The sequence below is a fragment of the Peromyscus eremicus genome, chromosome 2 (assembly GCF_949786415.1).
Source record: "Peromyscus eremicus chromosome 2, PerEre_H2_v1, whole genome shotgun sequence".
Lineage (NCBI taxonomy): Eukaryota > Metazoa > Chordata > Mammalia > Rodentia > Cricetidae > Peromyscus > Peromyscus eremicus.
Window position 1 is genome coordinate 126,671,186 of NC_081417.1, and position 70,424 is coordinate 126,741,609.

At 37.2% G+C, this 70,424-nt stretch overlaps 1 protein-coding gene across 1 annotated transcript; it reads left to right on the forward strand.

Annotated features, from left to right (window-relative positions):
* The first annotated feature begins 14,597 nt into the window (after positions 1–14,597).
* On the forward strand, positions 14,598–45,418 carry LOC131904858 (selection and upkeep of intraepithelial T-cells protein 2-like). Its single transcript, XM_059255857.1, has 7 exons — positions 14,598–14,665; positions 15,307–15,344; positions 16,944–17,300; positions 33,157–33,438; positions 36,016–36,123; positions 40,009–40,119; positions 45,222–45,418. Exons 1-7 carry the CDS (start codon positions 14,598–14,600, stop codon positions 45,416–45,418), a joined length of 1,161 nt encoding a protein of 386 aa, XP_059111840.1.
* The last annotated feature ends 25,006 nt before the right edge of the window (positions 45,419–70,424 follow it).

The window sequence follows — 70,424 nt, forward strand, 5'->3', positions numbered from 1 at the left end:
GTTCTTTTATTATTCAAGAGTGTTTTAGCTATCCTGGAATTTTGTATTTCCATATATAGCTGAAAACTGTCCTTTTAAGACCTGTGCAGAAGTATTTTGGAATTTTCTTAGGTATTTCATTGAATAGGTTGCTTTTGTTAGGATGGCCATTTTTACTATATACATCCTATCAATCCATGATCATGGGAGATCTTTTCTTCTTATATCTTCTTCAATGTCTTTCTTCAATGTATTAATGTTTTATCATACTTTCACTTGCTTAGCTAGAGTTACTATAAGATACTTTATATTATTTTTGGCTACCATGAGATATGTTGTTTCCCTGATTTCTTTCTCAGTCCATTTGTTATTTATATATAGGAAGGCTGCTAATTTTTGTGAGTTTAATTTTATAACTGGCAACTTTACTGAACATGTTTATCAGCTTTAGAAGTTTCTTGGTTGTGTATTCAGGGTCACTTATGTAAACCATTATAATATCAGCAAAAAGTACTTTAACTTCTTTTCTTCCTATTTGTATCTTTGCTATGTATATTATGTTCTTTGAGTATAATGTGTGATGGGGAATTTCTTCTCTGGTCTGGTCTATTTGGTATTCTGTAAGCTTCTTGTACTTTGATAGACATCTCTTTTTTTTTAAGTTAAGGAAATTTCTTCTAAGATTTTGTTGAAAATATTTTCCGTGCCTTTGATCTGTGTTTATTCTCCTTCTTCTATTGCTCTTATTCACAGATCTAAGTTTTTATCACAATGCCCCAAATTTCTTGAATCTTTTATGCCTGAATTTTATTAGATTCAGCATTTTCTTTGACCAAAGTATCTATTTCTTCTGTCTTGTCTTAAATGCCTGAGATTATCTCTTCTATCTCTTTCTTGTATTCTGTTGGTGAGTTTTACCTCTGAGATTCATGTTTGAGTTCCTCAATTTTTCACTTTCACTTTTTCCTCAGTTTAGGTTTTTATTGATTCTATTTCCACTTTCATGTCTTGAAATTGTTTTCTTCATTTCACTCCACTGTTTGTGTTCTTATAGATTTCATTAATCAGTTTCTTCATTTCCCCTTTGAAGAGCTTGAATATATTCATATTAGCTTTTTGAAGTCATTGTCTTATGCTTCAGCTACCTTTCATTCTTCATGGCCTGTATAGTAGGATCACTGGTCTCTATTGGACACATGTGGTCTTGGCTGTTATTGTGCTTTTATGATGGTTTCTAGTCATCTGGGTTTAGTATAATTTTAATTTCTATATGCTGATATCTGTTTTTTTTTTGTTTTTATTTTTGTTTTTTTTCTTTATTGAGTGGATGTTCCATTCCATGGCTTCTGTTCTTTGGAGAGTATGGTGGCTATGAGTTTGGTGCTTGGCATGCTTCTAAAATCCCTCCAGGTGTCGTAAATAGGGGTCCTTGTAGATGTAATTCTAAATCGTCTTATTAAATAAGAAACACAAAGCCAAATGCAGAGTTAAAAGCTCAAAGATCAGAGAGCAGTAGCCAAAAGCCCAGACCACCTTCTTACCACTCACTGCCACTGCCATCCTTCCCCTGAGAAAGTGACCTACTTCCTGTGTGTCTGTATTTTTATTGACTTTCTGTTCTGCCTTCTCATTGGTTCCAAACCCAACCACATGACCTCCTTGTCACTGCCTGTCTATACAGACCTCCAGGTCTCTATGGTTGGTATTGAGTTTAAATGTGTGTGTCTTCAAGCTGACTATGTCCTTGAACACACAGACTCTGCCTGCCATGTGATCAGATTAAGGGCATGTGCTACCACTGCCAGACTTCTGCTAAATGGCTTGCTAATAGCTCTGACCCCCAGGCAACTTTATTTATTAACATACAAATAAAATCACATTTCAGCACAAATAAAATATCACCATAGGTCCTAGGTAGAAGGTAGTTCTAGGTACTGGGAGCTGACACTAAGGAAGGGAATAGACTAGAAGGGGAGGTTGAAAGGGTCCAGTGGAGGGAGGAAACTTGGATCTGTTACCAGGATCTGCATAGACACACACACACACACACACACACACACACACACACACACACACACACACTTTCTGTAACAGGTGCCCTGCTACAGAGCTGAAGATAAGACTGAGAGATTGAAACTGGAAGAGGTTGGAGAGTGAATAATGACTACATTATTTCCTTGTCATCATCCCCAGTATGTTTCCAGGGAGTGTCCATGGGAGTTGGCAGCTGAGACAAAAGGATTAGGTATGGTGGAGGTAGGCTATAGGAGAAGATTGCATCATCCACTGGGGATGAGAACAGGAGGCCACAGCAGGTGGTCTGCTTCAGAGTTGAGGGTAAACCTGGGAGATTAGAATTGGAAGAAAGACTGGAAAGTGAAGATCTCCTATCTGATTCTCTTGCAAGTGGGTTTCCAGGGAATTCCTTATGCACTTGTTGGCTGAGACAAAAGGATTTTTATTTATTCTTAAGCTTTCAGGTGAAAAACAAAATCTAATATTTATCACATTATAACTTTATATTGTTAGGTAAGATTTAATATCTTTCAAAAAAGTTTCTTTTTCTCTGAAGTTTTGATTTTGTCCTAAATTTTTATTTTCTTTTCATTGGTAGACATTTCTTCTTTGCTTTTTTATTCATTAAATTAGTTCTTTGACAATTTTATACATATCTATAGTGCATTCTGGTTACCTAATCCTTCCTTTCTTTTCTCCCTCCTACCCTGGTCAGTTCCCCCTCTTTCCTCCAGATTCCTTTCCTATGTTGATGTCTTTCTTGTTTTGTGATCTACTGAGTTTTATCAGAGCCACCTTTGTAGCCATGAGTATGGAAGTATCCACAGGAGCTTGGTGAGCTCATCAATGGATACACATCTGAAGATAATAACCTTTCTTCTCCAAGAATATTTCAATAGCCAACAGATCAGCAGGTGGTGGGGCAAAGGGCAAAGGTCTACATGAGTCCCTCCTAACCTAGACTAGCAATTGACATGTCTAGTCTTGTATAGGCCCAGAGCAGGCAAACTCAGTTACTGTGTATCTATGATCACAATGACCAGGTTGAACATAGGAAATAACATTTTACCACTCATCTCTTTGTCTTCGAGTTCTTACATTATTTTTATCTCTTCTCCTCCACATTCTGTGAACTTAGAGAGGAAGTTTAGATACACTGATTAATGCATTTCTTTAAGGTATAAAAAGGGATGTTTAAGAATCAGTTTGATACCACATCATTAATTTAGCTAAACAACAATAGTAAATTACCACTTAGGACATCTGACTTCCCCAACCATTACTATTTGTCAAGATTTACAATAACATGTTTGAAATTCCTTCTGCAGAGCAGGCCTTGAATCTTGGAGATTAGTCCATTGCCCCTTAATGGTCATGCCACTATTACAGCAGTGGGGACATCTTGCCTGGTGTGTTGGTATTATAATTCATACCTGGGTTAGGCCTGTCATGCCTTTTCTCCCCAGGCAGCCTGAACAGAATCTTCTGGCATTATAAAAGCTAGATAACATGAAAGAAGCTTCCATCTCAGTTCTATTTTTGATTCTTTATATCTTGCAACCAATGTTTGAGGTGTCTTTAGCGATAGGATCTTATAATTATGCCTGATGGGGAACCAATGGGACTTTTAGAGAACTCCAATTTTCTTACAAGGTAGTAATTTAAAATATTAAGTATATTTTGAAGGTGAAAAATTTTTGCATTTATTTTCATTTTATTTTGTGAATTACAAATCCATTTCACATATATAATATGCCCTTCATTTTTTCTTGATTGACTTTTTGATATTTTAGAATTTTATAACTTATTCCTTGAAATTTTCATATAGGCATACAACTTATCTTAATCATATCCAACCCTAATCCCCAGTTTCACTCTCTTCAGACCACTCCAATGCTTTCCCATTCATCAATTTATCTCATTCTTTTTTTTTAAGTACAATTAGTACCATATGTATGCACATGGGTGTGAGGTCATCCATCCAATATAACATGGGCAACCTGCTGGCAGTCAAGCCTCAAGAAAAATAACTATTCCTCCTCCAAGAGCCATCACTTGCTAATAAGTTTCCTAGCTAATGGTGGGATCTCAGGAGTTGGAATATTGACTGGCTTAATCCTGTCCAGTTCTTCTGCTAGTGATAATAGCTGTTGTTCATGAGTCTAACAGCCATGTTGCATCCAGAATATAGCATTAAACAGCACTCCTCTCCATCCTTCAGCTTTTACACCCATTCTTTCTGCTTCTACCATTCCACTATGTTCCCTAACCCTCAAGAACATTGACATAAATGCTTTATTTGGAGTTGATCACTAAACAGTCACTTATTTGCAGCACTCTTGCCAGTTATAAACCTCTTAATTACTGCTGCCCACTGCAAAATGATGCTTCTCCATCCAAGACTGGTAGCAGCACTAACATGTGGTTATAAATGTAAAAGTAGTTAGAAAGCAGTTTACATAATTCCACTTAAGAAAACAATGGTAATTATTTGCCTATTTTCTATGACCTCCCCAGCCGTGGCCTTTGACCAGGTTTACAGTACCACACATTGTATTCTTTCCTGTAGTATAGTCTTTAAATCCAAAAAGGAAATGATGGTTATCCCCATAAACAGTCCTGTCACTATTGCACAGGTAGGTACATCTTGCTTGACTTAGTATTGAGACATGCAGAGTCCACTGTTGAGTAAGTCCATTGATGACTTTTTTTGCTAGTGGCTTTCACAGAAATTACATCACTGTGAAAAGCTGGGAGAAAGCTTTCAGGTCAGTTCCAGTTTGATTTCTCTTTCCTCTTCAATCAAAATGTTTTATGTATATAACCACAGGTACTTGCCATCTGGCTATTTTAGAGGATGATGACTATCAAATTTTAATAATAGAGCACTTGCTATTCTTTCAGAGGATCTGTTTCAATTCCTAGCACTCACATGATAGTCATCTGTGTATCAACTTCCAGAAGATCTGAGGTCTTCATCTGGTCCTACAGGCACTAGGCATACACACGGTATACATACATACATGCAAGCAAAACACCCATGCACATAAGACAAAAAATAAATTTTTTAATTTTAATAAGCTTTATGCTCTTGAGCACTTTCTAGTTATTGAAAATCTATGTACTAAATTAATAGAATAAACAAGTAACCATACTTTTCTTTTCTCTAATGTAGATTTTCCCCTAATATTTAACATCATGACTTAGTATGGTACATTAATTAGACCAGAAAACTATTATTTTACTATTAAATTATTACTAATTAAAATTCAAATTTATATTTGTGTTCACTCATGTTGTACTACTGAGTCTTAATACCTCGTTGTATTGATGAAATAATGATAACTTTTGCTTATTGACCTTATTTTGCTTGCCTTAAAACTGAGACCCGCTAATGCAAAAGCCCATTAGTGTCAAATTCATACTTTTACATAGCTGATGGTTTTCATATGTTTTAAATAAGTTGGTTTTTAGTCATTCAGTGCCACTCTGCTTTGGATGCTGTGTAGGTTGCTTCTAATACAGGCTAGACAAAACCAAGATGAACTTTGTCATTGTGAAATGAACAAATCAAAAACACTGAAACTACTGACACTCTTCATAGTTCTCTGACCAGGAACCCCCTTCTATGCTGTAGAGAAGTGTCACACACACACAAAAAAGAAAAACCACAAACACACACACACACACACACACACACACACACACACACACACACACACACACAAACGCCTCCTCTCCAATTATAGGGTTTCCTTGACCCTTCTGTCCTTCTGGATAGTAGTCCTGGGTGTTTCAGATTTGAGAGCTGTCTCCTGTGAAACTGCTAATGTGCTTCCCAGGCAGAAGAGTTTTGTGTGCTACTTTTGCCTTATGATTTTACCCTTTTCCATGATCAGACCCCAAAATCCTGATATTTATTGTGTAGATTCATAATGTCAAATATCTACCATTACAGTATTAGGCAGAAAAAAAAATCATCATAACACTTCCATAAACTATAAGCATTCATCCCCCTTTCCCTCCCACAAGAAAGGTTACAGCTCTTTGTGCTACATCTGTGCTTCTGCTTTCTAAAATATAATGTAGTTAGTATCATATAAGATATGTCCATTTTAAACTGATTTTTTCACTTATAAAGATTACTTTAATCTTCATCCATCTTACTCACTTCTGTTTAGAAGTAATTCTTTGAATATCTGTGTGTGTGTCTTTCTCACCCTCTTTTTCTTGCTCTCACTTTCTCTCTCTCTCATTCTCTCTTTTACAAGAACCAAAATAGAAAAAAAAAGAAACAAAAGCAAAGAAGAAAAGAAACACAAAAACAAAAATCAAAACAAAGAAGCAAAAGACAACTAAAGCAAAAATAACAAATGCAATCACAAAGAAAATAAAAGACAAAGTCTTCCAAAATACCATTGAGTTAGTTTTTGGTTGGTCAACTACTCCTGGGCTTGGAACCTGCCCTAGAGTGTGGTTAATATACCAGTGAGATTCCACTGGAGAAAACTGAGTTTTACCTTTCCCAGTGAGTATCAAATGCAGATAGCTTTTGTTAGTGGTGGGACCTCATTTCCACTTCCCCCCTTCTCTGTGCTGAGACTCTTGTCTGCCTTAAACCTGTGCAGGTTTTGTGTGTTCTGCCCTTGTCTCTGAGAGATCATATGTGAATCAGTCCTGCTGTCTCAGAAAGACATTGTTTCCTTGCAGTCATCCATCACTTCTTGCTTTTGCACTCTTTCTGACTCCTCTTCTGCTTAGATCCCTGAACTTTAAGGGACAGAGGTCTGATGAAAACATCTCAATTAGCATTGAGTGTTACAAAGTCTCTCACTATCTGCGTATTGTTCAAGTGTGGGTCTATTGGTGAAATTATTAAGGCCACTCCACATAGTTAAAAGGAGATTTATTTAATGGTGTAACTTACAAATTAAGGGATAGGTAGGTCGCAGGGTCTGGGGAAGGTGTATCACAGTCCAGCAGTGTTCTCTGGAGCTCTGCTTGGCCCACCTCCACCGTCCAGGGTTCCGGAACCGAGAGAGTGCTGGCCAATCCAGATCTCGGGTCTCCAGGCGCCTCCCTTGGCCCTGCCTTGTAGGCGTGACAGTTGCCGAAGTCTCAATGGGGGTTGGAACTTCCAGATCAAAGCTGGAATGGCTACCCACTACATCTCCCCTTTTTGTCTAAATAAGAAAGTTCTAACCTAATACAAGACTATATACAAAGGAATGGTTATCAAATATTGTCCAAGAATAATGAGGGATAATCACCTGGATAAGATGCAACTACAACCAATGCAAACAATATCAAGCAAGATAGGTAAATGGCATGTTACAAAGATCATTCCAAAAGGTGTCCTGTCCTAAAGAACCTGAATCTAATACTTAATATGTTCTATCTACTAAGTTGTAACTATAACTGCTCATCTTCAATCCCATCAAAGACCTGAGAAGGAATACAATGGTACTTGAGAAATGGTAGATGGATGCAAGCAACTTTCGGGAATCTTGCAAGAGTAGACCGAGACAGCTGGCAGCCTGGACAGTCACCTAATGTTTCTCAGCATTGTTGGTGCATTCAAATTGGCTACAGGCCTAAAGTATCTGACAGACCATTTTCAGAAGCAGGAATTCTGGAAGACCATCTTACCCTGTCTTGGCAGAGTACAGTGGTCGCTTTCCTTGTGTCCCACTTGTCCAGAAAGGACAACATTGCATTTGTACTGTCAGCCGTTGAGGCAAGGGCAGTTCTTTGCCCAGTAGGCCATTTTGTGCCAAGAAGACAAACTTCCAAATGGAAATGTCTTAGAAGCCCAACATTCTCTCGGGATCAAATTGGTGCACCCAGGAGCAATTGTGTCTCACATCAACAGAATTCGAAATTATTTAAATGCCGTATTCTCTAGGTCTATGAAGTGTTTGAAGATTACCTGTCCATCTGACCTATGTATCTGTAAATCTGGATAACCTAACTAATGTAACTATAGAGATGACAAGCATAGGTGACTATAAATCTATAAGTCTTATCTACCGAAATAACCTAAGGACTAAGGCTTCACATAAACAAGGTAAACAGTCTATAAGCAAATGTATGGTAAAGAACGATGACTTCAAAATTGTGACAATACACAACATATTTATAAATAACAGAGGTAGGAATATATAGTGTGACATGCAATATGACAATAATCTTAAATATATATCAATATACCAAATATCCTAAATAGAAGTAGAACATACATAAAGTATGACAGATATAAATTTACATTTGTATCAATATACAAATATTTCAAATAAGAGTAGAAATATATGTACATTATTAACAAATATAGTTCTGTATTTGTATCAATATACACATTATCTTAAACAGGAATACAAAAATAGGCCGGGTGGTGGTGGTGCACGCCTTTAATCCCAGCACTTGGGAGGGAGAGCCAGGCGGAGCTCTGTGAGTTCAAGGCCAGCCTGGGCTACCAAGTGAGTTCCAGGAAAGGCGCAAAGCTACACAGAGAAACCATGTCTCGAAAAACCAAAAAAAAAAAAAAAAGAATATAAAAATAGTTTACATTTGTATTAACATATAAGAATCCATAACAGTGCAAATTATAGTGCAAATTATCTAAGGCTGCTATTTTACTAAATTTGTATACTAGTATATACAATAATCTACCATAATATCTTATACTTATCCATTCCATTTCTTCTTTTCCCTTTTTTCTCTCTTTTTTTTTTTTAGAATACTGAGTCTAATATTTTCTTCCACCCCCAACCCTATAACCATCATCCATAACCCTGAGAATTATGAAACCTAAGGGAGAAAGGGTGTTGTTTTCTTAGAATTGCTTCCTGCTGTTTAGGGGGTGATGTTACCTCTATTGGGTACTGTGAGAAAGCTCAGATAGTTAAATCTCAGTTAGACTAACTGTAGGTTCTGCAGCAAGTTATAGAGTAATGGGTAAGATTGTCTGAAATTTTGGCAAGAAGTGTAGTATGATGATGATTACCATGGCATCATTCTGGATTGGGTAGAGTTGCTGTTGTTGGGGCCCCATCTTCCTTCTAGAGACTTCCGAGATTGCTATTGGAAAAACTTATTGGTTATCAAAATGGAAGGTTTGGATTTAAAGAGGACATAGCATGTAAGAAAGGATTCTGAGAAGTCAAGAGTAAGCATGGAGAGAATTAGAATCTAGAAGACAATGGTCCCTTTTTATTGGTTTCCTTCTGTCCCACACCAGAGGGCTCTTCTGATATGGGACTGAAGAATCTCTCAAACTTTTCTTTTAGCAGTATGCTCAGGTTTAGAGAAGGAATGAGCCAATTCCATCTTCAAATCCAGCTTGGCTTATAATTGAATTGGAACCACAACTATTCTAGATTGATAGAGAGATAGATGTTAGACAGTGAGATTTTACTGTGTGTAGATTGGTACCAATAGATTCTTTCTTTCTGCTGTAAACATCCAGATATCCAAGGCCTTAAGATTTTTGGAAGATGGGTATTTCCACTATCCTGGAAAGACAAAAACAGAACCCTACCCCAACCTTTGATTGTTAAATTTTTCTTACAACTTGTAGAGATGTCACATTGGTGGATGATCTTTTACTTCTCATCAAGGGGTTTTTCCTGTTCGAATCAAATTTTTATTTATTTTGTTGGTATCCATAGCTTTTATTTTCCTGCAGAAACAAAGGCAAAACCCCTTCCCCAACTTAGAACATATCCAGGTTTCCATTCTGAGGTCAGCACATCCTTGAAATAAACCGGTTGGTTTAACTCAGAAGTTTTGTCTGTCGTCCAATGTCTCTCCACAGCTGTTGTTCCTTTCTCATCAGCATTGAGAAAATTCAAGGTTAATAAAGCACTATGCAATCTATTTCTAGGAGTCATTGTTACCTGTTGCTGTTTATTTAGCATATCCTTTAACGTTCGATTGGATCTTTCTCTGACTGCTTGGCCTGTGGGATTGTGTGGTATACTTGTCACATGCTTTATATTGTAATAAGCAAAGAATTGTCTCATTTTATTGGAGACATATACTGGGGTATTGTCTGTCTTAATTTGTACAGGTATTCCCATGACTTCTAATAGGTGTGTAATCACAGAATCAGCCTTTTCAGAACTCATAGGAGTTGCCCATTGAAATCCTGAATAGGTGTCAATGGTATGATGTACATACTTTAATCTTCCAAATTCTGCAAAATGAAACACATCCATCTGCCAAATTTCATTTCTTTGTATACCATTTGGATTGCTCCCTGTGGGTATGGAATTTGGTTATAGATGGAACAAGTAGGACATTTTTTCACAATATCCTTAGCATGTTGCCAAGTGATGGAGAAATCCTTCATCAAACCTTTGCTATTTACATGGTATTTTTTATGAAATTCTGAGGCTTCTAGCACATTACCTATTAGTAACTGATCAATCTCATCATTATCTTGTGCTAGAGGTCCTGGCAGACATGTATGGGATCTGATATGTGTTATATATATAGGATGTTCCCTTTTTCTGATGATTTCCTGTAATTGTATGAATAATGAAGTTAATTCTGTATTATCAGGAATAAATTCAGCAGTTTCAATATGTGAAACAACTCTTTCTGCATATTGAGAGTCAGTGACTATATTGAGGGGTTCTGTGAAGTCCATCAGTACCATAAGAATGGCATACAGTTCTGCCTTTTGTACAGAGCTATATGGACTTTTTACCACTTTACTTAAGTCTCCTGATTTATGTTCTGCTTTCCCTGATTTATGTGCATCAGTATAGAATGTGAGGACTCCAGAAATTGGCTTTTGTCTTACAATGTGAGGAAGGACCCATTCAGTCTTCTTTATGAATTCTATTCTCTTGCTTTTGGGATAGTGGTTGTTAATCTCTCCCAAAAAGTTACTTCATGCTCTCTGCCAGTATTCATTATCTTTCCATAGTGATGAAATTTCCTCATTAGTTAAAGGTACTACATACAATTTCTGCTGGGTCCATTTTTGTCAACTGGCAAAGTCTTAGTTTACCTTTTTGAATCAAATCAGAGATCTTTTCTATATAAGTCTTTAATTTCTTATTTGGTTTACATGGTAGGAATATCCATTCCAATATAATATCTTCCCTCTGCATCAAAATACTTGTTGGGGAATGTCTGGAGGGGAATATGACAAGAATGCATTTAAGTTCTGGATCCACACGATCCACATGCGCTTCTCAAATTGTCTTTTCTACTAGAGCCAATTCCTTCTCAACTTTGGCTGATAATTCTCTTGGACTATTTAATTCTTTGTCTCCTTCTAGAGTATTAGCCAAATTTTGTAGTCCATCTTTGGGTATTCCCATGATACCCAGTAAGTTGGAAATGCTTCCTAATAACTTTTGAAAATCATTAAGAGTCTTCAATCGATCTCTCCTTAGTTGTACCTTTTGGCATCTAATTTTTTGTAGCTCTATCTTATATCCTAAGTAGTTAATAGAATCTCCTCTTTGTATTTTTTCAGGAGCAATTTGCAGTCCCCAACGAGGCAAAACTTTTCTTACTTCTTCAAACATGCTTTCTAATGTATCTAACTTTGGATCAGCTGATAGGTTATCATCCATATAGTGATAAATTATGGATTGTGGAAATTTTGCACGAATTATCTCCAATGGTTTCTGCACAAAGTATTGGCACAAAGTAGGGCTGTTTAACATTCCCTGTGGGAGGACCTTCCATTGATATCTCTTGACTGGCTGAGAATTGTTATAATTAGGTACTGTGAAGGCAAATTTTTCTCTATCATTTTCTTATAAGGGTATGGTAAAGAAACAGTCTTTTAAGTCAATAACTATTATAGGCCATTCTTTGGGTAGCAGAGAGGGCAAGGGCATCCCAGTCTGTAGGGAGCCCATTGGCTGAATTACTTTATTAATAGCTCTCAGATCTGTCAGCATTCTCCAATTACCAGACTTTTTTTAAATAACAAATACAGGAGAATTCCAAGGGCTGGTAGATTCTTCAATGTGTTGAGCTTTTAACTGCTCTTGAACCAGCTGTTCTAAAGCTTGTAGCTTCTCTTTTGTCAAAGGCCATTGTCCAACCCAGACAGGTTTATTAGTTAGCCATTTTAAATGTAAGGCAATTGGTACTTCTGAGAGTTCAACAGCAGTTGTGCTCTGTTTGTGAACAGCCTGAATGGTTGGTGCCTGATTTTTATAGAAGGTCATGATATTATTCCTAGAAACATGCATTGGTCTGTATTCTTTTTCTGAAAGTGTAGGAATTTTAATCTGGATATTCCACTGTTGTAACAGATCTCAGCCCCAAAGATTTACTGCTACATTTGCTACATATGGCTTCAGCCTTCCTCTCTGTCCTTCTGGCCCTATGCATTCAACCCATTTTGAACTCTGTTTTATCTGAGATAGGTGCCAATCCCTAAAAGTTGGACATCTACCTCTTGAAGAGGCCAATTCAGATGCCATGATTTTGGTGTAATCATAGTCACATCTGCACCTGTGTCTACCAGGCCCTCCATAACCAGGCCATTAATTCGAATTCTAAGCTTTGGTCTTTGATCATTTATAGAAGTCTGCCAAAATATTTGTTTTATAGTGTTCTTTGTAAACTGTGATCCACCCATCAGAGCTGTTTTATCATCCATTGCAGTATCGGTTTTTACATTAGGCATTGGTTTATTCAGTTGTCCTGGAGAGGAATTTCTCCCACAGTGGCTGGGAATGTTCGTACTACATTTGATTTGAGGGCCTGCAAGAGGCCCCCTGAGGTGTTTTCCACCAGTAAAGGGTTGCCTCGTATATCTATTTTTGATCTGACCTCACTGGTCCAATGTAGGCCTTTGCCACACCTTCTACATAATCCAGGAGGTGGTTGTGTCTCCTGTTTAGGCTATTCCTAAAAGGAGTATTACTTCTAGGAGTGCCCCCATGTACAGTTTTTACTTATATGACCTGGTGTACCACATTTAAAACATTTGGCAACATGGGGCCTTCTTTCACCTCTGGGATTTGTCTCTCCTATCCAAGCCTCATTACTGTAGTTACAAGACTCAACACCATTAGTATACTCAATCCATTCTTACAAAGGAGCTGATCTGATCTTTAATGGTGTAAGTATTCTTCTGCATTCTGCATTAGCATTGTCGAACGCCAAGGACTCAATTAATACTTTTCTTAATTCTTTATCTGATACAACTCTTGTTATAGCTGTGTTCAGTCTTTTTAAAAAATCAGTGAAGGGTTCGTGTGGTCCCTGAAATATCTTTGTGTATACCTCAGTTGGTTTTCCAGGTTCTGAAATTTTTTCCCAAGCATTTAGAGCTGCGTACGTCATAGGGATATTTTATGCTCATCATAAATGGCTTGTACATTCCTGTCAGCGAAACATCCCTCACCAAGTAGTTGATCTTGGGAGATCACAAAACCTCTAAGTTTACCTTGTTGTTCTAAATTTTTTGCCTCTTCTCTCAACCAGCTTTTCCACTGTAACTGCTGGCTATATTCTAGAACAGCTGAAATTAACTGATGCCAGTCATCTGGGATGATTCTATGTGAGGTAGACCACGACTTTAACAACTGTTTTATGTATGTGGAGTGTATCCCATACGTAACTACTGCTTCCTTTATATTTTTAAAATCCCTTGTTGAAATTGGTTGTAATGTATATGTATTATATGGCTCGGGGTGTGTATCATCTGCTGGCTTCTCATGGATGATAACAGGATAAGCCATTGTGTGAGAGCCATTTGGAGATGTTACAACCGCTATGGTCTTGCCCTTCTGCTCATTAAGTCCCTTGTCATGTTTACTGAGAGTTTCTTCTAAGGCCTGCAAACGAGCACCTAGGGTCTGTTCTATGGAGTGAACCTCCTCTCTGGCAAGGGACTCCAGATTTCTCATGGAATCATAGAAGTTTTTATGTTCCTCAGAAACACATGATTCCATAGACCTTATCTTATCAATTAATGATAATCTTTCTTCCTTATATAGTGTCTGGAGAGTTAGTGTTCTGTCCATTAAATATTCAATTTTATTATCAATAAGATCAATTTTCAGTACAAGCCTGTTTTGTAAATCCTTATCAGCAGATTCCAGAGAAAGAATCCTTTTCTGTAAGGTTTCATTGCTATCCTTTAAAGCAGATTCCAGAGAGAGAATCTTTTTCTTTAAGCCTTCATTGTTATCTTTGAAAGCCTGTAAATTCTGGTTAGCAGATTCCAGAGTGAGAATTTTTTTCTGTAAGCCTTCATTGCTCTCACTTAAAGCCTGTATCAGTCCCAATAATGACTCATCTTTGTTCTTGTTATTAAACCAGTGTTTGAACACTGTGTGAATTATTGCAATGAATGCCAAAATGGTACAGGCCAGATATGCCTTAGGAAGGTCATATATTTCCAGGAAGATGTCATTCATCATACAGGCAAGAAGGTTTTCAAATTCTTGTGAGGTAATGTTGTCAGCCATATTACAAGAATTACTCAAAATTTGTTAGTCAATTTTAAGGTGTAAAATTATCAAGTACTTTTACTTACCTTTCGTGGTTTGGGGGGGTGTAGTAACAGTTTTCAGCCAGCAGGTGGCACTGGTACAGCTCCAAAGCATGGCCTGCTGGTGATGTTCGCTGACTGCAGCTCGCTGGAGTCAAGATGGCGGGAGCCAGAGCCGGCGCTGGCACTCAGGAAGTGGGGGGGGGGAGTGTGCCTCTTTCGCTGGTCTCCGGGCTAAGCTAGGGAACTGAGACTGGACTAGCTGCTCCCTTTTTCGGGAATGGAACCATGTAGGCGTTCCCTGGTTATATGGAACTTTGCAGGTTAGGTACCCTGCTAACAGGGGAGGAGGCTGAGGGCAGGAACCACCCAGGCCTTTGGAATTTGCTCCACGTGAGCGCCAGATATTGGTGAAATTATTAAGGCCACTCCACGTAGTTAAAAGGAAGATTTATTTAATGGCATAACTTACAAATTAAGGGATAGGTAGGTCGCAGGGTCTGGGGAAGGTGTATCACAGTCCAGAGGTGTTCTCTGGAGCTCTGCTTGGCCCACCTCCACTGTCCAGGGTCCCGGAACCGAGAGGGTGCTGGCCGATCCAGATCTCGGGTCTCCAGGCGCCTCCCTTGGCCCTGCCTTGTAGGCATGACAGTTGCCGAAGTCTCAATGGAGGTTGGAACTTCCAGATCAAAGCTGGAATGGCTACCCACTACATGGGTCTATGTGTTGACTCTCATCTACTGCAAGAAGAAACTATTCTGATAAGGGTTGAGCTAGGCACTGGTCTATATAACAATATGTTATTAGAGTCATTTGATTACTATATTTTTTAGCAGAATAGCAGTATTATGTTTCTTACTAGAGGTCATGACTTATTTGATCTCTGATTCTTGGCCACTCTATGATGTCAGGTATGGTTTCTGTATCATGGAATGGGCCTTAAATCCAATCAACATTGGTTGGCTTCTGCTCTAACATTTGTGTCACTGTTGCACAAGTTCTTTTACTAATTCATAATATTTCATTGTATGCCTGGACCAGAGTTTGATTCTTCACTCACCTATTAAAGTGTATTTTGATTGCTTTGAAATTTAGCAACTGAAATAAAGATGTTATTAACATTTGTGTACAAATTTCAATGTTGATGTAGTTTTCAACTCATTTGGACTACATCTAGAATCATGACTATGGAAATAAAGTATGGTAAGCCCACATCTAGCAGTGATAGAGAGTATTAAACAGTCTTTCATAGAGTCTGAATCATTCTGCATTGCTCCCAACTATACATAATAATCCTATTGTTCTCATCTTTTGCCATCATTTGTGTTGTCAATGTTTTGGATTTCAGCTATTCTAATAATAGATTGATAGCGTATTGTTGTTTTGATTTAAAATATTCTAGTGATACAAAATTGAGCTAATTTTCACCTTTATTTACTGTAGACTCCATGTTATGCTTTGCTCAACTTTACTCTACATCATGTGGAACAGTAGCTTTCAAGCTGAGTATTGCCCTGAGTGATTCCATTTTACAGTGCAGAAGTTTGTTACATTTAAGTTCACATGCTAAGTCAGAATAACTGTATACATTTGTGAAAGTAAAACATCATCACCAACCCAGTATGAATCTTGAGGAATAAAATTACAAATAACTTAATCAAACAAGTAAAGAAAATAAAACTAATGAAGTTATCAAAGTGGATGAGGAACACCTGGGCATATGGGAATATCAAGACTATATCATAAAATGCAGGCCTGTTATTGAACACATCAGATCAAGGGAGGCAGGAAACTCCTCATCTGTATCACACAAAAGGTGGAGGATTTAACACAAGGGGGCAGCAGTGCCTGCCACACTCTCATCTACAAACCTTGTGCATGTATCATAAGACACACAGGCTGTGGATTGCCTACCATCCCTGGAGCGCCTCAGTTCAGCAAAGTCTCCACTACATGACATGGCTTTATACATTTACCATTTTCCCTGACCTAGTCCTGCACCTTGCCTTGATTTGCTTTTAATCCAGCCTGCTTTGAAGTGGCTCAATACCTCTAGTATGTCCTTAAAATCTCCTCTAACATAGCCAGGCGGTGGTGGTGCATGCCTTTAATCCCAGCACTTGGGAGCCAGAGGCATGCAGATCTCTGTGAGTTCGAGGCCAGCCTGGGCTACCAAGTGAGTTCTAGGAAAGACACAAAGCTACACAGAGAAACCCTGTCTTGAAAAACAACAAAACAAAACAAAACAAAACAAAACAAAATCTCCTCTAACCATTTATAGTAACACTTTCTGCTTCTGTATCAATTAAGTAATTAATAATTAAAATACCTTCAGGGTAAACAAAGTGATCTTAAGTATGTGTGGATGCTTGAGGGGTCATAAGATAGAAGAGTGAAAAACATAGAGAATGACTTTAATAAAGGTGTGAACATGTTTACTAATTCACACTCTTGTGTTTTTTTTTATTATTCCCCTTCACAGAAAAATTCACAGTGACTGGATTGACTAGGCCAGTCTTGGCTCCATTGGGTGGAGCCCTTGAACTCAGTTGTCAGTTGTTTCCACCACAACATGCACAGCACATGGAGATTCGCTGGTTTAGGAACCGCTATACGCAGCCAGTACACCTGTACAGGAATGGTATAGACCTGCATGGAGAAACTACCTCTAAGTATGTGGAGAGGACAAAACTCCTGAAAGATGCCATTGGAGAAGGGAAAGTGACCCTCAGGATCTTTAATGTGACTATTGATGATGATGGACCATATCACTGCTTCTTCAAAGATGGTGAATTCTATGAAGAGCACATTACAGAGGTCAAGGTCACGGGTAAGCATGGATTCCTCTGAGACTGTTGTGTATCCGTGATTCAAAGCCTATCTATGGCTGAGTGGTTGAAAAATTCTTACTATTAAATTCTATTTGTATGGTTTGATTAGCAAACTGAATTCTATGCATTTAGCTTTATAACTAAATGTCATGGAAGATCAGAAACGAAAATTACTGCAGTGCAGAAATTGGTACTTTTTGTTCTGCCTACATGCATTGTTATATTTCTAATACACCATCAGATTCCTTTTAGGTTGTTTTATTATCCTTTCAAATATTACTAACAACAGTTTTGTAATTTTGCAAATGAACTGAATTTTTAAAATATGCTTCTTACTATATAGTTGGGTGAATAGGAAGGCTGGGAAGATATGGGAGGGGTTGCAGGAGTGGAAATATAATAAAAAATATTGTATGAAAAATTTAATTAAAAAAATATTCTTTTTACTGATAATACTTATTTCCATTTTTCTCCAAGTCAATTCACTAACTACTTAGTACTCAGCTAATTTTTCTAAATCTTTTTCAAAAGATTTTATCTACAATCATCACTATTTTCATATATAATACTATATACGAAGTGTAGATAACTATATGACATTTGTGCTACTTTCCTCACTATGAAATATTCTGGATAAAAAATAAAAGAAGGGAAGATTAGGGGTTTGAAGGAAACTGAACCAATCTATAAACATGTGCTCATATGTGTAGGACTCTAGAACCAGCTGATTAATTACTATTGGATGTCAAGCAACACTCAACTCTATAGTCTAGACCAGAATTACACAATGTAACTCATTGCAATATTTAGTGGTCTAATGGGACAAAAAGCTACTCATTGTTATTTTTAGTAGTCTTATGGGACAAACTGTGTTGATATTTTAATTGTGCTGAAATGTGATTTTGTTTTTATGTTAATAAATAAAGTTTGCCTGGAGATCAGAGGTCATTAGCAAGTCAGGAACAGTAGTCAGGTGGTGATAGCCCATGCCCTTAATATGATCACATGGCAGTCAGAGTCTCTGTGTGGTCAAGGACACAGCCAATTTTGGTCACACAAACCTATAATCCCAGTACAAAACATAGAGACCTGGAGGTCTGTATAGACAGGCAGTGATGAGGAAGTCATATGGTTGGGTTTAGAGCCAATGAGAAGACAGAAGAGAAAGGCAAAAGAAAGACAAGTCAGACAGGAAGAAACTCTCTCTCAGGGGAAGCAACAGCAGCAGCGAATGGTAAGCTAAACCATTAACAACAACTTGTAACCAACCCTTCTAAATAATGACAACTATCCCAAACCTGAAACCCAATGAAAGACAAAAACCACCTGCCCCACGTATTGGGAATATGGGTGTAGTGTTCTTAAAATTACTTCCTACTGTTTGTAGGTGAAGGCATCTTTAAGGGATCCTGAATAGAAAAATTTTGGGTTGTCATGTTCCAGTTGGTAGCTGTATCCTTTGTTGTCCAGTCTCTGCATAATGCCAAAGTTCAGGGCTTATCTCAAGTCCTCGCTTGAATAGTCTGTGAGGCTGGATCATCTCAGCTGGACATCTCAAAATTGTCCTGAGCAGTTTGTAGTCCAAAGCTGATCTTTTGGTGATGTTTGCCAGCTTAGTGGAGTTATTATTGTCCATGTGGAATCATCCTTGTGGGGCCCCATCATCTTTCTGGAAACTTCAAATTCTCTGTTAGGCCTGGTCATGATTCCCTGCAGAAAACTAAGAGAGACTCCAACCCAAAACATGTATAGGCAGCAAAATGAAGCCTTTTTTTTAGAATTAGTTAGTGTTCTATATGACCTTTAATATCATAACAAAAGTTTAAAATATATATTAATCTTATAAATTTTGATATAAAATTCTTATCTTAAGAAAAGTTTAAAGAATCAAAATAGAACCAAAGACTTGAGATTAGAGGCAATAGAATAATCCCTTAATTTTTTGGTTTTATCCTGTCCCATATCAAATGGCTCTTTCTTCTGACATACAGAGATTTTGCAATTTCCTTTTAACAACATGTTTGGGTTTAGAGAAGGAGAGGGAGAGAGCCATTCTCCAACTCCAAAGCCAGCTTTAATTGAACTGGGACTACATAAAGACCATTTGTGTTAAGTGTCTGAAGAGAAGAACAGAAACAAACATTTAAGAAGACTTACAAAATTTTATATGTGACATACCAATAGGCCAATTTATTCCTTTTCTTGGGGAATTTTTTCTAGATGATTTGTTCTTTTTCTTCAGATGTCTCATTTGTCCAATATTCTTCTGACTCCTTAGTCTTCATTCTCCTGAAAGACAAAAACAAAAACCCTTCCCCAGGCCTGACTTTGGGGAGATTCCCTTTTGGCAAGTTATATCTGATTAAATGAAAAGCATTTGTCAGTGGTATAAGTTAGTTTAAATTGGATGGTCATGCTGGTTGATGAACTATCACATCTTCTAATTAAGAGGTCTCTATTTTCAAATCGATCCTTTAACAATTTTATGGTATCCACAGCTTATCTTCTCCTATAGAAACAAAAGCAAAACCTTGCACCAATGTAATACATATCCTGGTTTTCTGAGATCAGCACATCTTTAAAGTATACAGGCCAATTTAACTCAGTAGTTTTTTTCTATTAGCCAATATCTCTCCACAGCTGCTGTTCCTTTCCCATTAGCATTGAGAAAATTCAAAGTGAATAGAGCATTATGTAATCTATTTCTGGTTTTTTTTGTTACCCCTTTTTGTTTATTTAGCATATCCTTTAGTTTGATTTGATCTTTCTATGACTTCTTGACCTGTAGGTTTATGCAGTATTCCTGTGATATGCTTTATATTGTAATAAGCAAAAAACTGTTTCATTTTAACAGAGACATATGCTGGAACATTGTCAGTTTTAATTTGTGCAGGTATACCCATGATGCCCATAACTTCTAGCAAATGTGTGATTACAGAATCAGCCTTTTCAGAACTCATAGGAGTTTCCCATTGAAATCCTGAATAAGTATCAATAGTATGGTGTATATATTTCAATTTTCAAAATTCTTCAAAGTGAAAAACATCCATCTGCTAGATTTCATTCCTCTGAGTAGCCTTTGGATTACATCCTGTTTGTAGTGGAGTCTGACTATAAAAAGAACATGTACGACATTTCCTTATAATTTCCTTGGCTTGTTGCCAGGTTATGGAAACATCCTTTTTTAAACTGTTACTATTGACATGATGTTTTTTTATGAAATTCTGAAGCCTCCAGCACATTTCCTATCAACAGTTTATCAATGTCATCATTACCTTGTGCTAGAGGGCTGGCAGACCCCTATAGGATCAGATGTGAGTTATATATGAAATATGCTTCCTATTTCTGATTATATCTTGTAACTGGCTAAATAACAAAGTTAATTCTGACTCATAAGAGATAAATTCTGCAGTCTGACTATGTAAGGCCACCCTTTCAGCACATTGAGAGTCAGTAACTATGTTGAGAAGTTCCAAAAAATCCATAATACCAACAGAATAGCATACAATTCTGATTTTTGAATCGAGTTATAAGGTCTTTGAACCACTTTACTTAAATTTTCTGACTTGTACTTTGCCTTCTCTTGTTTGTTGGCATCTGTATAAAATGTACAGGCTCCAGATATGGGTGTTTCTCAAACAATTTGGGGCAGAATCCAATCAGCTGTCTTTATAAGTTGAATTCTATCACTTTTGGCATGTTTGCTGTTAACCTCTCACAAAAGTTTACTGCAAGCTCTTTGCCAAAGTTCACTTTCTGCCCATAATTTGTCAATGTCCTTCTTAGTTAAAGGTATTACAATTTCTGTTGGGTCTATTCCTGCTAATTGATGAAGTCTCAGTTTTCCTTTAAAAATCAAGTCAGAGATCTTTTCCACATATGTTTTTAATTTTTTACTTCATTTATTTGGTAGAAAAATCCATTCCAATATATTATCTTTCCTCTGCATTTTAATTCCTGTAGGAGAATGCTTAGAGGGCAAAATAACCAAAATGCAATCAAGCTTTGGATCCATATGATCCACATATCCTTCCTGTACTTTCTTTTCCACCAAGGCCAATTCTCTCTCAGCTTCAGGTGATAATTTTCTTGGACTATTTAAGTCCTTGTCACCTTCTAAAGTTTTGAACAAATTGCTCAGTTCATCATTATTTTACCTCAAGAACAGTTTGATATCTCCTAAATTGTACCTTTTGGGGTCTAATTTTTTGTAGATCTATTTATATCATAAATAATTAATAGAATCTTTTCTTTTTATCTTTTCAGGAGCAATTTGTAATCCCCAACAAGGCAAAATTTTCATTACTTCTTCAAATATTCTTTCTAAAGTATCTGCATTTGAATCAGCTAGTAAAATATTGTCCATGTAATGATAAATTATAGATTTAGGAATTTGTTTACATATTACTTCCATTGGCTGTTGTACAAAATATTGGCACAGGGTTGGGCTACTTAACATTCCCTGTTGGAGAACCCTCCATTGATATCTCTTAACTGGCTCAGAATTATTATAAGTAGGCAACATGAAAGCAAATCTTTCTCCTTTTCTTGTAGGGCAATTGAAAAGAAAACAGTCTTTTAAACCAATAACTGTAAGAGGCCATCATTTAGGTAACAGTGTAGGAAAAGTATTGGTGAAATTATTAAGGCCACTCCACATAGTTAAAAGGAAGATTTATTTAGTGGGTAACTTAAAAATGAAGGGATAGGTAGGTCGCGGGGTCTGGGGAAGGTGTATCGCAGTCCAGCGGTGTTCTCTGGAGCTCTGCTCAGTCAACCTCCACAGTCTAGGGTCCAGGAACAGAGAGTGGGCTGGGCCATCCAGATCTCAGGTCTCTTGGCACCTCTCTTGGCCCCGCCTTGTAGGCATGACAGTTGCTGAAGTCTCAATGGGGTTTGGAACTTCCAGATCAAAGCAGGAATGGCTACCCACTACATCTCCCCCTTTTTGTCTAAATAAGAAGGTTCTAACCTAATACAAGACTAAATACAAAGGAATGGTTATCAAATATTGTCCAGGAATAATGAGGGATAATGACCTAGATAAGATGGAACTACAACCAGTGTAAACAATATCAAGCAAAAAACACATACTAAAATCCAGAGAAGTATAGAGCATAGGTAAATGGCATGTTAGAAAGATCATTCCAAAAGGTGTCCTATCCTAAAGAACCTGAATCTAATACTTAATATGTTCTATCTAAGATAATATATATATATATATATATATATATATATATATATATATATATATATATATATATATATATTAAGTTGTAACTATAACTGCTAGTCTTCAATCCCATCAAAGACTTGAGAAGGAATATAATAGTACCTGAGAAATGGTAGATGGATGCAAACAGCTTTCGGGAATCTTGCAAGAGTAGACCGAGACAGCTGGCAGCCTGGACAGTCACCTAATGTTTCTCAGCATTGTTGGTGCATTCAAATTGGCTACAGGCCTAGAGTATCTGACAGACCATTTTCAGAAGCAGGAATTCTGAAAGACCATCTTACCCTGTCTTACAGTGTTCGCTTTCCTTGTGTCCCACTTGTCCAGAAAGGACAGCATTGCATTCGTACTGTCAGCAGTCGAGGCAAGGGCAGTTCTTTGCCCAATAGGCCATTTTGTGCCAAGAAGACAAACTTCCAAATGGAAATGTCTTAGAAGCCCAACATTCTCTCGGGATCAAATTGGTGCACCCAGGAGCAATTGTGTCTCACGTCAACAGAATTCGAAGTTATTTAAATGCCGTATTCTCTAGGTCTATGAAGTGTTTGAAGATTACCTGTCCATCTGACCTATGTATCTGTAAATCTGGATAACCTAACTAACGTAACTATAGAGATGACAAGCATAGGTGACTATAAATCTATAAGTCTTATCTACTGAAATAACCTAAGGCTTCACGTAAACAAGGTAAACAGTCTATAAGCAAATGTATGGTAAAGAACGATGACCTCAAAATTGTGAAAATACACAAGATATTTATAACAGAGGTAGGAATATATAGTGTGACATGCAATGTGACAATAATCTTAAATATATATCAATATACCGAATATCCTAAACAGAAGTAGAACATACATAAAGTATGACAGATATAAATTTACATTTGTATCAATATACAAATATTTCAAATAAGAGTATAAATATATGTACATTATACAAATATAGTTCTGTATTTGTATCAATATACAAATTATCTTAAACAGGAATATAAAAATAGTTTATATTTATAACAACATATAAGAATCCATAACAGGGCAAATTACAGTGCAAATTATCTAAGGCTGCTATTTTACTAAATTTGTTTACTAGTATATGCAGTAATCTACCATAATATCTTATACATATCCATTCCATTTCTTATTTTCCCTTTTTTTTTTGGAATACTGAGTCTAATATTTTCTTCCACCCCCAACGCTATAACCATCATCCATAACCCTAAGAATTATGAAACCTAAGAGAGAAGTGGTATTGTTTTCTTAGAATTGCTTCCTGCTCTTTAGGGGGTGATGTTATCTCTGTTGGATACTGTGAGAAAACTCAGATAGTTAAATCTCAATTAGACTAACTGTAGGTTCTGCAGCAAGTCTTAGAGTAATGGGTAAGATTGTCTGAAATTCTGGCAAGAAGTGTAGTATGATGATGATTGCCATGGCATCATTCTGGATTGGGTAAAGTAGTTGTTGGGGCCCCATCTTCCTTCTGGAGACTTCGGGATTTGCTATTGGAAAAACTTATTTGTTATCAAAATGGAAAGTTTGGATTTAAAGAGGACATAGCATGTAAGAAAGGATTCTGAGAAGTCAAGAGTAAGCATGGAGAGAATTAGAATCTAGAAGACAATGGTCCCTTTTTTTTTTCCTTCTGTCCCACACCAAAGGGCTCTTCTGACATGGGACTGAAGAATCTCTCAACTTTTTCTTTTAGCAATATGCTTGGGTTTAGAGAAGGAGTGAGCCAATTCCATCTCCATTATATATCTTCAATTATAACTGAATTGGAACCACAACTTTTCTAGATTGATAGAGAGATAGATGTTAGACAGTGAGATTTTTACCATGTGTAGAATGGTACCAATAGATTCTTTCTTTCTGCTGTAAACATCTGGATATCCAAGGCCTTATGATTTTTGGAAGATGGGTATTTCCATTATCCTGGAAAGACAAAAACAGAACCCCACCCCAACCTTTGATTGTTAAATTTTTCTTAAAATTGTAGAGATGTCACATTATTGGATGATCTTTTACTTCTCCTCATCAAGGGATTTTTCCTGTTCAAATCGAATTTTTATTAATTTTGTTCATATCCATAGCTTTTCTTTTCTGCAGAAACAAAGGCAAAATCCCTTCCCAAACGTAGAACATATCCAGCTTTCCATTCTGATGTCAACACATCCTTGAAATAAACCGGTTGGTTTAGCTCAGGAGTTTTGTCTGTCGTCCAATGTCTCTCCGCAGCTGTTGTTCCTTTCTCATCAGCATTGAGAAAATTCAAGGTTAATAAAGCACTATGCAATCTATTTCTAGGAGTCATTGTTACCTGTTGCTGTTTATTTAGCATATCCTTTAAAGTTCGATTGGATCTTTCTCTGACTGCTTGGCCTGTGGGATTGTGTGGTATACTTGTCACATGCTTTATATTGTAATAAGCAAAGAATTGTCTCATTTTATTGGAGACATATGCTGGGGTATTGTCTGTCTTAATTTGTACAGGTATTCCCATGACTTCTAATAGGTGTGTAATCACAGAATCAGCCTTTTCAGAACTCATAGGAGTTGCCCATTGAAATCCTGAATAGGTGTCAATGGTATGATGTACATACTTTAATCTTCCAAATTCTGCAAAATGAAACACATCCATCTGCCAAATTTCATTTCTTTGTATACCATTTGGATTGCTCCCTGCAGGTAATGGAGTTTGTTTATAGATGGAACAAGTAGGACATTTTTTCACAATATCCTTAGCCTGTTGCCAAGTGATGGAGAAATCCTTCTTCAAACCTTTGCTATTTACATGGTATTTTTTATGAAATTCTGAGGCTTCTAGCATATTACCTATTAGTAACTGATCAATCTCATCATTATCTTGTGCTAGAGGTCCTGGCAGACCTGTATGGGATCTGACATGTGTTATATATATATAGGATGTTCCCTTTTTCTGATGATTTCCTGCAACTATATGAATAATAAAGTTAATTCTGTATTATCAGGAATAAATTCAGCAGTTTCAATATGTAAAACAACTCTCTCTGCATATTGAGAGTCAGTGACTATATTGAGGGGTTCTGTGAAGTCCATCAGTACCATAAGAATGGCATACAGTTCTGCCTTTTGTACAGAGCGTATGGACTTTTTACCACTTTACTTAAGTCTCCTGATTTATGTTCTGCTTTCCCTGATTTATTTGCATCAGTATAGAATGTTAGGGCTCCAGAAATTGGCTTTTGTCTTACAATGTGAGGAAGGACCCATTCAGTCTTCTTTATGAATTCTATTCTCTTGCTTTTGGGATAGTGGTTGTTAATCTCTCCCAAAAAGTTACTTCATGCTCTCTGCCAGTATTCATTATCTTTCCATAGTGATGAAATTTCCTCATTAGTTAAAGGTACTACAATTTCTGCTGGGTCCATTTTTGTCAACTGGCAAAGTCTTAGTTTACCTTTTTGAATCAAATCAGAGATCTTTTCTATATAAGTCTTTAATTTCTTATTTGGTTTACATGGTAGGAATATCCATTCCAATATAATATCTTCCCTCTGCATCAAAATACTTGTTGGGGAATGTCTGGAGGGGAATATGACAAGAATGCATTTAAGTTCTGGATCCACACGATCCACATGTGCTTCTCGAATTGTCTTTTCTACTAGAGCCAATTCCTTCTCAGCTTCGGCTGATAATTCTCTTGGACTATTTAATTCTTTGTCTCCTTCTAGAGTATTAGCCAAATTTTGTAGTCCATCTTTGGGTATTCCCATGATACCCAGTAAGTTGGAAATGCTTCCTAATAACTTTTGAAAATCATTAAGAGTCTTCAATCGATCTCTCCTTAGTTGTACCTTTTGGCATCTAATTTTTTGTAGCTCTATCTTATATCCTAAGTAGTTAATAGAATCTCCTCTTTGTATTTTTTCAGGAGCAATTTGCAGTCCCCAATGAGGCAAAACTTTTCTTACTTCTTCAAACATGCTTTCTAATGTATCTAACTTTGGATCAGCTAATAGGTTATCATCCATATAGTGATAAATTATGGATTGTGGAAATTTTGCACGAATTATCTCCAATGGTTTCTGCACAAAGTATTGGCACAAAGTAGGGCTGTTTAACATTCCCTGTGAGAGGACCTTCCATTGATATCTCTTGACTGGCTGAGAATTGTTATAATTAGGTACTGTGAAGGCAAATTTTTCTCTATCATTTTCTTATAAGGGTATGGTAAAGAAACAGTCTTTTAAGTCAATAACTATTATAGGCCATTCTTTGGGTAGCAGAGAGGGCAAGGGCATCCCAGTCTGTAGGGAGCCCATTGGCTGAATTACTTTATTAATAGCTCTCAGATCTGTCAGCATTCTCCAATTACCAGACTTTTTTTTAATAACAAATACAGGAGAATTCCAAGGGCTGGTAGATTCTTCAATAAGTTGAGCTTTTAACTGCTCTTGAACCAGCTGTTCTAAAGCTTGTAGCTTCTCTTTTGTCAAAGGCCATTGTCCAACCCAGACAGGTTTATTAGTTAGCCATTTTAAATGTAAGGCAATTGGTACTTCTGAGAGTTCAACAGCAGTTGTGCTCTGTTTGTGAACAGCCTGAATGGTTGGTGCCTGATTTTTATAGAAGGTCATGATACTATTCCTAGAAACATGCATTGGTCTGTATTCTTTTTCTGAAAGTGTAGGAATTTTAATCTGGATATTCCACTGTTGTAACAGATCTCGGCCCCAAAGATTTACTGCTACATTTGCTACATATGGCTTCAGCCTTCCTCTCTGTCCTTCTGGCCCTATGCATTCAACCCATTTTGAATTCTGTTTTATCTGAGATAGGTGCCAATCCCTAAAAGTTGGACATCTACCTCTTGAAGAGGCCAATTCAGATGCCACGGTTTTGGTGTAATTATAGTCACATCTGCACCAGGCCCTCCATAACCAGGCCATTAATTCAAATTCTAAGCTTTAGTCTTTGTTCATTTATGGAAGTCTGCCAAAATGTTTGTTTTATAGTGTTCTTTGTAAATTGTGATCCACCCATTAGAGCTGTTTTATCATCCATTGCAGTATCGGTTTTTACATTAGGCATTGGTTTATTCAGTTGTCCTGGAGAGGAATTTCTTCCACAGTGGCTGGGAATGTTCGTGCTACATTTGATTTGAGGGCCTGCAAGAGGCCCCCTGAGGCATTTCCCGCCAGTAAAGGGTTGCCTCGTATATCTATTTTTGATCTGCACTCACTGGTCCAATGTAGGCCTTTGCCATACCTTCTACATAATCCAGGAGGTGGTTGGGGTCTCCTGTTTAGGCTATTCCTAAAAGGAGTATTACTTCTTGGAGTACCCCCACATATAGTTTTTACTTATATGACCTGGTGTACCACATTTAAAACATTTGGTACCATGGGGCCTTCTTTCACTTCTGGGATTTGTCTCTCCTATCCAAGCCTTATTACTGTAGTTAAGAGACTCAACACCATTAGTATACTGAATCCATTCTTCCAAAGGAACTTATCTGATCTTTATCAGTGTAAGTATTCTTCTGCATTCTGCATTAGCATTGTTGAATGCCAAGGACTCAGTTAACACTTTTCTTAATTCTTTATCTGATACAGCTTTTGTTATAGCTGTGTTCAGCCTTTGTAAAAAATTGGTGAAGGGTTCATGTGGTCCCTGAAATATCTTTGTGTATACCTCAGTTGGTTTTCCAGGTTCTGAAATTTTTTCCCAAGCATTTAGAGCTGCTGTACGGCATAGGGATATTATATGCTCATCATAAATGGCTTGTACATTCCTGTCAGTGAAACATCCCTCACCAAGTAGTTGATCTTGGGAGATCACAAAACCTCTAAGTTTACCTTGTTGTTCTAAATTTTTTGCCTCTTTTCTCAACCAGCTTTTCCACTGTAACTGCTGGCTATATTCTAGAACAGCTGAAATTAACTGATGCCAGTCATCTGGAATGATTCTATGTAAGGTAGACCACGAATTTAACATCTGTTTTATGTATGTGGAGTTTATTCTATATGTACCTACTGCTTCCTTTATATTTTTAAAGTCCCTTGTTGAAATTGGTTGTAATGTATATGAATTATATGGCTTGGGGTGTGTGTCATCTGCTGGCTTCTCATGGATGATAACAGGATAATCCATTGTGTGAGATCCATTTGGAGATGTTACAACCTCTATGGTTTTGACCTTCTGCTTATTAGGATCCTTGTCATGTTTACTGAGAGTTTCTTCTAGGGCTTCCAAATGAGCACCTAGGGTCTGTTCTAGGGAGTGAACCTCCTCTCTTACAAGGGACTCCAGATTTCTCATAGAATCATAGAAGTTTTTATGTTCCTCAGAAACACATGATTCCATGGGCCTTATCTTATCAATTAATGATAATCTTTCTTCCTTATATAGTGTCTAAGTAGCCACAACTTCACCCTGGAGAGTTAGTGTTCTATCCATTAAATATTCATATTTATTATCAATAAAATCAATTTTGGGTATAAGCCTGTTTTGTAAATCCTGATTAGCAGATGCCAGAGTAAGAATCTTTTTCTGTAAGCCTTCATTGCTATCTTTGAAAGCAGATTCCAGAAAGAGAATCTTTCTCTGTAAACCTTCATTGCTATTTTTTAAAGCCTGTATCAGTCCCAAAAATGACTCATCTTGTTCTTATTATTAAACCAGTGTTTGAACACTGTGTGAATTACTACGATGAATGCCAAAATGGTACAGGCCAAATATGCCTGAGGAAGGCCGTATATTTCCAGGACAATGTCATTCATCATACAGGCAAAAAGGTTTTTAAATTCTTGTGAGGTAATGTTGTCGGCCATATTACAAGAATTACTCAAAATTTGTTAGTCAATTTTAAAATATAAAATTATCAAGTACTTTTACTTGAAATAAGACACTGTTTTGCCTAGTTTACCTTTCCGCGGTTCTGGGGGTGTAGTAGGACTTTTCAACCAGAAGGTGGCATTGGTACAGCTCCAAAGCAGGGCCTGCTGGTGACCTTGGCTGACCACCGTTGCAGGCAGGAATCTAGATGGTGGGGAGCCTGAGCCGGCACTCAGGGAGCAGGGGAATGCCTCACTCACTGCAGTTTTTCCCTGGTCTCTAGGCTAAGCTAGGGAATGGAGACTGGACTAGCTGCTCCCTTTTTCAGGAATGGAACCGTGTAGGCGTTCCCTGGTTATATGGAACTTTGCAGGTGGGTTTAGGTACCCCCCAGCCCAGGAGGAGGCTGAGGGTGGGAGCCACCCAGGCCTTTGGAATTTGCCCCACGTGAGCACCAGATATTGGTGAAATTATTAAATTGGTGAATTTATTTAGTGGGTAACTTACAAATGAAGGGATAGGTAGGTTGCGGGGCCTGGGGAAGGTGTATCGCAGTCCAGCAGTGTTCTCTGGAGCTCTGCTCAGTCAACCTCCACCATCTATGGTCCAGGAACAGAGAGCGTACTGGCCCATCCAGATCTTGGGTCGCTCAGAGCCTCCCTTGGCCCCGCCCTGTAGGCGTGATAGTTGCCAAAGACTTAATGGGGGTTGGAACTTCCAGATCAAAGCTGGAATGGCTACCCACTACAGAAAAGGAATTCCAGACTGTAGTGAGCCCATTGGCTGAATTACTTTGTTAATTGTTCTTAGGTCTGTTACCATTCTCCATTTACTAGATTTCTTTTTAATAACAAATACAGGAGAATTCCAAGGGCTGGTTGATTCTTCAATATGCTGAACATTTAACTGCTCTTGTACCAGCTCTTCTAAAGCCTGTAGTTTCTCTGCTGTTAAAGGCCATTGCAAACACCTCTCCTATCCACATATTATCATGGTCATGAGACTCAATATTAATTGTGTCCCTGATCCAATCCTCCAAGGGTGCTGATCTTGCCTTTAACAGCCTGATTAGGCTTTTGCATGCTGTATTCGCATTCTCAAAAGCCATAAATTCAATTATTATCTGTCTAGCTTCTGAATTTGGTATGATTTCATTTAGTGCTGAAGACAGCCTTTGTAAGAAATCCATCAAGGATTATCTGGGGCCCTGTATAACTTTTGTAAATTATTTAATTTTTTTCCTGATTCTGCAGTTCTGTCCCATGAATTCATGGCTGCTGTGCAGCATAGAATTAAGGTTTATCACATAAACATTGTCTTTGTATATCAGCATATTTGCCTTCTCCAAGAAGCTGATCCAGGGAAATTTCCACACCTCTAGTCCTACATTATTGCTCTATTGTTTTAGTCTCCTCTTCGAACCATGTTCCCCATTGTAATTGTGCCCCAGCCTCCAGGACAGCTGTAACTAATTCTTTCTAGTCTTGAGGGACAATTCTATTACAATTTGACCACAAGTTTAACATCTGCTTTACAAGTGGAGAATGCATACCATATGAGACTATAGCTTCTTTAAATCTCCTTAAATCTAACATTTTCAATGGAGTCCAATTAGCTTGTACATGCCCTTGAACAGGTTCTTGTAAGGTTACTGGTTAGATTAAGTTTGGTTGTTTGAAAACAGGCTGTCTCTCTGTAACCATATAATTCAGTCTTGAAATAATTTCACCTTTAAATTTTTCTGTCTGGGTCTGAATTTCTCTATATTTCATTTGAACAAGTTTTCTAAAGCTTTTATCTTGGCACTTAAATTGACCAATGTTTTTAATGCTAAAATAAAAGTGATTAAACAAATAATAATCATAATTGATGTTATGTACATCTCATCAACATTAATTATACTCTCATTTAATTGTTCCATTTTCAGACTGCCTAATGTGTTATCCAACAGAGACCAAATTCCTTCCTTTGTAAAAATGTTTCCCACTTTTTAATGTGGAAAAAAATACTCTTTTAACTAATTTCTCCCTTTAAGATATCTTAATTGACTTACCAAATCTGTTGACTGCATAGAACAGTTGAAGTCTGAGAGAATTTCAAAGCAGCTACTGTGGTGGCAATCCAAAATGGAAATGGAGAGAGAGAGAGAGAGAGAGAGAGAGAGAGAGAGAGAGAGAGACCACCACCCACCAGGAGAGAGAACGCCAAAGAGATTCTGGCCAAGTGCTCCACAGCCTGAGTCATGCAACTGGGAGCCAGGGCCTCTGTAAGGCCACAAGCAGTCCTACCACATGTAGCTCTGGCCATGTGCAGGGTTCAGTTCCAGCAGAGCTGGGGCCTGCAAAGCCACAGACAAGTGACTTTTTTGTGAATTCCTGCACCACAATTGTACAGCAAGTGTAAACAAATTTCTAAATGGTCTTATTAAATAAAAAACGTAGAGCCAGCAGGGCAGCAGTGATGCACGCCTTTAATCTCAGCACTCAGGATCTCAGCACTCACTCTGTGAGTTCAAGGCCAGCCTGGTCTACAGAGTGAGATCCAGGACAGGCACCAAAACTACATAGAGAAACCCTGTCGTGAAAAACCAAAAAAAAAAAAAAAAACCAAAACAAAAAACAAAAACACACACACACAAAAAAAATACAAAAACAAACAAACAAAAACACAGAGCCAAATATAGGGGTGTAAACCTTAGAGAGATCAGGGAAATACGGAAAGCCACCAGCCAAACTTACCTCACCAGCTCTACAGCTTCTAAATGCTAGCTACTTTCTGTTTTACCCATGCCTTTATTGCCTTGTTGTTCTGTCCTTGAATTGGCTATCTTAGCCCAGCTATCTCACTTCCTTGTCACTGCCTGTCTGTACAGACCTCCAGGTCTCTATAGTTGGTACTAGGGTTAAAAGCTTATGTCACCATGCTTGGCTCTGTTCCCTAGTATGGCCTTGAACACACAGAGACCCTGCCTGCTAAGTGACAGGATTAAGGGCATGTGCTACCACTGCCTGATTTCTATGTTTACTTAAAATGGCTGGCTTTTTTCTCCCTGATCTCCAGGCAAGCTTTATTTTTTAACATACAAATAAAATATCACCACATTACAGCACAAATAAAGTATCACCACATTTTACTAAACAGAACAACCTTGGTATAGTGCTTTAATTCTCCACTCATTCTCTTTTTACCTATACATTTGGCAAGTTTTATATCTCAGAAAATATGCTGAAAAATTTCCGACATATTCATTTCCTCTAAATTAAAATGTACCTTTCATACTTTAATGTATTACCTCTTTTATATGAAACATACTTTATAAAAAACTACATGGTATAGAAATACACAAAGTTTCAATTAAGATCCACAATTGTGTTTATAATGAAATTCATTTTTATAATCTACTTACAGTGATGCTAAAGTAACTAGTGACTATGATAAAAATAAAATTAAAAAAATAAATTATAAATTCTATGAAGGCCTAAATCTTGATTTCTGTTCTTCATAACCTAAAGATCTAGGTTAATTTCTTATACTTAGTAAATAAACAAAAATATTTTAAATAAATGACTAAACAAATGAAACAGGCCTTTTCTCAGCTGACTTAGTTTGGACAGATTGCTGACTGTGAATTATAGCCTTTTCATATGGCTCTTGCATTTGCAAGAGGCAACCAGAAATGTATAGAATTTTTATTATTAATGTATCTTTTGAAACTGGGATTAAGGCCAAAAAGAGCTTCTACTTTTCCATCATTTCCTCTTCCATTTATACCTGACAATATTGTTTTCCTCTTTTGTTGTCAACCAGTCTCGAGCTCAGACATACAGATTCATATGCATTCCCCTAATATCAAAGGTGTGATGTTAGAGTGTCATTCAGGAGGTTGGTTTCCACAGCCTCATATGGAATGGAGAGACAGCAAAGGAGAAGTCATTCCAGCAACAACAAAATCCAACTCACAAGATGGAAAAAAGTTGTTCAACATGACAATGGCCCTTTTTATTAAAGCCAATTCCCACAGGAATGTCACTTGCTACCTTCAAAACCTTTTAACTCACCAAGAAGAAAGCATAAGCATCATCCTACCAGGTAAATACATTTGTTTTTCAGTAGCAGCCATTCTCTCATACTTACTGTTGCCTCTTCCTTGACATGGTTCTCAAAGCTTTACTTTCTCTTTGCATTACTTATCACTTCAATTGCTGACTCTAATTTTCTTTGGTGTTTCCTTTTTCTCACTTTATAGTCTTGAGTATTATAGATTGCTTCTCTGTCACTGTAATAAAACATAATGATCATAAACAAGTTGGGGTGGGGGAAGAATCTATTTGGATTACACTTCTACATCTTAGTGTTTCATCAAGAGAAACCAGAGCAATAGCTGAAAGTAGAAACCTGGAAGCAGGAACTGAAGTAGAGACCACAGAAGAACACTGTTCACTGGCCTGTTCTCCATGGCTTTCTCTGTTTGCTTTCTCATACAACACAGTAACAGCTGACCAAGAAAGACACCACCCACCCCCAGGGGCCTGGGACCTACCACATCAATCATCAATCAAGAAAATGGCCCCCTAACAGGGCCACAGGTCAATCTGGTGAAGGCAATTACTCAATTGGTGTTTAATCTTCAGATATGACTCTAGTTTTTCTCAAGTCAACAAAAACTAACTGGTATATTGACATTGAAGTTTCCAAGGCATAGCTTTTCAGGACTTTCTCTTTTCTGACATCCTTTTATCTCATGACTTTAAGTACCACTAGAATTCTGGCTATTCTTCAAGTTATGCCCTACCCTATCTCCTTCTGCCATCATCTGAAAACTCCTAAGTCAATCCAAAAGTTTAATAAACATCATAAAATAAGCATATCAAGAACTAAACTCCTGGTTACTCCAAGCTTGCTTAATTTGTTACTTTGTAATAGTATTTCATGTTATCAGTCTCTAAGAACTGTTGCTAGAGAGTTTTCTCTCCAGGTCCTGCCAAGCTCCAGAAGTCCGACAGTCCATTTACATCATCCTTGTCATGAGGGAGGCTGGCAGTGTCTCCCTCTCTGCCTTCCTGTTCTCTCAATTCTCTTCTCTGTTAGTCCCGCCTATACTTCCTGCCTGGCTACTGGCCAATCGGTGTTTTATTATTAACCAATCAGAGCAACACATTTGACATATAGAACATCCCACAGCAAAGAACCAAAACACTAAAGTAACTGTAGACTTCCATTATATATGTCATCCACAAACACAGAGAAATAATGCTAGTTCTACCTTTAAAATACACCAGAGTCTCATTGTTACTGGAGTCCTGAAACAGATGTCTGACTTAGGATCCCAGACTGTGGTGGTTCCAATGATTCAGATTTAGTGACATCCTAAAAAGAAAAATGGGTGTAAAACCTGATGATAAAACAAGAAAAGACAATTTATTTTCACTCTGGTCACACTAATAGAAGAAGTCAAAGTATGTACTCACAGGGAGAGTATTAGCCTTGAGATTATATAGACATAAATGAACAAAAGTTAGAGTTGAGAGGTTTTGCTCAGCCCACTGAATGTTCTTCACACCAACAAGGTTCCTTTCTATGAGAGGTTGTAGGGGGTCACTCTCCATTTGGTGTAGACCTGCAATCATGGAATTTAAGATGAAATTAGGAATCCAACAAGTCAGAAAAGAATGAAACAGAGAGACAAAATAGTCAGGTTAATAATTGGATCCCCAATCCTCATTATCCCACTATCTTTTAATTGCCATCTAAGTCTGAAATATGGATTATTCTTTGGAAATAAAGCTTTAAAAAGTTCCTGTTTCTTATCTAGTTCATTATGGTATACCCTGAACATAGAGATTGGTTATTTAGTTATAGTTAAACCTCACCCATTTTTTCAGTTATCTGTGCCCCTGTTACCTACATGGCCTCACCTCCGAGTGTTCTCCTCCACCTCATCTACTCACACATACTGGAAGATGAGCTCTGCATTCAAATTTTTCCTCCAGTTGTTTCCTCTTCCAGCATATTGTAAATTCAACTAACTTTGCTTATCTCCTTCAATTCCATATTCAAATACTAATAAGTATTACTTTGGTGGCCAACCTGAAGCATACAACCTGCTTACCTCCATGTACTTGGGAGTGCCTGTTTCCTTACCTTTTTACTTTGCTTCATTTCTTATTGGTTTCCTTTTACCTATTATGCAACTGCATTATTATGCAATTTTCCTACATCTATATGCTTTCCTAAAAATAAATAAATAAATCTTTGGTGATTGCATACACTCACCCAAATGCTTCAAATTTTGGATGTCACATTGTAATTAAGCAAATAAAACTTTATACTTCAAAGAAATTAAATAAAAATGAAAGAATATGTTGTAAGCATGCATGAGTATTGGAATCTATATATGAAATTAAACAGATACTTTCTAGAAGAGACATTTAAAAAGTCATGCCTCTACATCTGCTTCATTCTAAATCATACCTGGTTTATTTTTACTCTGGTCCTGTCCTGCTCCTTATTCAACCCATAATAACCACATTTCCACACTTGCCTAGACTTAAGATTCCACTATGGCAGGCTCTTAAGTTGTAACAAGCTTCAGAGGAATCACCATTCTGAAGTAGGTATACCCAAGCCAGGTTTTCTTGGTGTTAAGATATGTGACTCATTTTTCAGGTGAACTGTTTTCATGGAAAAGTGTTTGGATATGGATTCAGAGTATGATAACATTTGTGCTGATAGCCTTCCTCATGACTTCCTGTGTTCAATGTTATCTCATACATGGTAAGTATATTTAAGTGGTAGGGAGCACTAGTGGGAGATGGGCAAGTAGTTAAAGCTATCTCATCATTGCTTGTCAAGCCAAGGAGCTTTAAACATGTAGCTAGTGTGTGTAATCACCCATGCTGGGAGTGACCCATTCAATAATATAAATATCTGTAGCTGGAGTTTTCTCCAGTTCCACCTGGCCCTGCAGCCACTCAGACCCAAATAAACACACAGACACTTATAATTAATTAAAACTGTATGGCCTAATAGCTCAGGCTTCTTGCTAGCTAGATCTTATATCTTAAAATTACCTATGTCTTGTGTCTCATATATCTTTACATCTGTTTTCTCTGTGTCTGGCTGGTGACTCCTGACTCAGCCTTCCTGTTCCCAGAATTCTCCTCTCTGCTTATCCTGCCTATATTATACTTCCTGCATGGCTACTGGCCAATTAGTATTTTATTTATCAAACAAATCAGAGCAACACATTCACAGAATATAGAGTGATATCCACAGCAGATATCTATCTTTGAATCATCGAGGCTAAGTAAGTAATCCCAAATTAACTCATTGGTTTACTAATCACTTACATGGAATCTTTGGTCTGTCATGGGTGCCGTGCTGAAGTGAATAAACTTTTGTTTCTGTCTACTCAGGAAAAGTTGGGGAGGAATGGTTGCCCAGCATGTACAATGGGCAATTTGAGACTGATCAATCTGGGGACAAGGCATCTATGCAGGCCAGTCTCAATATCAATAACTTTTCCCATGTGATATGGGATGATTAGCCTCTTTTCTGTAGTGACAATTGCATGCTCACAGTGATCAGTTATAAAGCATGCAACCAATGCTGAGCTATCTGAGTGTAGAGCATCTTTTGGGAAGGATGTTCTTAACATGGACACCTTCCTTTACATGGCATCAAGTAGAATGCTTCATTGATAAATAGGGTCTTCTTTATGTGAGTATGGAGATGAACCTCAAATGCCTAGTGAACTATATATTACAATCTCTGAGAGTAACTCATATCACAGAAGATGACAAGAAAGCTCTGTAAACAGTCACATGCCTTTGCTGTAATTAATAAGACATGACACTGAGGCTTACAACTTTTTGTGCTGATAGCCTTCCTCATAACTTCCTATGTTCAACAATATCTCATACATGGTAAGTGTGTTTGAGTGGTGGGGAGCACTAGTGGGAATTTTGATGAAAAGTTGCCCTACAAAGAATTTTCTCACATGAGCAAGGGATGATTATATAAAAAAGACATCACTATGCTGCTATCCTCCACACTAGTTTCAGATCTGACAGGGAAAGAGAAACAAAGGGAGGATGAGAAGATGTCAACATGTAATTTCTCACAACTAAAAGGAGTGAATGAGTTAGATCTTTGCTAAAGAGCTCTATTTTGGAATAAAAACTTAGGACCCACTGTAGAAAAATCAAATGATAAGGAGGAAGAACATGAGTTAACAGTGATAGAATCTCCCCATCAAATTTGATTTTTAATATCACGAATGGAAAGGCAATGAAATTATGATATTTAGAGAATATTCTGAATCTGAACTGCTTAAAATTTGGAAGATCTGAAACAATAAATGAGTTTCTCAGAACCTAGATTATGAGACTGGGGGATATGGGAGCAGAATGGATGAATATGGACATCCCAGAATAAGAGAAATGATAAGGTGACTATCCATCCTGTATAACCTGAGGCAATACAAAGACATCAGTCTTGATGGACTGACTCACAGGAGACATTGGGAACACTTAACTATCTCCAGCCAGGATTCCCAAAATTACCAGGGACTAGAAGTCAATGGAGGACGGATAGGCATTACCAAGGTAACTTAGTATACAAGAGGTGCGTGTCAGTGCCCAGCTTCCCAGAACAGTTAAAATCTGATTACAGTATACTCAAGGAAAAAGTTAATGCTTCTGGTATGGAACTTCAGTAGCTTTGCTGAGCCCATCGTGAGATGTGATCTTTATGAAGTAAAAGAGGTTTTGAAAGATCTGAACAACCTACATTGGTATTTAGATTGGTTTCTTAAAGGACTAATGCAATCAAGATGTGATGAACAGAGGACAAAGTAGACAAAGATGTCTCCTGGATTCACTCAAAGACAAATGTGAGAAGTGGAATGGTAGGGCAACTTTTCATCAAAATAGCCATACCCAGTGTTACCAGTACAGAGTGTATACCCCAAAGACTCCAAGTCACCATACAAGTAAGATATTCAACTCAATTTATTGTAGCACTATTCATAATAGCCAAGTATGAGATCAGTTTTGATGTGTATGAATAGAGGAGTAGATAAAAATAGATGAGAATACGGTGTGCATGCATGGTGGAGATTTGTTCAGCTATAAAAATAGAGTTATCAATGGTAGGGCATAAAGTTATTGTACCAGGAAACTGATATAACTCAGAAATATGAATATCACAATTTTCCTCATTTGTAGATTATAGAGTTTACATAGATTCAAAAAATTTTTAAAGTATGTGTGTTGTGAATGTGAAAGAAAGATTGTTTGGGGGAAGGAATCCTAAATTGAGAGGAAGAAAAAGATTTTTTGGGAGGTAAACAATATGGCCAATGGCTTTGTTACATCTCAATGAAAATATCCTAAAGAAATTCATTTCTATATATGATGAATATATGCCAATAAAAATTAAAATTCTGAAACTCATGTGTATTTTTTGCCATAGTTTTATCTCTTAAGAGCACATTCATGACCTCTAGATCTCCTCCAAGGGATGCAATATGTTCATCACTTAAGGGTTTGGGAATGAATATTTCTGCATTTTTCTGATGTTCCTAACTTTCCTCTTTTACATTTCTAGCTACTCTTCTGAACACTGCCATCTGAATGAAACAGTTGCCATTTCCAACTTCTCTTTGTGGGGCATAGGGAGGGCCAACTCATTTAAAAGCCACAAATTCACATCTCTCTCTGTGTTACATAACACTCTGTAGAGATCAATTTTCTCAGAAGTTTTCTTCATATTGACATTATCCAAGATTGTTATATCTTTATTTGCAAATGAAAGAGACAGAGAGACAGAGAGATGGTGAGACAGAGAGATGGAGAGACAGAGAGACAGAGATATTGAGAAAGAAGGAAACCTTTTGAAACCATAAAGCCTTCCCCCAGTGAACACCTTCTCCAACAAGACCACATCTCTTAATCCTTCCTGAAAATTCCAACAACTGAAGACATAATATATGAGCCAATGGTGGCCATTCTCATTCAAACCACTATAGTGACTATAACTCTATAACAGAAAAATGGCAACTACCCATGGTAGTAAGTTCTCATATTATGGAAATTAAGGTCTCTTAGGCAGTTAAAAGGTCTTCATACCTATTCCCCTTTCAGCCTCTTTCAAATACAGAAAAAAAATGATAATAAGGAATACATACCTCTATCAATTTCTCTTAATAATTCCTACTCATGACAAATCAGATGAAGTAAAGGTTAGCTACTTTCCTCTGGGCCTGATTAGTCTCAATCACATACTTGCTTCAACTTAATAACAGCTGTGCTTTTTACTCCTGTCCTTTTATATTCTAATCCTAAATCTTTACCTCTCCTATGAATACAAGGAGAAAGCATTAAAAAACAGCCCTTTCACTTGTACCTTGATACTTCCCTCTCTACTGATTTCCAAACTAACCTGGAAATAATCCCTTTAGAAAGAGAAGAGGAAAATGTTGTAATTATATTATAATCTCAAAAATTAAAAGAAATAATTTTAAAATACAACTTCAGATTAACACACTACACACATACATACACAATAACTCTTGCTTTGTTCGTGTACTTTATCCAATGTAAAGTGTCTCCATACAAATATCAAGTGAGTGATTATAACATTACTTTTTTTCTTTAGGTAGCTGCTCTGTAATAAATAGTCCTTGGAAAAAGAAGAGTGCAATTGTATTTGTGATTTCAATGGTTGCAATTATAGGAATCATTCTCATTTTGCATCTAATACCAAGAGGTATGTGAAAGCCAGAGGCTGGGGCCATCCTGTAGAAGTCTTCTCCCACTTTCCCAACTGCCCAGTAATACAACAACAAAAGTGTGATTGTTGTCTGAACTGTATAGTACAGGGTCAATAGTCCATGAGAACACATGCCACAATGTCTAGATTACTGAGCCCTGAATTTTTTAAGCTTAGTAGTAGAAGCAGCTGATTATTTTGCTCCAAGAGAAACAATTCTTTCCAAATTCATAGTGGTTTAATTTTTGCACAAATTCAACTATCATCATTACCTAATAAATTATTCTGATTGCTTCATATTTTTAGCAAAAAGGAGATAATAATTAAGTATCTTAAACTTTTTATCTTTTTACTATTTGTTTATGTTTCTGGATGATTTACCTTCATGTCTAGTGCCTGTGGAAGTCAGAAGATGATGTTAGATTCTCGAAATGGTTAGTAGCCACCATGTGGGTGTTGGGATTTGAACCCAGGTATAGCTAGAGTTTTTCTGGTCCTGCCTGGCCTATGGTCAGGACAAATCTCTCTCACCCGCCAGTCCTGCAGCTGCTCAGACCCAACCAATTAAACACACAGAGACTTATATTTCTTATACACTGTATGGCCATTGCAGGCTTCTTGCTAACTGTTCTTATATCTTAAATTAACCCATTTCTATTAATCTATAAGTTGCTATGTGCCTCATGGCTTACCAGTATCTTTTTTTTTTTTTTTTTTTTTTTTTTTGGTTTTTCGAGACAGGGTTTCTCTGTGTAGCTTTGCGCCTTTCCTGGAACTCACTTGGTAGCTCAGGCTGGCCTCGAACTCACAGAGATCGGCCTGGCTCTACCTCCCGAGTGCTGGGATTAAAGGCATGCGCCACCACCGCCCGGCTTATAATTTTTTTTTTTTATTTTATGTGCATTAGTGTTTTGCCTACATGTAGATCTGTGTGAAGGTGCCAGATCCCGTAGACTTGGAGCTACAGACAGTTGTGAGCTGCCATGTGGGTGCTGGGAATTGAACCCAGGTCCTTGGATGAGCAACCAATGCTCTTATCCTCGGAGCCATCTCTCCAGCACCCCGGCTTACCAGTATCTTAACATCTGTTTCTCATCGTGGTGGCTGGAAGCATCTCCTCTCCTCCGCCTTCCACTTCTCACCCTTCTCCTCTCTCCTTGTCCCACCTATACTTCCTGCCTGGCTACTGGCCAATCAGTGTTTTATTTATTAACCAATTAGAGCAACACATTTAACATACAGACCATCCCACAGCACCCAGGTCGTCTGAACAAGCAATCAGTGCCCTTAACTACTGAGCTATTTCATTAGCTACAGTATCTTAAACTTTTAGAGTCCAGTTCAAAACTGTTAAAAATTCCAACATTGAAATAACAGGAGGTTCTGAGGCTCCAACTCTAGTTGAGTAGCTATTAGCAGTTAATGGACACTGGGTGAGGAAGAATCAGTTTTCTTTTCAAGTGTGGCCATTGGTATGTTGCCTATGTCTCAGTGTATGACTCCACCCCTTGCATATGGGCAACAGCCATTAAACTCATTGATTTGCCAAAATATAAAAAGAAGACATGAAGTTGAGAGGACGATGTGTTGAAAATATCAGAGGATGTTGGAGTGAGTGGGTGAAGGTGAGTAGTTATGATTATGCTCCATTGTATTAAATATGAGCCTTTATAAACCCATAGAGGAAAAGAAGGCTTGGAACTGGGTGGGTGTGGAGGCAAGGAGGAGCTGAGAATAGTTGGGGAAGGGAAAAATGTAATCAGAATTTATTGTAAGAAAAAAGAATATTTTCAATTAAACAATGAACTTTTCAAAGAATAAATTAAAAATAAATAGATTAACAAAAGTAAAATTTATGCAAATAATAATTGTCAAAATAAAATGCTATAATTGAGCAATGTTTTGGATATTATAAATTTGAAAACACATGTCCATTATGAAAAGATATTTTTAAATTCAAGTATTTTCTTTAGAGATTGATGCAAAGCAAAAGACATCCTTAGGAAAATTACCTACTTTTGCAACAAATTTTGTTTGATTCTATAGTGTTCATAGACAACTAAAGTCATTCTTTCTTTTCATCGTTGGGTGTAAAATAAAAATGGAAATTAAAAAATAAAGGGAACATATTTGAAATGGGTTGTCTACTGTTTTTATCTTGAAGATCCTTATGCAAATTTTATACACAAGGCAAAAACAATGAGGTGAAGTGATCCTTTATACTGCAGTGGTTATCAACCAACAGAAAACACATATTTCCAATGTTCTTAGAAACTTATACACTGTTTAGTGGCAAAATTATAGTTATGAAGCAGCAACAAAAATAAATTTCTGGATGGGGGTTCCTAAGACCATCGGAAATATATGTTTTCCAATGGTTATGACCCACAGATTGAGAACTGCTGCAGTATAGTAAGCCAGAATTATAGACCCAAATAGTAATGAAGAATCACAAGGCTGGATTGACCTCTTTAGGGGAGGCTTTCATTAATTTTTCTCCTATGAAATGAACACGCCAATAGCCTTAAAGCAAATGAGAGTATATTGCAAATTGGGCAATATGTTATCTGCATAAATGAGCTTTAGGGCCTTATACTCAGTAGAACAATCCAGTCATAAAAAGACACTGTGTTATCCCACTATTATGAGGCTCTTAAAGTAGTCCATTTTTACACATAGAAAGTAGAACAGAGGTTTACAGGAGGTAGAGGTAGGAGAAAGCATGGAATTATTTTTGATGGATGCAGAATCTCAATTTCAACAAAAGCGTTTAGTGGAATGAATGGCAGTAAGAGTTGTAAAATATAAATATTTAATTTTACAAAACTATAAAATAGAAAGTAGCTAATGTGGTAAATTTAATATAAGGTAACTTTGCCATAACAAAAATAAAAGATAATAAAATTAATGTCTCTGCTTTACAAGAGGCCCTGTTATACACATGAAAACTCAAGTCACAGGCTGGAAAAGTAAGATTTATAAGTATGTTGACAAATGAACCAAATCTAGAATATTTCATTTCTTCTTTCATAAGACAGCAGGGACAAAGCTTCACTCCCTTCTCATGCTATTTTGACTTCTGTTTGTACAATTGTAGACCACGATGATTTAGACCAGGCCCAAAGAATAAAAAAGTGTGGATTATGCATCTGTTCATTATTGGTCTTAATGCTTCTGTGGATACTGGCATGCAGATACCTCTTTTAGAGCATGTTTTCCATTATTCTGGGTATATGTCCAAAAATAAAATTTCTGGATCACATGGTAATTCTATCTTTTCTTGAGGAGGTAACAAAAAATTACCTCACCATTTGATATTCCAACTAACAGTGAACAAGAATGCCCATTTATTGACACACTTGCTAATACTTGTCATTTTATTGTCTTTTTACCCTCCCAATCCCACCAAACCATAAGCTTTCTTGGGAGCTTTACTCCAGATGATTCCATTCATTCAACTTTGTGATGGCTCCAATGCTGACTAAAGGTAGATAGTGCCCAGTAGGTATTGTTGAGATTCTGAGAATGAAAATATAAAATATGACACCTCAACACATTGTTCATTTATAACTGAAGCAGAATCCAAATGGCATTAGTGGGAGTCCTTTCCACCTTCCCTCTACACTCTTTCTTCCTCATATTTCTTTCCAAAGCAGCCTCCAAATTAGAATTCCTTTTTCCATATTGGATCAGGAACCTAGTTCCTTTCTTCCCTAACCTGGAAACCCTGATCTACTTTCCCCACCTTTGTTTAAGAGCTAGACAGGTAGAGATTACCTTGCTTGCCTTTGGCAGAACTTCATCTGGGACAAGATCTGTCCTACATCAGGGAGGAAAAAAGAAAGAGAAGTCCTAAACATCCCAAACTACCACACCCTGTTGGATCTGTCCTTCTGTCCAGTTATATTTCCACAGAGCTGCTGATGTTTCATCAAACAGAAGCATGAATGGGTATTCATCTGAATTATGAATCTTCATTTTAAAGGATGCTCTATCATATGGAACATTGATTAAATATATCTGTTATTCTTTTCTCCTATGAATCTGTCTCTTTCAGTTTAATTCAGAGCTAGCCACAAATTGAGGAGGGACCAGGAAGCAATTCTTACTTGAAATTTTCAGATGAATGCATCAGACAAGTCTCTGTGCCCTGCACTGGAGGGTGCATATGTAGGTGGGTGGGGAGGTACTAACCTTTCCTCTTCACAAGGATCTAGACTGCCAATGAGTGGGTCTTGAGCAGATACCCTGATGAGAGAAGAAATGGTACAGATGGTTTGGGGGATATTGGCTACCTCTTATTCCTCCAAGGTACTCTTGAGCAGGGAGAAATGAGTAATATGTAGATAGAAGGATAGAGGAGAAAGACAGTTAGAAAACACCGGATAGCCTCAGGAGGGCCTGGGTCCAAACCCACTAGCCCCTTCTGTCTCTACTAAAGGGCTTTTAAAGGGAATGCCAAGGGGTTGAGCAAAAGACCTCCCCCCAGCATAGCCAAGTACAGACCATTCCAGATACCTGGTGACCACACACATGGTCAAGCCATCCTCTAATGCAGCCCTGCTGTATAAAGCATGCTCAGATCTCACCAGGAAACCTTTGTGGGCTACCACAATGGGTATTAGGGTATATATGTAGCAGCTGAAATGAACACAGAGAAAAAGAAGAAGGTGGAGAGAGGATGCTTCCCAGGGAATGTGATGTTTGAGAATTATAAGACCTCTTCCATTTCAGAGATCCTGATCATCTAAGAATGTTCTGTTTCACTATATCCTGTATGGTCCAGAATTCTTGAGGAGCCTCAGTACTAAATAAAACAGATAAAAACATAATCTATCCGTGTGATCTTCAGACAGACTAGTAAGAGCAAGAGCCATGCTGGTTGAACAGAGTGGGTATCTGCCTCCTCATAACCTTTTCAAGGTTTGACATAAACATGCTCATTTCCAAAATCAAGTAGGCCAAATTTCTTCTGAATTGTTCTTATACATGTAGGAGGCATGGTGCAACAGGAACCTGAAAAACAAACCGACCTTTAATGTGTAATCTAGCCTTTCTCTATTGTCTGCTACTGTCCTGACTCTTTCCTCTTTTACCAGTCCCTGTTTCAGATCCACACTTGGAATTGGACACTTTGTGGTTGGAAGATTTTAGTGTGATCCTCTTTGTGCTGATAGTGTTCAAGATCAACTTCATTTCATTCATTTACTTCAGATTGGATGGTAAATATGATGGGAATGGTGACAACTCAGATGATCTGGTTCATGTGACTGGTGCTCAGATGTCTAGAAGGTGACCTTTCTGGTCCTTCTGCCTTAGTAACTATAAGAAAAACCAAATGAAGAACTGTGTGTTGTATAAAGGCAGGTAGATAGTAGCCTCCTTTTTAGGATTACAGGGGCTTTTACTGGTAGCAGTGTTGGTACCTCACATATTAATGACTGTCCCAGCTTTTACCACACAATCATAAATACCCTCCCAGTTAATGTTGCAAAGGCATTTGTTTCATCAAACATGTAGTTGGAAGGATTCCTGTGTCCTACCTGGCCTGCAGTCGGGATAAATCTCTCATCCACAGTCCCATAGCCTTTTATAAAATAATCACACAGAGGCTTAATATTATTTATAACTGCTTGGTCATTTGCTCAGGCTTATTATTGACTAGCTCTTATACTTAAATTAACCCATAATACTTATTTATGTTTAGCCACATGGCTTGGTATTTTTCTCAGTTCTGCCTTGTTATCTTGCTTCCTCTATGTCTGGCTGGTGACTCCTGACTCAGCCCTTCCTCTTCCCAGAATTTTCCTTGTCGGCTGGCCCAGCCTATACTTCCTGCCTGGCTACTGGCCAATCAGAGTTTTATTAAACCAAAATGTACAAAAGCATTATCCCACAGCTTTTCCCCTTTTCTGTTTAATCAAAAAGGAAGGCCTTAACTTCAACATAGTAAAATTACACACAACAAAACAGTTATCAAGCAAGAATCACAATTACAATATCTATTCTATTATTTGGCAAAATAAAAGAAAATATTTTATCATCTATCCCATATTTGTGAGTCTAAAGTTTCATATCTAATTTATCTTTTATCATAACCAAGAAATATTATAACTATCTAGTCTTCAACTACATCAAAGACCTCATAAGGATATAATATTATCTAAGTAAACAGGAAGTGCATTGTAAGCAACTTCCAAAAATCTAGAATGACAGAGACAGCTGCCTGCATGGACAGTCACCCAAAGTTCCTCTGCAATGTTGGGGCATCCATTCTTCAGCCTACAGGCCTAGAGTCTCTCAGTTGCTTTTTACTATGTCCTGTAGAATGTCTGGTAGTCTCCTCTGCAAAGTAGGAACCTAAAGGACCATTTTACCTTGTTTTGGCAAATTCAGTGGTCATTTTCCTGTAGCTAGAGTTTTCTTGCCTGGCCCACAGTCAGGACAAATCTCTGACACTGACACCTGCCAGTCCCGCAGCCGCTCAGACCCAACCAAGTAAACACAGAGAAATATTGCTTACAAACTGTATGGCTGTGCCAGGCTTCTTGCTAACTGTTCTTATATCTTAAACTAATCCATTTCTATAAATCTATACCTTGCCACGTGGCTCGTGGCTTACCGGCATCTTCACACACTGCTTGTCATGGTGGCGGCTGGCAGCGTCTCTCTGACTCAGCCTTCCACTTCCCAGAATTTTGTTCTCTGCTTGTCCCGCCTATCCTTCCTACCTGGCTACTGGCCAATCAGTGTTTTATTTACTAACCAATCAGAGCAACAAATTTGACATACAGAACATCCCACAGCATTTTCCTATGGGTCTTGCATGTCCAGTTTATACAACATATTATCAAGTAGTCGATGCAAGGGCACTTTTTTGCCCAGTGGCTAACTTTTTCCACAAAGAAAGTGAACTCCATAATGAGTTTCTTCAATGCCCATTATCTTTTCTGAAGTAGATTGGTGCTGCCAGGAGCAGACATGTTTCAATGTCCAGAAAGTCAAGGTTCTTAAAACTTTTTAAATGCCATATTCTGTAGGTGTTTGAAGTGTTTGAAGATTACCTACCTAACTGAAATATATCTATGTATACCTAGAAAACTTAGCTAACATGATTATAAGTTTGATTAACATGCATGACTAATTATTAATCTGTATTTTTAATTATACATTACAATTTTAAATGAATTGCACAAACATAATACCTTAAACAAGAGTAGAAATATATATACAGTATAACAAATTTAACTTTAAATTTGTAATGAACTAAAATCTAAAGCAATTTAAAACATTTTACACAAGTTGTTGCTCTTTAAGTGTAGATTCAATAATCTGCCCTTTCATTCTATCATATTTCTATCAAAAATGTTCTAGAAAGCCTCTGTATATTAAGCTTTTGAAAGAAATGTATGATTTTTTTAAATTTGATCTCTGACAGTCTGCACTAAAATATTAAGTGTACGAACATTCATTTAATGTTTAATAGTTTTCTCTTTTAAAACCATGTAAAATCCCCTAAAGGCCAGACAAGCAACATTTATAAACTTGTGTTCATAAATGCTACACATTTGAAATATCCTCTAACTCATGTCTTATACCTAAAAGCCCTGTCTTTATTGTACAAACATAGTTTCCATATAGACATGGATAAGAGTATAGAACTGATAACCCAAGAAGAAAAACTTTCATAAAACTTCCATTCTTGTAATTTATCAATAACCTACAGCCCTAAAATATTCCATTAGAAATATACACAGATGGGGAGGGCTAGAGATATGGCTAAGCAGTTAAGAGCACTTGCTGCTCTTTTTAAAATTATTTGTTTTGAGAATTTCATGTATGAGTATTATATTCATGCATTTCCTGTAGGAGGAACATAGGTCCCTGTGCTCACAGATAAGCACTGGGAAACCAAGAATATTAAACACAGTGTTGTCTCTTGAAAAGAAGATATGTATTATCTATTTTCTGGCCAAAAGTTCTGGAGTTGAGGTGACTAATAGCCTAGTGACCTCTGTGCTATCTGAATGGCCAGGTCACACCAGCTCCCCCAGACTCTTATTGTGAACCTGTTTATCTCAGTCAGTCTATAGCTCTATCCTTCCCCAGACCTTTATCATGAGCTTTGTTTACATTGAACCTGCTTCCTTAGTTAATGTATAGAACCTATCTTTATGGTAGATGTCACTTGTGCTTTGTAAGAACTTGGATGTAATCATGTCTTAAGCATTTTTTTGTGAACATAGATTAAGTTAGTTATCACCTGGAAATATTTTCCAAATTGAGTTGTGCTTAAATATGCCTAAAATAAACTCTCCAGGGTGAGACTCTCTGAAGTTTGAACCAACACGTACTACTGAGTTGTGTTGAACTGCTTATTTACCTCAGAGAAATCAACACTCTGCTGGCTTTAGTAGTACTAGAGACCCCACCACAGCTGACATTTGAGGGACTGGACCTTCAGAGGAAGTAAGAAAATTTTTCCTGAAATTGAAGCAGGGAGTGGGAGTTTGGGCCTCTCTCCCAAGGGTTTGCAACCACGAGTGAGAGAGTAAAGTAAATATGATTTCTTTTCATTCCTTTGAGACAAAGAATCTTGTATAATTATTAAAATATTTTTTAAGATCCAGAGGAGAAAAATAATCAGAACAACAGTTCTGCAACTCTGTTCAAGTGATTGTAAATTTAATCCTTGGTTTCCTAAACAAAAAACCATAGATGTTGATAATTGGAAGCACTTAAGAGCTAATATGAACAGAGCTAATATGAAAGGTATTATAACATCCTTGTCAATTATTTTGCAAACTGGAGTACAGTAATGTATTATTGGGACCCTCTCAGGAGATTGGCCTATGGGCATGTTTGTCTATAAATTTCATGCCATATCATTATGCTATTACTTTCAGTACTTAGTTTCAAGTTTCTTCTTGTACATCCTCCAGTGTGAAGACCACTTAGTCATCAAAATAGTCTATTCCATATTGGTTATGGGACATTTATTCTCTTTTGATATCAGCTAATTTCTACATGATATATTCAATGGTGATTCAGGAAAAAAAAATAAATTATTTCCCTGTCTTCCTTTGACTAAAAGTCAAAAGTGTGCTATCTTATTTAAAGTATGTTTTTATTTACTTCAAAACTCACCTTTTCTGGAAGGTGATATGAAGATTATTCTGTGGATACATATTTGGTAATCTATGGAGAAACACTTGTGTACTGTATATTCAGCTTAGGAAGTGAGTCTCTAAGCAGGGTCTTAGCAGCTCAAAGGTGAGAGAGTGTTTACTGACAGTGCTGAAGGAGCAAGCCACTTTAGTTTACAGAATCCATGGATCCAACTCAGTTTCCTTATTTTAGCTAATACTATTCACACAGCTATTCTTGCCCAAACTTGAATGTGATGAGGATTCATGACTTGAGCTGTCTCCTGTCCCCACAGTCACTGATTTTTTGTTAGGTTAGGTTGTTGGAGTCAGAAAAGGAAACTCTTTTTAGCTCTACTAGTTTTACAAATGCAACTGAGATGTCCTAGTTACAAAACAAGCCTGGAGGTTCAGTTATGAAATGAGTAGGTGTAGAATCATGATTCCCTCCTTTTCAGGTGGTTGTTCTTGGGCTACTGTCTGACACTGCTAAGCTCCTTTTGTTAATTCTAGCTCTCTCTGTTCTAGGATGTGCACCTGGATGCACAGCATTTTCCCGTAAACTTAAAATATATGATATATCCTTATTATTCGCATGCTCCCTAATCTCCAGTGCCGTATTTGCTCCTGTGTATCTGAGAATAGAGACCAAAGGTAAATAACACTAATGATGGTAGCATATCTTCAGTTCTCTTGTTTTCCTAGATATATGTTTCTTTGGGGTTGTTTAGTTATGTGCAACTTTCACCATCACAAGGAGGATCTGTTGTTTGGGTATAATTTCAAAGGATCATACTCTAACAGAATGTTGTGGAAGGAAAAAACTAAGTTCTCCAGTGTTTTCAGCTGTGTTTGGAACTGGATCCTTCTGTGCCTTCCACAAGAAGGAACAATTTCAGAAAATATTGTTGAATCAGTTCTCATTTATTTTAAATATTTTCTCACCATTTAATAGTCAATATACATATATAATTAGAGGTAAAAAAATTAGCAGTTTTTATCTTAGAGTCTATAATGGAAATATGTGAAAAATAAGTAATTTCTATTTAATTCCAATAATAATATTTCATTTATATGCAATTTCATGAGACTTTTTATACTTTGAAATGCTTCTATGGTCCTAATAAATATGAAATATGGTAACTATGTAGAAGTGGAGTTTTGGGTGAATATAATAACACTCAAATATAATTTTGACATTTGACAGTGTTTTATTCTTTAAAGGGTTATAGGGAAAATGTAAATAGAGATCTGTTAGCAGCAATCAGTGCAAAGTGAGACTATGTATTAACATACACATTTCTTCTAAAACAAAAGAGAACTTCAGAGTCACAGTGGTCCCCAGAGGGGCTCTCTTTGTTTTCTCATTTTCCAACCTCTTGCTAGATAAGCCTTAAATCAAAGAATGCATATGCTTGCATTCCTACCATTCTCATGCAAAATTCTTCCTTAGAGTTTTTAAAAGCAGGACATCAATTTTCTTATAATTTTATCACTAAAGGCAATCTGCATTTACAGTCACAATCAAAATGCCCAGAAATTAAAGCAACAAAACCAAACTACTCTGAACATCTTTGTTCAAGTAACTGCTTATTATAACTTCTGAAGATTCTGTAGGAGAAAATGTGGGGAGCAAAAACATGATACAGATCATCTCAGCTGTTTCAAGAGCCACCAGTGTTCAATTCCTCCTTATTATAGGAGGTTTGGCAGATTTAGTGACTATATAGTTGTAGTCAGCTATTATGGATGGATTAATGAGTTGAACTGGATCATATGCTGATGTCTGCATACCTTTATGAGCAACTGATGATGGTATCACTTTGTCTATCACTAAGAATGGATAAGAAATCCCTTACTATTGACTTACGTAAATGTGTGTGTCTGTGTGTCTCTGTGTGTGTGATATTACCTTTTATCAGGTCTATAGATCATAAAATGTTTTTCTGGCTTTATGAAAGTCATTGTGCCTTTACATTCTGTTGATTATGTCCTTTGTTGTGCACAAACATTTTAGTTTTCTGCAGTTCTACTTAATTTTTCTGCTATCTAGTGTGACCTTGAGGTCATCTTTAGGAAATCTTTGCTCCTGGTTTTTCTTTTGGGAATCTTATAAACATGGGTCTTATCTTTACAATTTAATCTTTTGAGTTGATTTTTGTATAGATTCCAAGACAGGGTATTAATTTCATCTGTGTATACACCCAGTTTTCCCAGAAATATTCACTAAAGAGACTATCCTGTTCCATTGTGTTTTATTAGTGCCTTGTCAAGCTTAGTAGAGGATACATATCTGCATTCATTTCTATTTTGTCCTTTTGGTCTCTTTTAATGCCAGTTCCATTCTATTTCCATTATTACTGTCACTTTGTCTAAGAAGTATGATACCTTAAAACTAGCTATTTGTTTACAGAATTTCTTTGACATTTGGGGGGAAATCTCATAGACAGATGAAATTTTAGGATTGTTTTTCTTTAGTTTGGGGGCTGGGTTGCACTACTGGGTCTGATTGGGATCATAACACTACAGACTGTTGCATAAGTGTGTTGGGATGTTTGCTAGACTTCAGACATAAGAATGCACTAAGGTTTCTGTCCATCAAGATAATATAGATTCTTAATATTTATTCATTCTAAGTAGTACATCATGGTGCAGAAATACAGGTTCTAGGGGTTGTAGAATAGTTAATATTAATTCCTTCTTTGAAGCAAAACTTCCAAACAGAATCCTTTCCATTACAGCTGCTTCATAATTGAAATTCAGGACTATGGTGAATGCAGAGCACTTCCATTGTGAAGACTGACAGTGTTTGTGGTTGGGCTGACTTTGACTTTCCAATTTATCTTTCCACTATGACCTTTTATTCAGAAGCCACAATATTCTGTATCACTGTCTTTGCTGCTGTTTTCATTCTTTGTATCCTAAAGGGTCCTTGTCTTTCATTTGCTTAGTTCACATATTCTCTTTGGCTACTATAGTACAAATATCCATTTCTTGTTTTAGAGGTGCGAAAAACTGGTTTTCTCTGTTCAGCTTTCTTGGACTCTGCCTTAACTTCATCATCATCATCATCATCATCACCGTTGTCATTGTCATCTTCATCATCATTATCATTATTTTTGTTATTATTATTATTATTAATTTTGTGTTTTTTTCAAAACAGGACTTCTCTGTGTAGCCCTGGCTGTCCGAAAACTTGTTCTGCAGCCCAGGATTTCCTCTAACACAGAGATTTAACTGTCCTGTCTCAGACATATAAAATCTGGGATTAAAGGAATGCACCACCACCACACCAGACTAACATTTTTTAAACTGGGCATTCTATTTTCACAGATACCTCGTGAATATCACGTTTGATATTTTGTATTTGATTCTGTAAGAATTTTGCTTAGTGATATTTATTTATACCCTCTGTTTACTGGGTCCTGCTTGTCTGTGTTAGGGACTCTAAATGACAAAGTCATATTCCTTAGGTAATATTACCTAGACCTCTAAGTGTTGTTAAAGATTTATAGATTAAAAATGTTATGGCTCATGCCATGGTTTCAGCATCACATGGAACGGTACTCTTTTATGTTTGACATTTTGTATATAAAATATCCTAGTGAAATCTTTCTTGAATTGCACCTCATTGTACATCATTGAGCTTTGTGTAGCCTGATGCACCTATGGTTTCCTAGAGTTGTGAAGTTTTCTCCTATTATTATTTTAAATAATCCTCCTTTCTTGCACATACTTTTATTATGTAAAGCTTAGCTGTCTGATTATGTCTTCCATTACATATAAGATTTATTCATTTTTTATTTTATCTCCTCTATCTGGATGATTCCAAAAAAATCTCCTTTTTTAGTTTAAAGATTAGTTACACTGTTTGGTCAAGTTTTTTCTGTTGTTGATGCTCCATGTTGCCTTTTGGTTTCCTTCATTGTGCCCTTCAGTACAGGATTCCTGTTCATCCATCTTTTATGACTTCTCTCAAGTGAACTTGTCATTTTCTTCACAAATCATTTCCCCACTTATCAATGTTCTTTTGTAGTTCATTTGGCTATCTTAAAATTAATGTGAAATATTGTCAGGCAATTCATAGGTCCTCATTCTATGAGATCTATTCCTAGAATTCATTGTGTCCTTTCCATGGTACAACTTTTCTGATTACCTTAAATTTAGTGACTTAAATGAAGAGATATTTGCTCTTATAGTACTGGGCATCAGAACCCTGAAATGGTTTTCACTGGACAAAACACAAAGAGTTTTCCAGAGGGTCTAAGAAGAAATGATATACTTGTTCGCTTAGCTTCTAATTGTATAGATTATACAATTATATTTTTATTTTTCTCTCATATAATACATGCTGATCACAGCCTCCCCTTCCTCCCTCTTCCCAGTCCCCCAAAACCTCCCTTATCCCCTAGATCCACTGCTCCTCTATTTTCCTTCAGAAAAGCAGAGGCTTGCTGTGATATCCACCAAACATGGCATAACAAGATGCAATAACACTAGGCATAAACCCTTCTATCAAGGCTGGGTAAGGAAACCTAGTAAAAGGAAAAGGGTCCCACAAGTAAGCTAAAGAGTCAGATACACTCTCACTCCCACTGTTAGTAGTCCAACAAAAAACCCAAGCTCAACTATCACAGCATGTACGCAGAGGGCCTAGCAGAGACCCATGCATACTTTGTGATTGCCACCTCAGTCTCTGTGAGCCTCTATGAACCTTGATACCTGATTCTGTGGGTCTTATTCTCCTTGTTTTCTCAACCCCTCTAGTCCTAAAATCCTTCCTATTCCACTTCTGATGGGTTCCCCAAGTTCCACCTAATGTTTGGCAGTGGATTTCCATATCTGCTCCTGTAGCTAGAGTTTTCCTGCCTGGCCCACAGTCAGGACAAATCTCTATCACCTACCAGTCCCACAGCCTCAGATTCAACCAAGTAAACACAGAGACTTATATTGGTTACAAACTGTATGGCCGTGGTAGGCTTCTTGCTAACTGTTCTTACAGCTTAAATTAATCCATTTCCATTAATCTATACCTTGCCACATGGCTCGTGCCTTACTAGGATCTTCACATGCGGCTTGTCATGGTGGCGGCTGGCAGTGTCTCTCTGACTCAGCCTTCCACTTCCCAGCTTTATTCTCCTCCTTGTCCCGCCTACACTTCCTGCCTAGCCAATGGCCAATCAGTGTTTTATTTATTGACTAATTAGCAACACATTTGCCATACAGAACATCCCACAGCATGCTCCCATAAGCTACTGGAGGAAGCTTTCCTGATGACAATTGGGCTAGACACCCATCTCTGAGCAGAATATCTATCATTAGGAATCATTTCACTGACATTTTTCTTTTGGTCAGTCATGTATGGTTCTACCCTAATCAGAGCTTCATTTGTGCATTCCCAAGTTTGTTTATATTGTTAGATATTTCCTTGCAACTGTAGTTATGGAGCCCTGTTTTATTGCTAGCTGTCAGGTGGAGACTGAATTGAATTACATCATATGCTTCCCACAAGACTTGGCAAGCAATAATGGGTCAGGTGTCTTTCCATATTATATTACTCTGGGTCTTCTTCACTATTACTCCAGCTAGTGAAAATCTTTGCTTTTAAGAGGTTATATTATTAGATTGGGTCCACCCAAATATTCTTCTTATTTTAGGGTTTATAGCCTTAATGACATCAGGAGACTCCTTTTTCCATATAACATAACATGTTATAAGTTTCCAGGAAGTAGGTGTGGATATTTTGGAGGTCAGCTCTGCTTACTACAGTATAGCTTTCAAATACTTATATCTCTCTTAAACACAAAATTCATTCAATTCATGCTGAGGTTCCCTCAGATTTTCATCTTAGTTGACCATCAAATCAGAGCTGGCAATTGCAGATAATAACATAAGGATATAAAATATCTATTTTATATAGTAGTAAGAGTTGGTTGAATCAGTCCATTGTAAATAGCAGGTTAAATTATTTTTCTCTACATTCTCTTTCTTTCTTTCTTTCTTTCTTTCTTTCTTTCTTTCTTTCTTTCTTTCTTTCTTTTGTGATACAGAGATTTATTATATAATTAAGGCTGGACTTGATCCTTTTGCCTCAGCCTCCTGAGTGCTGATTACAGGCATTTATCACCACTTTCAGCTCTGAAGAATTCTAAGATGTAGTAAAATAATATTAAATTATATCATTTAGCTTCTCTTTATTCAGTACACAGCCTCATTAACTGTGTTTCTTTTTAATTTTTAAATTTCTTAGCTTCTATTTCAGATCCCCTATATTCCTTGTACAATAGCTGGCAGGAGGAATTGTTTATAGTGATATGTTTTCTGGTGGCATTTTTCACTATTACAACCACTGCATTATCATGGACACACTTGAGAAGTAAGTAAACAAGAGTCATTATGTTAAGATTAATACAGACCTTTCATCTCTTGAAGTTCCTGCTTTACAATTTATTATTAGCTAAGGTTCACCTAGTTTCTTGAGAGAAGACAAGTTAATTCCTAGACTCGGATTTTTTATGTTATATATTAGTATTTTAAGGTAAAGTTGTAGTTTTCTCCTGCTTGAGTTTCTACTTCAAGTGTACAATCAAAAAAACTAAATGCTTGGCTCAGTGGTTAAGAGTACTGGTTGCTCTTCCAGAGCACCTGAGTTTGATTCCCAGCAGTCACATAGCAGCTAACGACTGCCTGTCATGCCAGTTCCAGGGTACCTGATGCCGTCTTCTGACCTGCATAGGTACCATGTGGTACACAGACATACACATAGAAAAATAAAAAAAAATTTGAAGACATTTTTTAAAGTAGTTGGCTTTCGTTCTCTTACTAATAGCATAAAAAATCCTAGCTGGCGTTGCTCAGATTTTATTACCCCATGCTTCAATGAATGAACCAATTTGTCTGTTGACATTTGTGGATCCTTCCAAAAATACAAAAGTTGCCTCTACAAAAATATTTTGATGACATTTTCTCAATAGATAATTTTGTCCCACCCAAATATATTTCATGAAATAAAACTTACCAAGATTCAATCCTCCTATGAAATTCTTTAACTCTTTCATTATATATGTGAAGAAAATTCTTTCTTTTTTATTTTAATTCATTTAATTCATTAATTTAATTTAATTTAATTCATTAATTAAATTTAATTTAATGATATTTTATCATTAAAATGTTGTTTCTGATATAAAAAGAGTCAGTGAGTCTTCAGGTATTTGATATTCCCCAATGATTTTTGTATTTAGATGATAATTCATCATGTCACACTTAATTCCATTGCTTTCCTTACTAGAATATCTTTGAATAAGTACTGAATAGATGATGCATATCAATAAATGTTAGTAAAATGTAATAATGTAGGAAATTCTGAGAAGAAATGTGTTTTGAGCTCATAATTTTACCAATTCCAAGTAGTTTCTCATAAGAGCAAAAAATTGTCAAAGATTTTAAAATATACTAATACAATTGAATCTATGAAATCATTTGAGAAACATTTCCCTCAAAAGAAAATAAGGAAAAGTAAAAATATGAATATATAAGAAATATGCAAAAGTAAATTATTGAAATGTTAATGTAAAATTATATTGTAGTTATAAATTAATGAATATTTAATTGACAAAATGTACATCATAGTTGGGCCTCTGAACCTACATATTATACCTCCCCAGCTTCAATCAACTGTAGTTCAAAATTATTTTTACAGTATCATATTTGACTAGAACACCAACCAGTCACAAAACCTTTCACCTACGATCTGTCCTGCCTGAAAGATGTGCTAGGGCAATGGTAGCACAGAACTTGCAAGAGTGGACAACCAGTGACTAGTCTAAGTAGAGGCCCACACTATGAGTGGGAGCACATATCAACACTGCCTAGATGGCCAGGAACTGGAGTCTGGATAGCTCAGAATTCTAGGGATAGAACCAAACACAACTGGAGGGAGGAAAAGTCAATGAAATGATTCCTAATGATATTCTGCTTTACTTGTAGGTTGTTGCCAAGCTTTTGTAGTCCTCCATAAAATGCTGATTCAAGAAGAACATTCTAGATAAATGTTACTTAAAACTCATGGAACCCTAAGGAAGAAGAGGAGGAGGAATTGTAGGAGCCAAGTTAATCCTGAACATCATGAGAACACGGCATATAGAATCAATTATGCTAAAAGACTGAGTGGCTGTCAGGGAGCCTGCATGGGTCCATGGTAGTTCCTCTGCATATATTTTATGGTTGTTTAGCTTGGTGTTGTTATGGGACTCCTAACAGTGGGAGGTGTGTGTAGGGGAAGGGTTTCACTGACTACTGAATTGCCTCATCCAGCCTCAATATGAGGATTTGCGCCTAGTCTCATTGTAATTTGTTATGCCATGTTTGGTAGATATTCCTAGGTAGGTATTTTCTCAAGGGAAACTAAAAAGGAGTGGATCTAGGGGAGAGTGGAGGTGAGGGAGTGGGATATGGAATATTTAATGAGAGAAGAATAAATTAAAAATATATTGTACTTATACTGAACATGTGAGGACATTGTTTTCTTGTCAATAAAACAATGAAGATGTAGAAAAAACAGACCACAGAATGCTCAGCCATAAAGAGAAGATAGACACCACACCACTTCCTCCAAAGGCTTCTAGATTATTTAGGAAGAGTGTGGAAAGATTATAAAAGCCAGAAACAATGGATCACTGCAAGGAAACAATTTCTCCTCAATGTAGCTGCACATAGGATTTCACAATGGTTGTGACACCATGCACAAAATGTGTGCAAGCCCAATCAGATCAAATCCTACCATGCAGTGGAGAGATTAGCATGAGGTCCCACTCCTAGCAGAAGAGCTATTGGCTATGTTAGCCATTGTGGAAGGGAAGGTAAATTTTCTTGAACAAAATAGCTGCCAATAAATGGCTCATGCTTCAGTAGTAGGCCATATAACCAAAATATTTAGGAAGCACAAGTTGCCCTTGAATGAAAAGCAAAAATACACAAAGTTGTGTGGTTGATATATTGTGCACCCCAATAAACTTATCTGGTGGTCAGAGAACAGAACAGCCAAAATATTAAACATATAGGTTAGGCAGTGGTAGCACATGCCTTTAATCCTAGCATTCCAGAGGCAGAGATCCATCTGGATCTCTATGAGGCAAAGCCACACTGAAGATAGCCAGGCATGGTGACTCATGCCTTTAATCTCAAAAAGTGATGGCAGAAAGGTATATAAGGCGACAGGACCAGGAACTACACAGCTGGTTAAGCTTTTAGGCTTCTGAGCAGTAGTTCAGCTGAGATTCATTTTGAATGAAGACTCAGAGGCTTCCAGTCTGAGAAAACAGGATCAGCTGAGGAACTGGTGAGGTAAGGTAGCTGTGGCTTATTCTGCTTCTCTGATCTTCCAGCATTCACCCCTATACCTGGCTTCAGGTTTGATTTTATTAATAAGACCTTCTAACAACTCATGCTACAAAGTTGGGTGGGTAGAGATAAAGGAGTAGATCTGGGAAGAGTTACAGAAAGGGGATAAATATGATAAAAGACATAGGAAATTCTCAAAGAATTAATAAAAACATATTTTAAAAGCTGATAAAAATTCTGAAATAATATCATAGGCCATCAAGGGAGGAGAGGATGTGATCAGGATGTATTGTATGAAAGAATAATAAATAAAATGGAAAAAAACCATAGAACACCTATTTAGAATTTCCATTATATTAGGTATTAGAAGAAACTTTGAGATAATTTAACTTCTGAAGTATAGAGGAGAAAGATTACTGAATACAAGCAAATTCTTTATCATTTTATATAAAGTACTTAAAAATTGAGCAGACTTTTTTATCCACAGGGGCTGTTGTAAGTGACTAGCTTCTAAGTCAAGAGACAGCCATCTTGGGGAGTTTAGCTGTATCATCTTGAAAAAAGATTTTCCTAGCCAGCCATGTTTATTGCTTGTGCCTCCTTATGGAGGAATGAAGAGAGTCACAAAACCATCACTTGAGTATCCACAGGCTCTTTATCACACATTGTATACAATTCTTCCTTAATTGTGTGGGGTTAGAATATACAGGCCAAGGAAGAGAAGAAGAGAGAGACTCCATCTATGTGGCTAAGTGGAAGCCCTTAACCCTGCTTGCTAAAGGCTTTCAAAGTGCAGCAAAGTCTGTTGTAGGGAGAGGGGAGAATAGACACATCCCTGTAAATAGCTCCTCACCTAAGCTCTATGAGGAAGACTAGTAAACTCATTAGTTCCCCAGCATGAACTTTGGTGGGATCATGCCTTGGGACCTTAGGAGAATAGGTAGATGTTGCTTATGTCTCTCCCTATGAATGAAATGCAACAGCAGGGTCCTGGAAACAATATTCCATGAATACCAAGATGTAACTTTGTATTCATGACCTAGTCAAAAAATATCAATAGCTGGTACTATCACAAAAGCAGAGATTATATTTTTAATGGAGATAGCAAAGCTAATCTGCCTATTAACACTACTCTAACTTTTATGGCTTCTGATAAGAGAACTTGAAAGATAGTGATTTAACCTATATTCTAATCTCTATATAAGTAAAGAGATAAAAAAAAACATACTAAAGAAAATGACAGAGATGCAACAAAATTTTGACTCATTCTCCATATTCTTCAATGAGTTTGTTCTAAAATGGGATGAGAGATGAAGAGTCTACAACTTAAAATAGATACAGAAGCATGCCCACTGCTACGGTTTAGATTTTTTTTTTTTTTTTTGGTTTTTCGAGACAGGGTTTCTCTGTGTAGCTTTGCGCCTTTCCTGGGACTCACTTGGTAGCCCAGGCTGGCCTCGAACTCACAGAGATCCGCCTGGCTCTGCCTCCCGAGTGCTGGGATTAAAGGCGTGCGCCACCACCGCCCGGCTACGGTTTAGATTTTAAGTGTCCCCCAAAGGTCCAAGTGGTAAAAGATTGGTCGCCAGTGTGAAAATACTGGACAGTGAGACTTTTGAGGAAGTGAAGACTAGTACATGATCATTGTGGGCATGTCCTCAGAAGTATGAGGAATTATGGCCCCATCTTATTATTTTATTTTGTTTTCTAACCATTGTGTGAGTGGTTTTGCTTTGCCCTTTACTCTTTCCAGACCAAAAGCCTAGAAACAATGGTCCCACCTATATATTTACAGTGAAAGTTAACTGAGGTGGGAAAAAATGGGGAGAGCTGCCCTCAAAGTGAGTACTTTTGAAGTCTGAAGAATAAGCATTGCCACCTGTCTGCCTTTGCTTCTTTCTGAGCAAAAATGTCTGTCACTGCTGCTGCCATTTTCTGATGCTTACTCAAGTATCTTTGACCTTCTAATGTGAACTGAGGATCAGTAAGTTTCCATGGAACATCCTGGACTCATGTAGATAAATTTTTCTTTGGGCCACCAGCTCACAAATAATGACATAGAGACTTCTGTGACTCTTGGCATCTTTCTTGTACATCTAGATTATTTCTCCTACTTCCTCTCTCTACCCAGACATCCTGCCTATACCTCCTGCCTAGCTACTGAAAGATCAGCACTTTTATTACACCAATCACAGCGATACACCTTCACAAAGTGTACAAATATCCAACAACAAACTCCCATGCTGCATTGGTACTGCAATTTAATTTAATTTAATTGTGTAAACAAATTTAATAAATGGCATTTTATAATGTACATACATTATATTGGTTCTATTCTTATTGTGGCAAATAGTGCTCACAATAGTCTGTAATGTTTGGGTTCTGTCTTACTCCATTGTTCAACAACTTAAAAAAGAGTTACTCATTCCCGGGACTGGGATTTTTATTTACTATCATGAATTGTCTAATTGGGGAATTGCATCCCATATTATAGGATGTTTGAACCCTTTTTAATCTCTCTCTCTCTCTCTCTCTCATTCTCTCTCTCTCTCTCTCTCTCTCTCTCTCTCTCTCTCTCTCTCTCTCTGTGTGTGTGTGTGTGTGTGTGTGTGTGTGTGTGTGTATTTTAGAAAGTTTCTATGGAGTTGGATATTTCAAAAGATTTTTAGTGTTAGTTATCTCTAAACACATTCCTTCCTCTACCCTGCCCTTCATCATCCACTCCATAGAATCCTTCCTATTCCATTATTATTACCCTTTATATGATTATTCTACCTCCACTCCGTTGAAAGATCTTCACTTTCACATGGTCCTTTACAAATTTCCCAACATTGCAAAATAAACACATATCTGAGGAATCAAAGCTCATGTCCACATAAGAAAAGAAAAAAGAAAAAAGAAATGTTTCTGTTTCTATGACTGGATTACCTCAATCAATAAAATTGTTCACACTTTCATCCATTTACTTGCAATATTCATGATTTTATTTTTTTCAGTTTTTATACCTCTTTGAGAATTTTTTTTTCAAGACAGGTTTTATTGATGTAGCTCTGGCTGTCCTGGACTTTCTCTGAAGACCAGGCTGGTCTTGACATCACAGAGATCTGCCTGCCTCTGCCTCTCAAGAACTGGGATTAAAGGTGTGTACTACCACCTCCCAATGAGAATGTTTTATACTATATTCTGATCATATTGATCCCTTCTCCCTACTTCTTCCAGAGATATACCCCTTTAATTCACATACAACTCTTTGTCCACTGTTTTTGTTTTTGTTTTCTGTTTTTTCTTTTTAATATATAAAGTGCAGTTGGTACTACCTACATATTCATGGAGGTATGATCATTCACTGGATCCTGGTAACCTACCAGGGACTGCACCCTTAAAGAAAACCTACTCTCCCTCTCCCAGGGGCTATCAATTGTCATAACTCCTTAGCTAGAGGTGGAATTTTGTGCCCAGATAGTCCCTCCATGCTAGTATCTTTCAGTTTTCAGCTTGTACAGATCTAATACATGCTATCTCAACTGCTATGAATTCTTATATGCAACTGTCCTACTCTGTCTTGAAAACATGGCTTCCTTGTCCTGATAAAACACCCCTGGCACTTACAGTCTTTCTGCTTCTTCATTGACAATGACACCTGAGCCTTTGAAAGATGGGTGTGATACAGATGTTCCATTTATGGATGAACATGCAACAGTCTCTTATTCTCCATACTCTGACAAGTTGTAGGTCTCTGTGATAATCACCATGTACTGTAAAACAGAGGCTTCTCTAGCTCTCTTCAATTTTTGGCAAGGGCTGTCCCAGAGACTCCCAAACAGCCTATTGCTGTTGCCCTTGGTGGAAAGTAAGTCTCTATTGCTAAGATGTCGTGTATTCAGGACCAGGGCCCAGAGACTTGATCTTGAGCTAACCTTAAAGCCTCCTCCCTGAGCACTAGCTTTCATGACATCAGGAGGCTCCATCCTAGCTTCCAAAGGAGGGAGGCAACTAACAGTCATACACAGCTATGACAACTTCGCTGTGGGATAATGCTTTTGTACACTGGTTTAATAAATTGCTGATTGGCCAGTAGCCAGACAGGAAATATAGACAAGATTAGCAGACAAGGAGAATTCTGGGAAGAAGAAGGCTGAGTCAGGAGATGCCAGCCCACTGTCCAGGGACCAGCATGTAATTGCAGACAGGTAAAGCCATGGAACATGTGGCTACATATAGATTAACAGAAATGGGCTGAGTTTAAGTGTAAGAGCTAGTCAGTGGTAGGCCTGAGCTAATGGCTGAGCAGTTTTAATTAATATAAGTCTCTGTGTGTTCATTTGCGTCTGACTGGCTGTGGGACTGTGGAACCATGCAGACTGGTTGGGACACAGGAAAACCATCAGCTACAAATGGCACCCAACATGGGGCAAGAGTTTCCACCTAAAATCTGAAAATGCTTTAAAAGAAAAACATTCTAAAATGGAGCCAAAACCAGCTTCCTAGTTGTATCTCTCAGGCAAGCTGTGAGCTACAGTATGGCAGGTTCACAGCATCATGTGGGCTTAAGTGCACCATGGCAGATTTCCACTGTAGTACACAGCAACATCTCCAAGCCACAAAGTGTACTGTGTCATGGCAGACTTAGCTTTTGCTAGTAAAAAAAAAAAAAAAAAGATTTTTTTGGCTACATGCTGCTGGATAGAAGCATAGACACACTGCCTTCCAGAGTCTAGCAGTGAGCATGGTTCCCCCAAAGCTGGCAGTAAACAGATCTGCCATGTTGGGAAGCTGAGGTGGGTGGAGCCAGCAGCCAAAGCTGCCATTTCAGTCCTAGTAATGCTGCAGTTTAAAGCAATAGATTCACAATTCATCAGATTCAGATTAAATAAACCTCTAAACAGTTTACAGTGTGTATAAAAATGTACATAGGCTTGGAAGAAAAAGGAAAAGAAATATAGACAGTTATACAAAGAAATAGTTTTAAAAAAAACAAAATACTTAAAGAGATAGTAAAGGTAGTATAAAAAATAAGCCACATAAAGATGGATATTACACAAAGACCGCCATGTTGGGAAGCTGAGGTGGGCGGAGCCAGCAGCCACAGCTGCTCCAGTTTAAAACAATAGATTCACAATAAGACAGATTCAGATGTAATAGTTTACAATGTGTGTAAAATATACATAGGCTTGAAAGAGACAAAAAAGGTGATATATACAGTTATAGAAACAAATACATAGTTTTAAAAAATAAAGTCTTTAAAGAGACAGTAAAATTAATATAAAAAATAAGCCATGTAAAAATGAATATTATACAGAGAATCTGGATTGTGTTGTCTTTGGGATTTTTAACTGCAGAAAAACATTTGATTGTAAAAGCTGTTGAGTTATGCCAAAATGTATATTTTAAAGGTACCTTGACTTCAAAATTTGGATATAAGGATATGTTGCTTTGGAAAGGAGACTCTGCTTTTGTTTCCACAGAAAGCCAGAGGCTATGGATTTGTTCCAGATTAAGATACATCAGGTTTGACCAGCCAAGACCGCCTGAAAGGTCTCTGATGACACCATGGCCCAGATGATTCAACATCTAGAATGGTTTGAAGGCAACTGGCTCAGACAATACAGCCTCATGGACTATTCCATAATCCTAAAATTTTCTTTGTGTCCCCATAAGATACAGCGCCCACCTCAAGCAGGAAGTAGTAAGAGAAGCTACACCCAAATTCTCAAATTATATGTAATTTTACTTTGTTAAGGTTAAAACCTCCTCTTAAAAAAAGGGGGGGGGGACAAGTGCTATGGGATGGTCTGTATGTCAAATTGCTCTGATTTGTCAATAAATAAATTACTGATTGGCCAGTGGCCAGGCAGGAAGTATAGGTGGGACAAGGAGGAGAATAAAGCTGGGAAGTGGAAGGCTGAGTCAGAGACACTGCCAGCCGCCATGATGACAAACAGCATGTGAAGATGCCGGTAAGCCACAAGCTTATATATAGTTTTCACTTCGAAATTTGGATCTAAGAATATGTTGCTTTGGAAAGGAGGCTCTGCTTTTGTTTCTACAGGAAACTAGAGGCTATGGATTTGTTCCAGTCAAGATACATCAGGTTTGACCACCCAAGACCCACTGAAAGGTCTCCAATGATACCATGGCCCAGATAATCGACCATCCAGAATGATTTCAAGGCAGCTGGCTCAGACAATGTAGCCTCACAGACTATTCCAGTCAGGACTTAACTATAATTCTTAATTTTCTCATGATCCCCATAACAAAACAGCACCTTCTATTAGCAGGAAGTAGCCTAGAAAACTATGCCCACATTCAGAAAAAAATGGATTATGGATGTTTCTCTTTGTTTAGGTTGTCTTTGACTAGGACCAAATTAGGATTGGTCATAGTCAATCTCTTTCTAAAAGAAGAAAGGGAGATATGATATAGAAATATAAAATAAATATTTTACATTGCTATAGATTTTAGTTTATTGATACAAATTTAAAGTTAATTTTGTTATACTGTATGTATATTTCTACTCTTACTTAAAGTATTTTGTTTGTGCAACTCATTTGAAATTGTAGTGTATAGTTGAGAAATACAGATTAATAATTAGTCTTCTATGATCGTCAAACTTATAGTCATGTTAAGTTTTCTAGGTATACATAGATATAATTCAATTAAGTAGGTAATCTTCAAACACTTCAAAGACCTACAGAATATGGCATTTAAAATGTTTTAAAAACTTAGACTTTCTGGACAGTGAGAAACATCTGCTCCTGGCAGCACGAATTTACTGTAAAGAGAAAGATGGGCATCAAGGACATTCCATATGGAGTTTATTTTCTTCTTGGCAAAAAGTAGCCATTTGGGCAAGAAACTGTTCTTGCCTGGACTGCTTGACAAAATGTTGGATCAACTGGACATGCAGGACTCATAGAAAGGTGACCACTGAACTTTGCAAAGCAAGATGGTCTTTCATGTTTCTGCTTTGCAGAGGACACTACAAGACATCCTACAAGACATTCTGCCAGACATCCTACAAGACACAGAAAAAAATGACTGAGAGGCTAGGTATGAGCTGAAGATGGATGTCCCTATGTTACAGAGGAACATTGGATGACTGTCCAGGAAGGCAGTTGTCTCTGTCATTCTAGATTTTTGGAAGTTGCTTCCTGCTTACTTAGGTAATATTGTATCCTTCTGAGGTCTTTGATGTAGTTGAAGAATAGATAGTTATAATTCTCCTCAGTTATGATATAAGATAAGTTAGATATGAAACCTTAGACTCAAAAATATAGGATAAATAGAAAATTTTCTTTGAATTTGCCAAATATAAATAGAGTAGATATTTTATCTGTAATTCTTGCTTGATAACTGTTTTTTTGTATACAATTTTACTATGTTAAAGTTAAATTTTTCCTTTTCAATTAAACAGAAAAGTAGAAATGCTGTGGAATAATGCTTTTGTACACTGGTTTAATAAAACACTGATTGACCAGTAGCCAGACAGGAAGTATAGGCAGGATTAGCAGACAAGGAGAATTCTGAGAAGAGGAAAGTTGAGTCAGGAGACACCAGTCCGCCATCTAGGGAGCAGCATGGTGGCTTCTCTGCTTCTCTGATCCTTCAAGTTCTTATGCTGATATCTGACTGCTGAATTTTTATTGATAAAGAATATTTACATGAATGCTTTAAAATACAAATTCACTTATCATAAAAGCTAAATAATATTCCATTGTATAAATATACCATATTTACCCATTTGTCAGTTGATGGACATCTCCTAGTATATATAAATTTCCTGGATATTGTGGATAGAACAGCAGTGAACATGAATGAACATGAATCTCTTCAGTGGAATATCAAGTCGTTTGGGTATATGCCTAAAAATCCTACAGCTGGATCTTGTGGAAAATATATTTCTAGCTTCTTGAGTAACTTCCACACTGATTTCCACAATGGCTCTATCAGTTTCTATTCCCACAAACAGTGAATAAGTATTTTCCTTTTACCACATTCACACTAATGATTATTACCATTTGTTTTGGTGATCTTAGTCACTGATTTCCTGTAGCAATTAATCTGACATCAGTGCCTATGAAATTTTCCATATCCTCATTGTCATATCAGTCTTATTTAGGCAATCATATTGTATTTTATGGATACAGCTTCCCTATCATGTATAGGAAACACTCTCTCATAGAATGTATCCTGGACTTTCTACTCTTACTATCTTTATTAACTATCATAATCACTTATTCTCTGCATTTTGACTAGTTGTTGATCTTTAAAATCGTCATCTGCTACAAAAAGAAGCTTCTTTGATAAGTGGAAAGAGCCACACTCAACTATAAGAATGAGGATAAATAAGTACAACACAGAAATTATATTGGTTTTGTAAAGTGGCTGTAATAGGATCTTCTCTAGGGTCATTGAACTCACCAGGTATGGGTATTTAGCTATGCTTATAGTACCTGGCATGAATTCTCTCCTAATTAATGGTCGTTAAGTCCAATTAGGCCATTGTTGTTTACTTCCAAGGTAAAGGTGCCACTATGCTCAAGCCAGGTCCAGTTTGCTCCCATTTCATGTTGCCTGCTGATCCAAAACTAGAACTCTCAGCTACCTCTTTGGCATCATGTCTGTCTGTGTGGTGCCATGCTTTGCACCATGATGATATTGGACTAAACCTTTGAACCTACAAGCCAGACCCAGTTAAATGTTTTTCTTTATAAGATTTTCTATGATCATAGTGTCTCTTCACAGCAATAGAAACCTTAACTATGCAAGTAGTGGTGGCACATGCCTTTAATTCCAGCATGAGAGAGGCAGAGGCATGGGGTTCTCTGTGAGTTTCAGGTCACCCTAGTCTACAGAGTTATTTCTAGGACAGCCAAGGAGACACAAAGAAACTCTGTCTTAAACAACAACAACAACAGCAAAACAGTTTCATGAGGTATCATTTGTCTGATCTTCATGCCTGAGTTTCTGGGGTCCTATTATAGGAAGCCATCTCCCACCTTTTAAAGGGTTCCTATGAGGAGGAGAGATGGATAAGAAAGTGTTAGATAGAAAGATAGCAAAAAGGAGAAAGACAGAAAAACAGGATAGCTTTGGAAGGACCAGGATCAATACCCTATAAACTTTACATTTATTCAAAAGGGATTTATAACAAGGTCAAGGGGTGAGGCAAAAGACCTCCCCCTTGCAAGATCAAAGAATACTGTACAGCCAATTTTAGACCCTTCCAAATACCTGGTAACCATGCCCGTGGTCAAATCATCCCCTTATACAGCCCTGCTGGGTAAAGTAAGCTCAGATTCTTGGACCCTGAGTAAGTTCTCACTAGAGAACCTCTGTGGGTCTCCACACCTCCATCTTTTAATATTTTAAAAGGACCCTCAGACCCCTCAGATAGACTGTGCCTATTTTAGGTCATCTTCACTAGTCAGCCTTACCTGTCATTGAGATACATATTCCATCAATTGTGCTCTGTCTTAGCTTGACAGCTAACAAGAAGAACTTACCCATCTCTGACTACCAGCCTCTGGCAGGGAAAAGTACAGAACTTAACTCAGCTCTAATTCAGATCCCTACTAAGAGCTTGAAAGTAGCTGGAACAACAACAGAACAGTCTTAGCTGCACCAAGCCCTTTTTAAAATCAATAAACTCTTGCTGCAACTGCATCAAGTAAATCAATAAACTCCTGATGTAACTGCATCAAACCTGAAGACCTCCTTAGCATCACCAAACCATGGTTCATCAATATCAACAGGTTAACATAATTCTAACATAAATATGACTATATACAATTGCGATTCTTATAAACTTACACCTAAAAGCAAACTCTCAAAACTATTTACACTTTACAAACTTTAGCAACCATCCAAAAGTAAGCTCTGAACAGAACTATATAAAACATAACACAAATTAACATTAGTCCACTCAAGGGACAAGAAAATATTTTTTTAAATATTAAAGACACTGAGAAATATTAACTCCTCCTTTTCCTTATAATTTTTTAAGCCTCATCTTGAGCCTGGGTAAAAAAACCAAACTTCTCCATTTTTTACACAAAACAATTCACCACAGTTAATAAAGCATATATACATACACAAAACAGTCCATAAGTCATCACAATTGATAGAGTATACAGGTGTAGTGGGTAGCTGTTCCAGCTTTGACCTGAAAGTACTACCCCCATCGAGGCTTCGATAACTGTCACACTTACAAAGTGAGGCCGAGACAAGAGCCATTAAGAACAGAGATCCAGATGTGTCAGCTCTCTTGGTTCCTGGATCCTGCTTCTGAAAATGATGTGTAAAACACTCTAGGCCTATAACCAGTTTGAATGCATCAACAATGCTGAGAAACATTAGGTGACTATCCAGGCTGCCAGCTGTCTCTGTCTACTCTTGCAAGACTCCCAAAAGTTGCTTGCATCCTTCTCCCGTTTCTCAGGTAATATATCCTTCTGAGGTCTTTGATGTAATTGAAGACTAGATAGTTATAATCTCCTCAGTTATGATAAAAGATAAGTTAGATATGAAACAGACTCACAAATATAGGATAGATAGTATATCTTCTTTAATTTTGCCAAATACATATAGACTAGTTATTATAAATAGATATTGTAACTGTAATTCTTGCTTGATAATTGTTTTGTTATATGTAATTTTACTATGTTAAATTTAAAATCTTCCTTTTTGAAAAAACAGAAAAGGGGAAGTGCTGTGGGATGTCCTTCATGCTGTGAATATATGTTGCTATGATTGATTGATAAATAAAATGATGATTGGCCAGTAGCCAAGCAGGAAGTATAGTATAGGCAGGACAAGAGAGAGGAGAAGGCTGGGGGAAAGAAGGCTGAGTGAGGAGATGCTGCCAGCCACCACGAGGAGAAGCATGATGTAAGATACCAGTAAGCCATGAGCCACATGGCAAAGTATAGATTTATAACAATGGGTTAATTTAAGATATAAGAACAGATAGCAAGAAGCCTGCCGTGGCCATACAGTTTATAAGTAATGTAAGTCTCTGTGTATTTAATTGGGGGATGATGCGAGTGGGAGAGATTTGTCCCTACTGCTGGCAGCCTGGGACACAGGAAAACTTCAGCTACATACAGGTGAAATCAAAATTGTTCCATTGCAATTGAATCACTTCTGTCCATTTTATTTCTTAAGTCTGAAAGACAGTTCTATCACCAGTCTTCAAGTTCCACTGAAAGCTTTCTGATACTAGTCTTAAAGTCCCTCTGAATGCAACCCTAGCTCAAACAAGAGTTGCTGAAACTTCACTCTCAGTTACAGCAGCATTTTATGGCAGTCTTCCCCTAGAAACCTTGTCCCAGGAAGAAGGTGGCTGTCACTATCGCTGTAGTTGAGTGGCTACAGAGTACAGAGCTCTTCAAAACAAAACAAAACAAAAAACAGACAGCAAAGGTCTGATAGAATTCTGTGCTAAATTCTTCTGGTCCTAGATTTTATTTTATTTTTTTAATTGGTGAACTTTAATTCCTGTTCCTATCTTGTTGGTGGCTATAAATTGGTTTAAATTATTTACTTTTGTTTGGTTAAACATTGGTGGGCCATACATATGTATAAACTAAGCCATTTCTTTTCTGTTATTCCAAGTGAGAGATTTTAAATCAGTGCTTCTATCTCACGGTTTTTATGCATCTGTTTACATTATTTACAATCTCCCTATTCATCTTTGGTAGATTATTGCATTTAGAAATTCATCTATCTCTTATAGTTTTTAATTTAGTGGAATAAAAATTCATGCATCTCTCAACACTTATCAAAGAAAACTTTTTGCAATAGATGATGATTAAT

Coding starts and splice junctions, on each gene's coding strand:
- LOC131904858 (XM_059255857.1), top strand. CDS start 14,598: ATGTTCGCTGACTGCAGCTCGCTGGAGTCAAGATGGCGGGAGCCAGAG. Junction 15,345..16,943: donor CTTACTAGAGGTCATGACTT/ATTTGATCTCTG, acceptor TTTTATTATTCC/CCTTCACAGAAAAATTCACA. Junction 17,301..33,156: donor TACAGAGGTCAAGGTCACGG/GTAAGCATGGAT, acceptor GTTGTCAACCAG/TCTCGAGCTCAGACATACAG.